Source organism: Cyanistes caeruleus, chromosome 2 (assembly GCF_971803275.1).
Source record: "Cyanistes caeruleus chromosome 2, bCyaCae1.hap1.1, whole genome shotgun sequence".
Classification (NCBI taxonomy): Eukaryota; Metazoa; Chordata; class Aves; order Passeriformes; family Paridae; genus Cyanistes; species Cyanistes caeruleus.
The window spans coordinates 113,219,861-113,291,949 of record NC_141702.1 but is presented as its reverse complement, the minus strand read 5'-3'; the positions used below and the strand labels follow the sequence as shown (position 1 = coordinate 113,291,949).

Sequence of the window (72,089 nt, the reverse complement as noted above, 5' to 3'; positions counted from 1 at the left end):
AGACCTAAAATTCGATTCTGTTTTTTAATAAGCCAGGTATGACTCTAATGAAATCACTGGTGCTCTGTGGTTGTGAAATCCTGATGGGGGCAATAGAGCTTGAGAGTTCTGCTTTACATTCCAAGAGCAAACCTTTTGGTGAGTCACCTCTCCTGGCCAAGTTTGCCCACTGAATTTAGGAGGAATGCAAAATCCAGCCTTTGGGTTCAGTCACAGCCCGCTGACCCATGTAGTTACTTGCATATTGGTTGTTCTTTTTTTTTTTCTGTCTAGAATTTCAGCAGTTGGAGTCTCTTTGAAGATTTTGCTCCTGAATCAACCCGTTGGTATAAAATTACTCTGGCTGAATCCCAAGATGAGTTCCCTGTTTGAATCTTGGAAAGTGAATGCAGAATACTCAGCTTCCAGAAGAAACCCTGAAAAGAATGAATCTGGTTTTAACCCTTTAGCCCATTTTTTTTTTTAAATTTCTTTTTAGAGGGAAAACTTATATCCATTGAGAAAATAAGAACTTATACCCTTTCTCCTCTTCCCTTTTCTTCTTAAATGATGTGTCTAAACTTGTTCTGCTTCTTATAACACTCCTGAGTAACTCTATAAAGGACATCAGTGTAATAAATTAAGATGGATTTTAAGACAGGGAAATGAATTCCTCCATTAGGCAACCATGGTTTCTGCACTTCATTAGAGCTGCCTAGTTCTGTTAAAAAATCCTGTCAACATTCCTAATTACGTTTATTGGCCCCCAAAAAGTTGTTCCATAACTGTATTCTTGTATTTAAGCAGTTGGTTTAGTGACAGCTTTCTTATTTCAAACCAAAATATGCAACTTACAAGCCATTTGTTCCTGTGTCTAAGTACTGCTTTAGTTTTAGTTTAAATGGAAAGCCCAGTTTTGCTCCAGCTGAAGTGACTTTTTCTGGTTTTGATCCATTACAACCTTTATTATTCATAGGTTTGCTTTGTGATGGTGGGAGTGGGATTACCACTGGTAGAAACCGTCTGTAGGTGCTGAAAATACCTTACTAACACTCTGATCTCAAGTCCCAATTAAATTTCCTTAATTTGGTTTAGGTTTTGCCATTATAAATTCAAAGTCATTCTGTTTTCTGGATCTGGAGATGAATCTTTGCCCTGAATGCAGAACTTAATTTACCTTTCTACTAGTGAGTGCTTCTAATGGTGGGTGCTATTTTCTAGTAAAATAAATAATTGGTCTTTTCAAGCTCAGCAGGAGGCCCAAAACTTCAGTCAACACTGTGCCCATCGTCATGAGTGATTGGAAGAAAGGAGGATATAAAAGATTAAATTTTTTTAAATTTTTTTTTTTTTTTAATGATTCAAATTTCCAAAGGGGAATAGCAGTTTCCATCTTGTGACTTTATGATGTTCTTTACAGGTACAGAGACCTAACCCTCTTTAACTCCTCAAACCCTCCTCAAACAGCAGCAAGCAAACCTCCCAGGCTTTTATTCCAGCCAGTGGCAGAGAAAATAGAACTGGGAAGAGAATATATCATCTCTTTTCACTGCATTTCCCTGAAAGGACAGGTAAGCTCAGTTCTGCCCTGTGAGGGTGAGTGCCCCCACAGCTCCCCAGCAGCAGCTGGTACACAGAGCACTTTGCCATGGGGGAAAGAGGTTGGGTGTTTTTTTTCCCCACAGTCCCCATGAATCCATTGTTATTATTATTGTTGTCTACTGTAGACAGGCATGGAATTTTTTTTCTTTTAAATTTTATTAAATTAAATCCATTAAGGAAAGATTGGCAGAATCATTTGAATTGATAGAATTTTGATTATAAGTTTATTATGCCTTGATGATGGATGAGTCAAGGAAACAGACATTTTTCATGACAGAATCAGGTTAACTTGCTGGTTATAGTGAAATATAATTTTCTAGCTGTCTTTATGGCAGTGAGGCCTTTAAGTTTGGAGCTGTAAGTGCTCCTCACGTGGCTACTGGCTGAAGGAGCATTATTTTGAATTAGGCCAGCTGCAGATGTGGACCTTCATGTGTGGGGCCATGTTGCAGATGGAACAATCTTGAAAGGCAAAGTTTTGGTTTTCAGCAGCATTCCTTCAGCATTTTAGCCAAACTTTAGCTGAAAAGATAAAGCACTTCCAAGGGCTTCTCCCCTTCCCTGTGTACAAGTGTGAAGTGTTTTCTTTTTGACAGAGTGAGAGCTGTTTGTCATTGCTCCAGCTTTGTTCAAGGACTGTCGAAGCGTGTGGGAGGAGAGGTGAGAGAAGGCAATGCTTGCATGCTCACAGACCACCTAGAGTTGTCTTCTGTGTGCTCTTGCCTCCCCTGCTCTGTGCCTCACGCCAGACCTGCCCTTCTGTACTGCCTGTGGGTATTGTTTCATTGTCTGGGGGTTCATCCTCTCCCTGATGTCACCAGACCATCATCTCTGTAAAACTGAAAGCTGCAAAGAAGTTCTTTGTGGCCCTCTTGGCCCTGACGTTTTGCTTCCCCTCTTCAAAGGCATCTTGCTCTGTTGTGCTCTTGTTTGTCATTTAAAAACCAACAGTAATCTGTTTCCTTTGCTGCTGGCTTTGGCCAGTGTGTAGAGAAATCATTTCACTTCTACAAGTGTCATTTTCAGGCTCTTGAGGGCAGGGATGTTCACCAGACTAGGGTCTTGAAACAGAATATGCTGTCCCTGATTTGAAGAGGGTAAGGCTTATTTTGTATGCAAATAACAGAGTATTTATCATAACTTTTAATAATTTGGCTGCTCAGAGTGAGCTACAGAGGTTCTTATTGTCACTCACAGAGGGGGCAGGATTGCTGGGTCAGGTCATTCCAATCCACGTGTCATTTTGTCTGTGTGTCATAAGAGAAAATTCTGGACTTGTGGTTAGACTGGGAGATTTATCACTTTTAATATATTGTTCCCCTCTTCCCTTTTGTTTCCTTTTGTTCTTATTAACAAACTCAAGATCCTAACAAGAAAATCTGGCTGGTGTTTTGAGAGGATGAAAGGCAGCAATCCTATTTTTAAGTAGTCACTGGAGATGAGGAGGTTCAGCCAGAGCTCCTCAATGACTCCCTTGTAAAGGCAGGATCCTTGTAAAGGGCAAATAGTCACAGTTTCACTGAGACTGATTTCAGACAAAGAGTCATTGGGCTTCTCCAGGTGTTTGTCCAGATTCTTCTCCAGATTCAACCAGTTACTCTTTTTCTGTTTAAAACTGACAGGGGAAACTATTTAAAAGGGCTCCCTTTTGTAGATTATTGCCTGAAGATCACAAAAGATACTAATAAGAACGTTAAAAACAAGAAAGTAAAAAATCAGGCAAGAGCTACAAAGGACTGGAATGCATAACCCCTCTTTCTCCTCAGTATTTACCTTGGAGTGTTCCCCTCAGAGATCATCCTATAATGTCAGCTCTGTTTACTCCTTGAGTAAATGTCTGGTGTCACTTTAATAAATCAGATGAACTCTGCTCAGAGAGATATGAAGCCTGTCATTTGATCATTAAGATTATTTACTGTAGGGCATGTAGCTGAAATACAATAGTAATACAGACACACACAAACCTAAACTCCTAAACAGAACAAAATTAATGGATGAAGCCTGACATAGTATGTTTTAAGGTAAAAGGACATAAATCAATCAATACCTAGTTTAGATCATTGTGATGGTGTTTGATGCAGAACCTTCTGAGCCAATCCAAAATAGTACAGCCTGTTTTAAGTAAATCAGCACAATACATAAGACTAATTTTTATGGGCCATCTGTACATAACAGACTGCTTTCAGATATTTTTTCCAAGTGCTATGAGATGTAACTCGCAGCTCACAGAGCAATGTAGGCAGTATGAGTCTTAGGTGTAGGTGTATTTACAATTGCAAAGCTGTGCACCGAACCCATGGAGCTGGCTTTCCTTAGGGAAGAGCAACATGATGTTGACATATTATCACCTGCATTTCTTTGTTTCTGTACCCTAGAAACGGGTTGTTTACATTTTGTCAAATTAATTTGTGTCTTCAAAATCAGAGTGCTCGCAAGAGAAATATGTCCTCAGCTGGCCCCAGAGGTTGTGGTTAGGGAATATTAAAGTTTTGTTTGCTCCTTGCTTTCAAGATGCAAATAGCTTTTCATTACAGTTATAAATGTTGCCAGAATGATTCCTTGAGAAGCCAACAGACACCGACAGAGACCTGGCAGCTCTCGGACTTTGCAGCTCATGCAGCTTAATCCTGACTGAATTCCCCTGTGGCTGAGCAAGGCCCAGAGCAAGGGGCAGGCTCTGATGTCTGGATGTGAAGTGAGATGGCATGGAGGGCCAGCCCGTGCTCTGTGGGAGGATCTACAGGTGCTTGCTGTTCTCTGTCAGTGTTCTCTATCAGCTGAGATCTGATGTGCAGCTGGATATCATTCAGAAGGGACAGCTGAACTGTGAAGGGTTGTGCTGCTCCCAATGACTTCTTCGGGATAAGCTTGAGCGGAGATTGATGGACTGGCGTGTCCACATTAAGAGCCAGACTTCTTTCTCTTGCTCCAGGCATTTCTGCTTCTGGCTAAGCAAAAGGGGGACCTCCTGTTTATTGCAAGTGTTTCCCCACACCAGGAGTGCCCCAGGACTATCACTCTCTGGTCCTCAGGTGCTGGAGGGATAATTGTAGGGCTGGGGTGAATGCTGCCTTCCTCCCTAGGTTTTTGTGAGGCCAATGGGGTGCAGTTAATGCCCTCAGGAGATGAATCTCACCCGGATCTGCTGCCTGCAGAACCTTGCACACTCGTGGGATCCAATTGCAGGCCATGGTCTAAGCTGTATTGAGTTTCAGGAGGAAGTCTGGCTCAAAGTCCCGAGCCCTTGTGTAGCAGAGCCAATAAAGATGTGCTCAGCTTTGTGAGTAACCCCCACCTCTCACCTCTCCTTCCACCAGAGCAGTGAGAAGTGCAATTACTCAGGACAGCAGAAGTCACAGTGAGTAAAACATGCACATGTGTTCTACAAAGAGCTATTTTATAATCCCTCCTCTATGGGCAGCACAGGCTGCTGTCCACCTACACCCAAACAATTCAAATGGGCTTTGGTTGTTGTAACTCAGCCAAAACAGACTGGGGAGGGGGGGTGGAGAAAGAATTTTATTTAGAAAGAAAGCACCTGAGCTGTTATATCCCATGTTCTTCTGTTGACATTTTCATGTTTGTAAAACCTCACAGTTTGATTTGTTGATCCCATGAAATCATCAAGGGACTGAAATACCTGGAAAGACTGTTTGCCATGAAAGCAGATAGTGAGAAGTGTACTGAACTAGTCACTTGAAACAGTAAAAAAATTAAATAAATATGAGAGAGAGAGAGGGGAAATGACAAAACAAGCAGTGGGAGATACCATTCTAAGTTTGTGTGGCCTAGGATCTCTAATGATAGATTTTTTAATCCCATTTACCTCTAATTTACATCCCATTTTTATCCCATTACATCTAATTGACACAGAACTTTATCATTAACAAATTGAGAAGTATTTACTCCCTGAAATATTTGGGATATTTTAGTGACTTTCTATTCACAATAGACTGTTAAAAGGAGTATTATGGCTTGGATGACATGTAACCTGGGAAAATGATCCAGCAACCTTCAAAGTTAACAAAATGTCATTTGTCATAGGCTTTGCAGGTGTGACTCTGTTTCTATGTTATAATACATGATGGAGTAATAGCTGGATTGCAGGCCTGTTGCCAAGCATGATGCACATTCTGTGAGTGTCACTGGTGCAGAATTGCATAAATCTTACTGATAGTGAGAAGTCTTGAAATGCATGATCTTTCTCCTCTAAGGTCAAGCAAGAGTACACCATAACTTAATTTTAGCCTTGCTGTCTCTGCAGTCAAAATGGTAACATTCAACATTGGCTGTCCAGTGTCTTCCTCTGACGGGTTAATTTTGAAGGGTTATTTTATTTTATTTTATTTTATTTTATTTTATTTTTTATTTTTTGTATTTTATTTTATTTATTTTTTATATTTAATTTTATTTTACTTTATTTAATATTTTATTTAATACTTTATTTAATATTTTATTTTATTTTATTTTATTTTTTATTTTTTATATTTAATTTTAATTTTACTTTATTTAATATTTTATTTAATATTTTATTTTATTTTATTTTACTTTATATTTTATTTTACTTTATATTTTATTTTTTATATTTTATTTTATTTATTTTTTATATTTAATTTTATTTTACTTTATTTAATATTTTATTTAATACTTTATTTAATATTTTATTTTATTTTATATTTTATTTTTATATTTAATTTTCATTTTACTTTATTTAATATTTTATTTAATACTTTATTTAATATTTTATTTAATATTTTATTTTATTTTATTTTATTTTATTTTATTTTATTTATTTTTATTTTATTTATTTTTATTTTATTTATTTTTTTCTTGTTTCCCTCTCCTCCTTCCCCATCCCCAGCCAAGAATGGCATGAGCAAACTGGCTCTGGAAGAGTGTTTTGTAAGGAATATTTTGGTTCACTCCCAGGCCTTTGCAGCATGTCAGAGCAGAAGAGATGGCATTTTTTCTAACTTGATGGCTGAGGATATGAAAAATTCTCAGATGGCTCCCAGCAGCTTTAGCAGGACTATTGGTGGGTTACTGCAAAGGCTGAGATCCAAAAGCTGCTGAAGTAACTTTCATACAGGAATGTGCTGTTGGCTAGAGCTCTAATTACAACAAATAGTGCTATTTTCTTTTTCAGTGCCAGATGTTTAGTTGGGGTAAATCACTTGATGGGGTTGAGTGAAAATATTGGAGAAATTCAAAAGGGAAAAATAATACCCAACCCCTTCAGTTTATCTTGTTAAAGATCTAGTCTGTTATTTCTTGAAAATTATGTTTTGATGTGGTTACTGTTTAGATATTTTATTTGCACTTGCTCTCTGAGCAAGAAGCAGAACAATGGAGAAGGGAAGGTTTGATTCTTTGCTGATATGCAAAGCTGATACCCCTGTGCACCATTTTTTGAATTGTTTAGTCAATCATACACAAACCTTACAATCTTCCAAGTCTGAAGTGCCCAACACATTTGCTTAAACATTAAATCTGAGGTACCTGGAACGAGCCAGCTCATAGAGAAACCTGGAAATGCTCTTTATGCTTTTACATATTCCTGCTCATGCACATTTCTGACCCTCTCTGTGATGCTGGCCCTCACAGCATCACAGCTTGAAAAACCCCTTTTGAAAGGGGCAGGCAAATTACAATTCTTCTTCTGCACCCCCTCTTAAAAAACCCTCACAACATTATTATTATTATTATTATTATTATTATTATTATTATTAGGAATAGGAATAGGAATAGGAATATATTATATATTATTAATATATCTATATATAATAATATATATCATTATATTATTAATATTGTATCATATGATATAATATATTTCTATAATATATAATATAATATATTATATATTATATATTATATATAATTTATATATAATACAATATATAATTATATTATATATAAGTAATATATATTATCAATAAATTATATAAAGATATTATTAATAATAAATAATTATATAATAATAGTAATAATAGTAATAATGATAATGATGATGATAATAATAATAATAGTAATAATAATAATAATAATAATAATAATAATAACAACAATAGAAGTATTGCACAGAAGGTGAGGCCTGTCATTACTTCTCTAGGCTCTCATATGCAGAGAAGTTTAGTTTTGCTGGAGGCCTAGAGACCAAGCTTTACCCATGTGAGTACAGCACCACCCTGTTACACACACTTTACCTTCCAAGTAATCTTTCTAGGATGAAACTGCCTGCATGGCACTCTTAGTGCTAAATACTAAAGGATAGGTTTTGTTGGTATGCTTAGCAGAATCAGGTGCTGTGTTGAAATTTAGTTCTTAAATTATATTGTTGCTTTGGTCGCATTAAAAAGAATAATTTTTTAATGATAGTTACTTGTATAGGTTTATAAATTCTTTTATGGTTCATGAAGGCCGTGGATTCTGTTGTCCTGAATTTTATTTGCCTTTAGAGGAACTGAAAGAATCTTCTAGGTCTGTGTGGGTAACGTGGCTTGAATGAGTCATGGAGATACACCTCACTATGTAGCCTTACCCCAGCTTGTAAACTCCATGAACCTAATTTATATTTTTTTAGAAGACTGAAGCTGTTGCAATCAGCTCCTAAGTAATATGGTGTGTGCCTTACAGGAAGACTAGTGAAAACAAAATACTCTTTTTTTTTCTTTTTTTTTCTTTTTTTTTTTTTCAAAATATGTCCCCTGTGGCCCCTCACCTTCCTCCCTCATTGCTACTGAGATTGAATTTCAAAAGAATTCTAGAAGCATATTGAATTTCAGGTTTTGTTTTCCCATAGCAGTGATTCTGGCCAAAAAGCTTTTTAATCAAAAGGACCAACTGTAACCTTGTTAATAACTAAGAAAACAATGGCCAAAGGGAAAAGACCTGCCAAAAGCTACAAGTCACTCCTGTTGGCAGAATAATTGGTAGATCGTTATTTTGGTTGAAAACAATGTGATTTGTATTTCTAATTTTGTAAAATTACTTAATTAATAACACATGGCCAGCAATGTTGATTGCAGAGTGACTCTTGACAGAGGACACTTTTAAAGAAATGTTATGGGGGCAAAGGTAGGATTACGCAATAGCTGAGCAAATAAGGCCATGGCTGCTGTTCAGCAGTTGATTCTTCCCTTCTTGGGAAGGCATAAATTATTGTGACAGTGAAAACACAAGACACTGTAAAGAGGACAGAAGCATGCAGTCGTGGCCATGGGGTCATCACTAGATGCAAACTGGGTTAATTCCACAATCCAAGAATTGCCTCCTCCTTGTTAGAGGAGAATGCTACTCCATGGCTGTGCAGGGGAACTTTTGGCTACTGAGAAAATACCTGGGGGAACTGTATACCCACAAAAAGGGAGCCTAGGGAATGTTGCTGTTTCTGCAAGAGCAGTGGTGTTCAAGTGTTTTTAGGCTCCAGTATTTAAGTGTGTCCATGTTTGTGAGCAGAGAATGTGGGAGCGTTAAGGGGAAGTGTGGAGTTACAGCCCTGGCCTGTGAGGAGCCCACGGTTCACAAGACAAAAAAAAAAAATCCAAATCCTTTGTTACAACATAAAAATGGAAATTCCTTTTGTTTCCCAGCACATGCCTTTCTCACTTTGGTTACTGGCTGCCATCAGACTGGACTTAGAGCACAACTTTCTGTTTCCTTGCTTCTTTTGTGCAGTCTGTGTTCCTTCCCCTGAGCAAACCAGCTCGCAGTGTGTGTGGAGGGGAAAGGGTGGGAGAGAGGAGGCAGAATACAGGAGTTTTACTTCTGCCAAAACCATACAACCACCAAGACACTTGCTGCAATTATCCAGAATACTGTGGCTCTTGGGATGCCTGCAAGTGCTTGTCTGCTATGTTATGTACAGTACTTGATTAGCTATTGTTTCACGCTGATGAAAGAGGTTGTTCTCTCCATCACTGAGATCTTCACAACCTCTTTTCTGTAAACCTTGTCTTTCTTCATTATACGATGCTAATTATTTCCTTTTTGTAGAGTGGGTAGCCTAACACCTATGTACCTTGAGTGCCAGGGATTGAAACAATCATGAGGCAAATGCTCACCTTTGAAGCCATTATTCCAGTCATTACAACACAGTTTATTCCTCTAGAGGACATTAACATTTGAAAATGTGTCAGCTAGGGTATGAAATTTATCGTGATCATGAACCACCTGCCATCTCGTTAGAATATAACATTCTGATTTCCTGTACTCCAGTATTAATCTGATGCTTTGCAGCCACATATATTTTTAAGTCTTTTTAGTTTCTATCAGGTTGTTTTTGAAGGCCAAAGCAGTATGTTCTGATGTGGGAGAGATCAAGCAAAGAGCCAAAGGTGTGGTCAAAGTGCTGCTTACAAAGGCTCAGTCAGCAATACAAGAAATGGCAAAACCGCTGGACAGGGGGCAAAAAGGAGAGGAAGAGATATTAAACATTTCTTTATATAATTAAGGAGTAGTTTTAAAGCGTCCAGTCTCTAACAAAAGAACAAATTTGAACTATTCTGCAATAACAGAAATGTGTTAAAGCTGAGAAGAGTTTCAGAGTATCACCTTGCTAGAAGTCTGAAAATTCCCGGTAACTTTTCCTGTAAGTGAGGGCTCATACTTCAGCTCAAGGTGTAATACAGCAGTTGGTGGTTCTGCCTATCTTTTCAGCAAAACATTTCTTGTAACAGTAGTAGTTCTGCTATTGGAATGAAAAGCTTTTTTAGGATTTGAATAAAAGGCGTGTATGCAAATGGCTGAAGCATGTGATGACTTTTACTGGCAAAATCAGACTCCCTGAAGATAATCTTGTTTTTGTTAGTTCCTGAAGATCCACTCAACAGATGATGTTGCAAAATCATGCATTTTAGGGTGTTTCAGATTATTAAAATTAGTTATGTGATGCTACAAGGCCGAGAGAAAGCGTTCCTCAGTTTGAAGTTGGAATTTACATCTCAGCTGAATCCTCTTCCCCCACCTTGCAATGGCCAAACGATTTTGCTATTTGATTTACCTCACTTGTCAGTGTGCCAAAGGGCTTTATATGAGAGAAACATTTGCAGAGAGGTGTATTAAATCCCTAGTGGTTAATTATTTGCTGTAATTGTGATCTTAGCTGTATGCTTTGCTTTTCCTTCACGGTAATTTCCAGTTAAAAAAAAAAAAAAAGGAGTAATAAATATGCATAGTGCTAGAATGAAAAATGAATATTTGGTCTTGGCAATCAGTAGGTCTCCTCCAAGGAGTTAAAATAAGTCTTAGGCAGATAGCTTCAAACTGATGCTTAAGGAGCTGCATGATCCCAGAACTGGTGCTTTTCTGTTGACTTCAGTTCAAATCTGGTTTTCTCCAGAACACTTTTTTGATTCTTCAGGAAGAGAGAAAGATTGAGAGAATAGTTAATGCAAATGAACAGTCACAGCTGTGCAGAAGAGTTCATGGAAAAGCAGTGCTATGAAGAAAGGGGAGAGGGGGAAAATAATTCCTTTCTTCGCCGTGTGAAAAGGTAAACCTTTAAAACCTCTGCCTAGAAAAAAGGGATCGTGATTTGGAATAGCTTCATAAACAGAACTTTGTAATAAAACCTTGATTTGTAAAGTCTGACCAGATGCTGTGTGTGTGTCACAGATGTGAGTGCACACATGGTGGAAGAGGCAGCCTTGCACTGCCCTGGCACCATCGGAGACGTGAGCTGCAAGAGTTCCACGTGGTCCAGCTGGTGGCCTGAAGGCCAGCTCCAAGCTCCTGCTCTCATCCATCCAGCCCCCCCAAGCTTCTTCCCTGGACAACAGCTCTGTGAGCTACAGCATTCCAGCAGCTGAACTTGTCCTCCAACACAGAGCCAAAATGCTGCTGCTGTTGACAGGAGGTGTGTGTTTTTGGGGCAGAATTAGTTGCCACCGAGGGGCAGAGGTCCAAGGGGCTCAGCAGCCACGGTGTCTGTGGCAGTGCCTCGTTGCTGCTGCTGTGTGGAAGGTCTCCAGGCACTGCTGCCCTGGGTTTGGGGAGGGAGAGGCAGGATGTGCTGAGCAAGGTGGGAGGGGAAATTGTGAACCCGAGTACAGCCCCTGTAGCTGCTGAGGCTGGACCACCCTGCGCTACCTGCACCAGCAGGGCTCGGTCAGGAGTGTGTCTGCACCCACCAGGCATCCATCAGAGATGCTGTGTCCTTGCATTCTCTGAGAAACAGCAAGTCTGGCTGGCAGGAGCAGGATGTTGCCCTTGTTCTCAGAAGAGCTGTCCTGGCTGCCTCTTACAAGAGACGAGTGTGTGCTGCTGCCACTGGTTCAGGAGCCCTGGCCCCTCCTTATGAGAGCTAGTGGCCCACTGAATTCCAGAAAAACAGGATTTGGAGAATCTCAGGTGGGAACCATGGAGAAATGGGTGCCTCAGCAGGGAGGTGAGACCAGGAGGAGAAACTTCTGCCCAGTCTTCCTGTCAATATATGTAAATCAACAATAACCCAGCCTTATGAAGAGTGTGTGAGGAAGTAGAATGATGTGTTGCCATGAGAATAAACAGCAGGCAAAACTCAGGACAGGCTTGGAAGTAAAAAGTCCAAGGTGTAATTTTTTTATTCCTTGCTTTGTATGTCCGTATTTGGACACACAGGGAACAGAATAGAAGAGAAAATCCTTTTCCCTGAGTCCCACAAAGGAATATGCACCTGAGAGTGCAGGAAATTTGTGACTTGTCCAGGGGTTTTACTGGCCACTATTTCTTCCCCCAGGGATGTCACAATGCCAATGGAGTAATGAAGCCATGAGTATAAACAAAATATTATTTACATCTGCTTTAGGATATATCTATATTACTACCAATTTATTTTTTGCTAATTATTACATTTGAGTTCGTTCTCTGCTCATCACCAGACATAGTTTTGCAGCCTGTCGCTCTGATGGTGCTGAGTTTGGAGCCTGCCACCTCAGTTTTGCAGCAGATAACACATGTCTGGATCCTGCCTCCTTGCAAGCACGGTGAAGATGCCATCTATCCCAGCAGCAGTGAAAAGATGAGGTGGCAATGCATGATTTTGCCCTCAGCTGTCCTGCTGTGAACTGGAGCTGATCCCCTGGAGAAGTTATGTGTGTGGGCTGTGAGGATCTCATCTGTTGTACCTTACAGTCTGTGGAGCAGTTTCTTGTTTCCTTGATTTGGAAGGGGAGAAGGAATCCTGTGGTTAATGACTGCTGTCTGAGCCCTACTAAATTACAGCTGCTTATCTAAGTACAGCAGGAAGGCTTCGTTCTTGGCTGGTGCAGTCACTGGAAATGAATGATCCAGGCTGCCTGTGCTTATTTGCAAGGCCACTTACCTTTGTATAAAAAGCCTTCTGCTAGATCCAAACCCCTTTTTCCCCTCAATACTATTGTGGAACAGATTCTGATTTTCTCCTTACCTGATGCAAGCCAGTAGCAAGGGAAGTGAAGCTCAGTACTAGGTGTACTTCTCAAAAGTGCACAACAATTCAGTGGAAGTGCTGAAGTCATGGCCAAAACAACTTGCTCTGTTTTTGAGGGATTTTTTCCCATGGCTTGCCCAATTCTGTGTCAGCTTAGGGTATGTAAAATTAAAGTGGGTGATGCCTGAAGTTCACAACACGTCAGGTAGTATCAGTGCTGATATTTCTTGTCTGAGTTTATGCAGAGCACATTGGTCTATAGCTACCAGATGGTATTCTCAGGAATTAATGTAAAGCACTTCATGTACCACATACAACTGCATAGACAGGTTTACAAACTAACCCTGTAAACACCAAACTGGCAGAGATCTGTGTTGGTATCACTCACTACTTGCAGCACCACCACTGAGCTCTCCTGGCCTCATCCCAATCCAAGGAACTCAGTCAAACAGAAGAATCCCACCAAAGCATCTGGAAGGGACTTTTGACATGATTTTTTCACTGCTGCAAAGGCTGTTTGGGGTGTGTGGAAAATGTCTTCAAGCCCTGAAGAATGGCACAGTGCAATGTGATAACAAACACTGTGAAGGTTATCAGTGATATAATCAAATCTATCTGTGGGACAAAGACACTCACTGTACAGCTAATTAAAACTTGTTTCTTCTCTGCCTGCTCTCATTCACTGGCCATTATTTAGAACTGAGCTGCAAGGCACTGGAGCGGAAAGTTAACTCAATATTTTAAGACTAGCTCTGTCCAAAACCTTGCCTTGAAAGAAACCACACACTCTTTTTTCTCGTGCATGAATGGCAGATCATGAAGCCATTTTTGGGAAATTTTTCTTTGCTCGTAAGGTCAGTTATAAGACAAGCACCTGGAAAAAACTCAATACAATTGAAAAAAAAACCAAAAAAAAACCCAAAGAAACAAACAATCCCCAAACCAAACCACCTAAAAAAGCACCAGTTATATATATAAATATATAAAATGTTTTGGGACTTGTTGAGGGCTTTCCCATTCCTTCCATGAGGCAGGCATATGTGGGTTGCATCTGCTGATTCCTGGTTTGTACCTCAGGGATGGATTCCCTGCCACTTCTCAAAGGTGATGGTGTTGGTGAGTGTCTCCTTCCTCCTTCACTGTGTAAATTCAGGGAGTGACATAAGGACATCCTTTCTCCCCAGCTGAAAAGAAGGGATTGTGGGGTACTTTTTTTTTTTGTTGTTGATGGTACCTTTCTGTTGTCTAGCATGTTCTTAGTAGCTATGTGATCTTTATGAGAAAGTAGCTGAGATAAAAGGTTGGAATTTGGGAGTTTGCACTTGACTCAGTCAAAATCTGAAGAGTTTGACATTGAGTATGACCAGACTGTGAAATATGAGTAGTGATTCTTGCAAGTGGCCTGTGACTCTGGTGCACAGAATCTCTGCCTTTTTAGGCAGACATTTAGCTCTATTTCAGTGCCTTCAGGAGCTGGAGAAGTCACTGAGTCTCTGTGTAGCAGTGCTGGAACTCTAATGGCCTACTTTCCCTTTTTAGAAATGGTCACCCTTCACGTCTCTGAACCTGCCTGGCTTTGGCTCCTGGCCATGAGGTCTTGTCATGCCTTTTCCACTAGAGTAATGAGACCTTTAGTACCAGAAATATTCCCCTTGTAAGCATTGATCATATCTTCTGATAAATTTAATAGAGTTCAGTTCCATTTTCTTGCCACAGTTCAGACTCCCTGCTTTAAGTCACTGTGACTTCCAGCAGTCTGCATCTCCATCCCTGCTTTTCAAGGTGTGGATAATGATACTCAGGGTTTTGTCTTCCTCTTTTCCCTCATGTGGTTTTTTGCAAGCTGTTTTATGCCAGGGACATTTTCCTTACGATAGCTTTGCAGAGTTTCTGGCCTGTGAGTTCTTGACCTGGGCTGGGAATCTGAGGTGGTTACTTGTTATATCAGTAACAAAATTAACATAAATACATTCAAACTCAGAGCTTGCTATGTTCCCCTCCAAGTTTTAATACTTGTTCAATTAAGAAAATAGCACATTCCCACGCTGCTACTCAACTTGAATTAAAACATCATAATGTAAATCATATTTTATTAATTTTTTAATTACTAGGAAACACATTAGGGAGAAGCCTTTCAGGTAAGGTTCCAAATTTGCAATAGTGATGATCTGAGAGGAAGTGATTGTTTGCCATGAAGTAAATTATGCATTAGAGGAGCCTTTTAATATTCTTATTTAACATCCAATACTGATATATTTATCGGTCTACAGAAGCTGCAGTACTGTAATATGCAAATCAATTAAATCTGTAATTAAAGTGAACAATAGGTACATGCACCAGGACTTGTGACAAAATGTATGTGTGTATATATATAATCTTCAGTTCCCTTGTATCTCCACTCTGCAGTGACTGATGCTATTCTAAGAACAAAAGAAACCTCTCTGGGCATAGAAGTTGCAGTAAACAGAGTAATTTGGCTGTTAGCCTGTGCGAGCTGCAGATGATGCATCGCTTCCATTTGCTCTATTTAAATGTGTCTGTTTATGCTTTGGCCAAGCCCATGCAGAAAAGCTTGGAAGAAAGGGCAATCTTCACACCAGTCACATTCTCTGGCAAAATGAGAACCATGTGGTGATGACTGAGAAAATAGGTGGCAGTGCCATGCAGGACCCAGGCAGCTGGATTTTCGTCAGTGACCAAGAGGCAGCAGTTTCCAATGAATGTTTGGCTCTCTGTGTTTGCTGTGTGCCATTTGCAGCAGTATTTTTCAAGCAGGCAAAAGCCAAGAATTCCCTTGCTCTAAAAGTCAGTACCAGCTAGAATGCCTGGGTGCTGAAAATTGTGTGGAGGCTTTTCCCCTTTCCTGAGGTACCTAAATAGGAGCCATCCACCAGAGAATTCTGCCCTTCCTTTCCTGTTATCTGCTCTCTACAATGGCAGGTTAAATCCTTCCCAGTGGCTTGGAACAAAGTGGCAAAGTGACTCTGACTTCTTCAGAACCACAGAAGTGAAGTCTAACACAGATGCCCTGCGTGATGCTGTAGCACAGAAGGTCTCTGTGCTGGCTGTCATCCTGGAAACACCCGGAAGGAAAAGCAGAAAACTGCTCCCTGTGCTACAGCCCCTTGGGTAGAGAACCCTGGTCCACCCACATTCCCTGGGTCTGGCTCCATGATTTTCCACAGAGTACATCATGTACCAGTGGATACAGCAAAACTACACCCAGCCTTCCTTGCCATTCCCAGAATTTAGGAGAATATCTGTAGCTGTCCATCTCCAGCATCATATAACTCTTGATGAGCTCTCACTATGTGGGCTGCTACTTCATATTTTTTTCTCTTTTCCATTGGTCTGTTGTAAACGGAGGAAAACCAGACAAGTGCAGGCAATCCCAAGTTTGTGATCAGCAATAATTTGGAATGGGTTTTAATATGGTGTGGAGGAGAGGGTAGAAAGACAATATTTTTCTGGCTTCTTGTGCTTTAAGCTGGGAAATCAGAACAGTAATCCTAGGACCCTCTGAGCCTGGTTTGTCTCACAGCAGCCCCAGGGATATCCCAGGGATATGTGGCAGATTCTGCCTGCATTCTGCTCTGTAATTCATGGCAAGACTTCAGGAGATCTCTGCTTTTGGTTCAAGTGTGGTATTTATGGCTGGGTTTGCTTGTAAAAAGAGTCTTTGAAGGTTATTTTGGGGACTTTCCCCCTGAAGTAGAGATACTACAAAAGTATCTTGGACAATTTATTTTTCAAACTTGGTTGATTGTGAAGCAAACAGTAAGTTTGAATCCAAGTGATACTTTTCAGATTGTATCTGAATTGAGACCAATTCACATACATATAACTCAGCTACCTCAGTCAAATTGAATACAGATCCCTTTCTTGCCCTAACTTATTTTATAAAGAAATGAGATAAAAAAACCCAAGTAAAGTAAAATCAGAAAGAAAACGATGTCTTTGTCACAATGTTTCCCCAGAGTTCAGGTCCACTTGAGATATTACTTAATCTCTAAACTAGAATATTCATTCACAAGTAGACATTCCTGTGATTTGTAATTTTTTGTTAGTTATTCATGCTATTTACAGGTTGCACAGAATACAGTATCATCCCTAGGGCCCTGTTTTATGAGTTTACTAAAATTAAGTTTGGAGAGTTTTCCAGCCAGAAGGAACGCAATAAAATAAGTAGGGACGGATAGCCTTTCATCTTCAACTTACATTTCTAATCCATTTTATTTTTATTTTTATTTTTTATTTTATTTTTATTTTTATTTTTATTTTTATTTTTATTTTTATTTTTATTTTTATTTTTATTTTTTATTTTTATTTTTTATTTTTTATTTTTATTTTTTATTTTTTATTTTTATTTTTATTTTTATTTTTATTTTTAATTTTTTATTTTTATTTTTATTTTTTATTTTTATTTTTTTATTTTTATTTTTATTTTTATTTTTATTTTTATTTTTATTTTTATTTTTATTTTTTATTTTTATTTTTATTTTTATTTTTATTTTTAATTTTCTTTCCTCAAACGTTCCTATTTCCCTCCTCCTTCCCCCTGTACACCCACATGAGCCCTGGTTTGAAGTCATCCATGTAAAGAACAGCCCACAGCTGCCCTTCCAGATGCACCATGCCTGTGATTCAGATTTTGTGGTGGTGGAAGAAAGAGGGAAACAAACCAAAACCCACCAGTTTTGGAAAGCAGTTTTCCTGCTTACCTTCTTTGTGGTTGCCTAACACACCCTCAATAAACAAGACAAGGAGAGGGTGTCCCTTGCATTTAAGGTATGTTGGGAGCTCCATGCTAAGTGACATCTTCAGCAACCACTGTGCTGGGAAATCTTTGTTTTCAGGCTTACATTTTGAAGGTCACTTGTAGGCTGGGGATCCTAGTGGATCAGGGCTGAGAGTTCAACAGTGGAGTGGCTATAGGATGTAAAACCACTGTTTCTTGGTAGCTTGCTGGTTCTGTTTTCTGATTTGCTGGGATTTCATCCTGGTGGGTCGTACTTGTTGGCCTTTGCCTGCATGCTTGTCTTTTTCAAAAAAATGAAAACTCTTTTGTGCAAAGAATGTTATTATATAAAAGGCTTTCTGTATGGGAAACTTTCTCCTATCTTTTAGGGGGAGGATTGATTCATAAATTTAAAGGATGAAGATGGAATTTTGGATAGGTGGTGAGATGAATCATCTTATGGGAGAGAGATTAAAAAATGCCATGGGATTTTTGAGTACAATTTCCAATGGAAGTTTCTCTACTTCTGTGTTACTATGAGAAGTTTTAACTTGTAATTTCAGTCTTCTGGCCCCAGAGCACTCCAGGCTGTGACAAGATGTGTTTCCAGAAGCAGAAGGTGGTGGTAGAAGCCATGAGTACTTTCCCCAGTCCTTGAGTGATCCTTGGGAGCTGTTAGCTGGCTCGTTTTCACCTTGGAGACCATCATGTGCACTCCTGGAATTGCTGTTTGGTTCTGTTCTCTGAGAAGGGGACGGTAGTGGAAGCACAGAGGGAAAATGAGGGTCCAGAGATCCTCTGTTCCTGTAGAACAGCTGGGTAAGAAACAGATGTTTGTCTGTGGTTGAAGAGCACAGTAGGGCAATGTGCAGCTGAAATCTCTTCTGCCCTACAGCACTGATAGGGAAGGAGGAATTCATTAAAAAAGAGTAGGAAAATCCACCAGTATAGGACAGAAAACTCTTCAGTGTAGTATTAGTTCGTAATGTAGGGTAGATTTTCTTTTGCAGTATTTCTTTTCAGATTGTCTTTCTAGAACAAAATGAAAATTTCCTGGGCTTTGAGTATCTTCTGTCTGTAAAACATGGTTTTTTGATCTTGGTTTTACTTACTGGGTGTTTCTTTGCTATCTTTTGTGATATCTTCCCAGTAGATGGTAAGCTTTGTGGTATGGAAATGACAACTGAAATGCACTTTATCCTTGAACTCAGTATTTCTGGGGCAGCACGTTTTCATGTGCAGAGAGGGAGACTGACTTAAACATGGCTCAAGAAGTGGAAAATAGAGGTATATCATACTCTTGTCAAAATCTGAAGGAAAAATAAGCATTCTCTCACAGAAGTCTTACATACTTATGGAACCTGGGTGTTTTGTTTGGGCTTTTAGATGTGTTTTTGAGATTTTTTTTTTTTGGAGTGGCACACATCTTTCTTTCCTCATCTAGCCTTTTATTAACACTATTCTTTACCATGAATGCCATGTGACTGCATATCCTGGTTAATCTTCCCAACAACTTTGCAAGGTCACCTGGGGCACTCTCTGCACTACTTTAAAATAATAAATTCCTCTCTTAGTGCTATGCTGCAGTGACCATCTCAAAAAAAAATGAGAGAACTTAGTGGAACACAAAGTGATAATCCACTCTATTAAAACAAAATCCCCTAACAGAATATCATGACATCTGGGGGATGGATTGGAATTCTTCTCATGAAATGACTCATGACCACAGTTAAAACACCTAATTTAGTATCCCATTAAGTATTTTTCATTGCAAAATTTTCAGATTTTTAAATTTTAGGACTAGCATTGTATGCTACAACTAAATTTCACTGCTCTCCAGGATTCTGGGTCAGCACAGACTCTTTTGGCTAGAGGAAAATGATTTTCTTCTGAACTTCTCTGCTTCTGAATAGCTTAGAACTCACAGCTCTGCTTTCCTAATGAGTTTGTCTTAGTTCATGAGGGTAAAGTAAAGGTTATACATTCCAAGCAAGGCTTTATATTATTCCCAGCTATGAAATGAACTTGTTTGAAAGGAACCTGAATTATGGAAGGAAGAAGGATGTAAAAATTAGATTTTTGGTCCAGTTTTGAGGTCTTTGTTTATAACTTCATGGGTTATTGTGATTTTTATTAGCAATATGGATGCCATTTCATGTAAGTAACTGTTTATTTTGATTTATAGTGCACCCTGGATTGTCAATTAGAATAAGACATGCCAAAATTAAAAAAATAAATTATATAGGAGTAAAGAAGTGTCTTGATCCTCACACAGCAATATCCATGTTAGAGTTGTTAATATCAAACTATGATTAACAAATCAAATTAAGTCCATGCTGGCAAGAGAAGAGAGGATGCTCATCTTGGTAAGTAGGACTGCACCTATTAATTGTGTGATGCCAAGCTTCAGGATTTATCCTATGTCTTCTTCCAAAGTATGCACCAGCACTATCTAAATTTTACTAGCTGTGAAGCTGGTCTGTTTATCTATGGAAGCAATGAAAAAATTCTGGTTGTTTTTGTAGCAAAAATGCTTTTTTAAGAGTAAAATTAAGAATGTCTGTAATTTTTTGCAGATTAGACCTTCTGTTGTACTCTTTAAGGAATATTATTCTACTTTTGCTACAGGAAAAAGTTGATTATTAGACTACAGATGTCTGAATTGCTTCAAAAGTATAAATATATTTGTTGCCTTATTTGTCTGTTACAACTGTTTGGGTTTTGTTTTTTCTTGAAAAGAAAATTCATATGAAGATGTGTAAATAAAAGGAAGAAAGCTGATGGGATATTCATGAGCTGATCGGCCTGGAGAACTTTGAATTGACTGTGTTACCTCATAGCAAAGTGAAAATATTGCAAATACCGAAAAGGCTCAGAAAATAATTCTGCAGTGATTTCAAACTTGGTATTTTTTTAAAAAAGAATTTTCTAATATTGGTCCTTGAAAACTCCTGTGCATTATGCAGGTAGTAAGAATATAATATTTTCATGTGTGAATCAATAGTGTTTCCTACAAAAGTAAAAAGAGATAAAAATTCTTCTGGAGAGCAACAGCTGATCCATAAAAGATAAACAAGCATGTGGGTTTTGTAAATCTTTTGAGAAGAGAATTGATGTTCTTCTCTAACCTAAATACAATGACAAGAAGAAAATGTAGTCCTAACAGGTTCTACAGCCAATCCTGGCACTCAGGAGAACAAAGGCAGAGGAAATATAAAATATATGGGCAGCAACCTGTGCTTCCACGAGCTCCCACTGCACTCACATGAACATGGATGTGTTTTATTTACACAGTGAGGAAAGGAGAGCATACAGACTGCTAGCTAGGAGGATTTATTTTTTTTTTTTCCCCTTCATCTAACACCATGAGATGCACCTAAATATTTCAGTACCTGATTTATACCTTAATCCCTAGGACTGTGTTTTACCCCAAGCCTTCATTTGAAGGAGGTGACATATTTTCAGGACTGGGTGTGAGGGGGGAAGTGAGAAGACCTGCTTTCTGTTCCTCACTCTGTCATGGAGCTGTTTGGAGCAGTTGTTTAATTTCCTTGTGCTTGTGAGAAACTCAGTGGAAAATCTTGTATGTTAGAGATGTGTAATCCCTACTTAATATTTATGGATGCAAATTTACCCAGAGTTGCCATCTGCTTGTATGCACAGGACCTAAAGAACTTCATGCAGTAAAACACTGAGGTTTGGGTGTGTTTAATGCTGACATTCTGAACTTGTGTAAGCCTTTGCAAGGAATTTTAGCTGGAACTGCTCTTATGCAATAAATGAGTCCTATCCCATTGATTTAATAGTACGTACAGAACAGTTTAGGGAAAACAGTTAAGAAAGAAGTGATCTGAAATGAGAGCAGGATATAGACTCATATGCTCAGATTTATCTTTGATGCCAACAGTCAGGCAGCTCTCTTGAAAGTGGAAGTGGATCCCAAGGATCCCTGTGAGTCAGGAATTCGATTTGGACTCTCTTGGAAAAGACAGTGTCTGAGCATCTCCTGCCATTCTTTTGATGCGGCTGATCAGAAGAAAGCTCCATGTACAGAACAAATGACCCTCTTCCCCCAACAACCCCATGCCTGTTTTCTCAGCTGACACTTGACCAGACCTGAACCTGTGTAGATTGTGAGCTTTGGAGAGATAAAAAGACAAATAATGCTGTAGGGAGAGGAAGCAGGTCAGATTTTTTAACTCTAACATTGCTGTTCACTGGTTTTGAAGTCTTAGCCTGATGTAAGAAAAAGAAATCATTGTAGAGCTGAGGCAAAAGAAGGGATTTACAGCCCAATGTGAATCAAGTGCAAACCACAGGGAACTTCAGCACAAAATCTGCCAGAAAGATCTGTTTCCAAGGCATGGGGTATTTTTTGTTTTAATGCGTTTCCTATGCCCATTTGACTGGACAGGAAATCAAGTGAAAATCACATGTAGTAGTAACAGCTCAAGACGTAGATCACTGATGAAGAAAATATTGGAGAAAATCATTACTTTCACAAGATTTATGCATCTTCTCCCTTCCCATTCTGCCTCCCAACTATGCCCACTCTTCAATCTGCTTAGATGATTAAAACCAAGAGACAGACAGATTGCAAGGCCTGCTATATCCAGGGGAAAAAAAGGGATGGAATGAAAAATAGCAAAAAAAACCCAAACCAAAACAACAACAAAAATTAAAAAAACCACCAACAACAAAAAAACCAACAAACCAAACCAAACCAAAAAACCCCAAGTCATCACGAGTGGCAACCCAAGCAAAAAGCCAACACTTTTGCCTCTGGAGGTGAGACAGTTTTTGTGAGTTTTTTCCCCTTCCTTAAACTAAACAAATAAGTAAGCACTTTAACGAGTCTTGTTCACAAGGAAGCTGGTGGTTGTAATAATATCCCCCCTTCACCCAGAGCAGAGGTTCTATCCTGTTTCCTTTCACACACATGGCAAAGGTCAGCTATTGAGCACGGCTTGTCTTTGCTACTGTGGGAGTCTGTCTCTCTCTGCTACTGGCTACTACTGTTTCAGTCCCAAGTGTTTATTTCTTTTTTTTTTAAGGCTTCAGGATTCCAAGATTATTGGGAGAGGAAATATATCAAAAAAAGGAGCCCACAAACAAGGTTAAAAGCATGAATGAAGATGAAGAGAGAAATGGAAAGGGGAGGAGAAAAAAATGGGAGGGGGGATCAGTCCAATTTTCTTTGGAGAGGTATTGCATTGTTGGGGCTGTCTGGCAGTGTTCCAGGGCTTCAATTGAAAGTGAATTTCTTTTATTGAATTCCATCCAGAGATATCATAACCTCAAAAGGCTACTATTACCCAGAGGGTTTCAGATGAAACCATCTGAGCGTGACTTTCGAAATGCAAGAAGTCACAATTGTTGTTTGACAGCATGGGACCTGTCAAGGACCCTCTTTCCAGACAATTGTTTACATAATCCTTTCACCCACCCTATTGAGGTGAAAACACTTCCATTGCAGGCCTTTTTACCTCAGAAGGTGCAGAGTGAAAAAAAAAAAAAGAAAAAAAAGGTCAAAAAGGCATGGTGAGCTCCACAAAACCATCCCATGCCTTGACAAGCAATATTTAACCACTGGCTTCTTAAATGTGCATTGGAAGGCAGTGAAAGAATTCTAGGTTTCAATTAACCAAGTTACTCCTCTTGTAGTGATAATTATAATAAAACAGAATGGCAAGTAAAACAATAGTTTGAAAAAGACATTAAAAAAAAATGCAGCCACAAACCTTAGCAAAACCAGCACGCAGAAGGTGATTGGGAAGCTGATGAGACACATCACGGACCCCCAGCTTTCCCTGATGATGGAAGAGTGAAACACAACCACTGCTGGTGGGAACAGCTGTCATGGACCCCCACCCCTCACTGGGTGAGGTGATGGGGCTGAGAAAACTTGAAGGTGAGTGGCATCCTTCCTTCAGCCTCTGGAGAGCAACATGCCAGGAATCCTACTAGAGACATCCAGAGTTAATTGCTAGTTTGGAAGTTTTGGCTGGTCTCCACAGATGCTGTGATAGTGTGTGTGTATGAGTGCACATTTTCAACAGATCTTGGGGTTTTGGCTGCTGATTGACTATGTGTAGAGCCCGAAGTGGAGCTGTAGTGATCCTCCCACACTTACTAGGAGGTTTTGATGCAAGAGGAGTCAGTGTATGGGGTGTGTAGCGCATGTCTTTTACGGAGGACAAAAGAAAGCAGCAGAAAGATTAGTTGGTTGTGTTTTGATACAGGCTCCATTCCCAGACTGTCTGTCAAGAGGGCAGGGAAGTGTACAGTGAAAAGGGGAGGAAGCCATAAAGCATGCAGTAGGCAGGCTGCATAAAACACTTGGGGGAGGCAAATGGAAATAAATTTGACAAAGATCTGGTAAGAAGGAAAATACATAAAAGTGGCATGTGGGAGAAAGTGATGGAAAGCCCAAAGGAAGTACAACGTTTTCCCTGTGTACAGTCACAACACAGCGTGTTTTTAGGCGTGGGGGGAGCTCTGGTTGACAGTGATGCAGCAGTGGACAAGGTCCTTCAGAAATCTTTTGGGAGCAGTTTGGTGACCAAAAGACAAGCTGCACTTCGACTGCACTGTGTGGGTGAGAAGATAAATGACTTATGATTCACTGCTCAGCAAAATCCCTGGTGGAGCTGAAAATACCTTTAAAAGTTTCCTTCAGTGTCAAGCTTTTCTAGGAGAAAAAAAAAAAAAGAAAAGGAGAGTAAATGAAACATTTTTTTTACTTTTGTCTTCAAGCAGTAGAGACAAGATGTAGGTGTGACATTGATCCATTTGAATTCCTCAATACACCCACAAGCACTTGTAAGTTTTGTTCTACAGAGTGTGAGATCAAGATAAGAAGTTTGATGAACTGTTGATGAGCAGTTCGTGGAGCAAAGTGTTTCAGACCACATTTAGGACAGACTGGTGAGTGTCAGATGAATGTAGATATGTGGTGGAATAATGGATATTGTGTGGAAAACAGCATTAACATGATAGCACCCCTAAGTCCCCAAAAACCAAAATAATTTTTTTTTTACGTGCAAAGCAGAAAACAAAACTGAGGAGTAACTTTACCAGACAGGGAATATGTGAACAAAAGGACAGTTCAAAAAGGAGAACATGTGTACGTTTACCTGTCTGCAGAGAATCTTAATTTATAGAACTACTGCATGCTGAAAGGCATTCTTTACACAAAACTTTCAACTCCACTCCTTGAAACTTTTTGAGTACAAGAAATTATGCTGGCAAACCAGAAAGGCTGAAGAAAATGGAAGGTAAAAAGCAAGGAATACTCTGGTTATTTGCCAGATTAAAAAGAGATACTTGTAAAGGAACATAAGAGGTTTGGGAAATGTAATGAGACTTCCCTATAAGATCAGAAAAAAACTCAAGGGAAGTTATAAAAATTATTTACTTTGAGGTTCTGTTGGCAATCTCTCCCCAATATTGTATTCTCTATCTAGAAGTGTCTAGATAATTGATAAAAAATTGATAATAAACTGCTAATTTATCAGTCTGCTTAGGACTGGCCATTTGCTCCAGGTCATTCAGATGCATCAAAAAGGAAACAGGGAAGAATGTTATACAGGGAAAATATGCCCTTAAAGAGTTACAGATAATTGATGGCAAAATGCCCCATATTTTAGGACTGCATTTGGAAACTTTGGAACAGACCATGGCAGACAAAAACTGATGTCTGCTGTCTGTAAGCACAGCTATGCAAAGACTCTGACAGTGTACAGAACTGCACAGAGAGAGGTTTCTTGGGACAAAAAGCTTGTATTTCTTAATGCTGAGTAGGGTTTTGAATTCTAAGTGGAGAAACATATTGATGAGCACTCAAACAGCACTGTAGTAAACTGAAAAATCCAGTTCTATTGGAAGTTAGTCAATATACAAGATACAATAGCATATGGAACAGACGCTGGAGTTCTGCTGCAAGAAGAATACTAATTCTGGATATGTGCCCGATCCAGATGTCCTTTCATAAAAACAAGAGTTGCAGTTATCATCTTGGAAGCTACAGTAAATCCATAAATATAATAACACTCAGCAAGAGCAGGAAACGTACCAGTGGCAAATTTGCAAGGCATTTGTTGCTCTTTAACTCCCTATTTAAGTGGGCATAATTTTGTTGATCGCGCCTTTACTTCTGTCAGGAGAGGACTTTAGCACTGCTAATCTCTTCTAATTAATGAAAACAATTATATCTCAGTTGCAGTGAACTGTATGAGCTGGGTAATGAAAGTGTGAGAAATCCGAGAGGGTGAGTTTGTGCGAGAGAGAGCTGCTGCTAACTGCACCAGTCTCTCAGTAGGGAAAACCATTATTTTCCTGTGGAAATCTGGAGTATGAAGATCAGTGGTTTTATTTTTTGTGAAGTGTCTCCTCATCAACAACAGGAAAAATTATTATGGTAGAGAATGAGTCAATTGATTTCACTGACTGGTGCAGGTTTGCTGCTGAGGGCTGGGAGCCTACAGGTGTTAGTCCCACTGAGGCATTGTCTTGTCTTCCTACAGTTGTTGGAAGTTATAAATACAATATTCCTTTGTGATATACTTCCTCCCTCAGTATATTATGTCAGGCTGTAATAATGAAACATGATCTGTAAACGTATTTTTCAACAAAAGGATTCCTGGCAGAAGAAAAGTGGTAATTTTGTATTATGTTAATTGTTATCAGTATGCTAATTTATATATCCTCCAAGCCAGTACGTGTTACGTGTGTGATCTGTTAGTGGTGTCATAGCTGAAAACTGGAATGCCATGAGGCACTGCAGTAGTTCAGATGAACTCAAATAAGTATATCTCCATTGGAACTAGATAGTTTTGTTTTTAGTCTCCTAAGGGGAAGAAATTAGATTTTTTTTTTGAATGGAAATGTTTTTCCTGAAACTACTTGTTTCACTTGAAGACCTTTCCCACTTAGACAATCCCAACCCATGAGTGCAATTGCGATTAAATCTTGCCCTCAGTGTTACTGAAGCTAGTAGAGTTTGTTGTGATTTTTTACTACATGATACAAAATAACATCTGTAGCATTTCAGCAGGTGCTTGCTGTAGTTCTAGCTCGGCTGTACTCTAGTTCAGGTGCTCTCTGCAGGAAGTGTCTGGGAACAGGAATGAGAAAGAAAAATCACCACAGGTCACTAATTGGAATGAACCTGGATGTTTATTCCTTGTCTGGCAGTGCTGACTGTGGAGCTTCTTGGTGGTTGAGTCATGGCAAAATGAGTGTAGCTGCTCCTGGCAGCAGCAGTGCATTTCTGTAATTTCTCCCCTTCAGGTTTTATAAACCATTTTTTTTTTTTTCCCAGAATGGAGGACAAAACTCCTAATTTCAGAATTTGTAAAACTAAGAAAGAACACACTGATTTGTGGCTATCCTTACAAACCTTTCATCAGTATGCCTGTATATTTCTTGATGCCTTTCCATGCTATAATTTTGGGGAAGACTGTGCACAGAAACACTCTTCTGTATCTCAGGATAAAATATTTCAGAGTCACTGAACTGAGAACAGTAAGAATTTTTTCCACTGTGTTGATTCTGTACAGAATAACTCCTATTTAGTAAAGTATTTCACAGGACAAAAGGAAATACATATGGGAGATTCCCACAGTTCTGCCTGAATCTATCTGGGTACTTTAGTTTCTGAGCAAAGAGTTTAGAGACCCAGCAGAGGAAATATAATTTGAAACTGATGTTTTTGCTTATACAAGTATCTCTCATCTGCTGGACTACAGGGATTTACTCACCCTTGGGTATTATCACAGCAGGTGTCAGCCTTCAAAAGTGAGAGAGGACTGGAGGACTGATGCTTTGAAATACTGGCATTTAATGTTGTTTCTGTTGATGTATTTTGATCTCTGTCAGAGCCTCTTTGCTATAAATGGTTCGGTTGCAGCAAAATGCAAAGGAGGGAGGTAAATCTCATGGCTGGTGTGCTGGTACTCCCTCTGTGGTAGAGACAGCCTGGCCCTGTCTTAGCAAAATGACAAACCAGTTTCATTCATTCCTTTTCATCACCACTGAGCTTCAAATCATCAGGGAAATGTGATTTGGTTTCTGGCTTTAATTTTGTTTTTAAAAAAATAGACAGCAACACATCTCTATACCTGCCATCAAAAAGGGTGTGCGGTAGTGCAGTGACAAAAGATGTCTGAAAATGTTGCATTAATTCTTCTTGTCTATACTGGGGCAATCTTCAGGTAAAAGAATTCAGTAGGAAGAGTTGTCCTCAGGATGAAAAGGGCACTTTTAAGCCCTGGCCTGCATGAGCCATCAAGTAGAGCCAGGAGACATGGCTTCTCACTGGGTAACACATGTTGAGACCTGAGAAAACAGGACGCATGGAGTTTCACGGCAGCAGGTTACTCAGCTCATTTGATCATAATTCAAACCATTTGTGTGACTAATGATGCTCTCAGATGTTTGGCAGAATAAACTAATCAGCTGTTTAACAGCAGCACAGCTTCTCTGTGGCTGACATGGATACAACAGATTCTGCTTCAGTCAAGGACGCAGCTCCTCTCCCTGCATCTTCCTTAATGGTGTAGTTCAGTAGCCTTTCAGCAGACCTGTCTCTAAAACAAGTAGTTCAACAGGAAGAGAGAAACAGGCTTGGGAAAAGGCTCTCTTGATCAGTTACTGCACATCTGGTTTAAAGTCTTAAGGGTGAGGCTGTGTACCAAGTCAGCATGTGTCCTGCTGAATCTGAAATGGTGTGAATCAAATGGTGTCCTAGATGAATGCCCTGTTGTGTGCTTTGTAGGTGTCTCTCACGCTAATCCAAGCCCACTTCAGGTTAAAAATCACACACAAATTGCCTGAAAGATGAATCAGATGATATAGTCATAGTAGTTGAGTTTTAGATTTTACATTTCAATCTCTCTTTTTTTTTTTATTTTTTTTTTCTTAAGGGAGGACTGATGAGACCTACTGGCCCCAAAAAGCACGGTGTTATAGCCCAGACCCTCTGCTGTTACTAAAGGTGCAGCTCCATGGTTATTAGTGCAGCTGCACTAGTTCATATTAGTAAGGAATATAGTTGCCTGATGCATTTATCAACCAGATTTCCTCCTGTATTTAGAGAAAAGCTAAGCCTGAGAAACATTTATTCTATCTCTGTACTAGTTTGAAAGCAAACCAATGGGAGTCAGAACTACAGTTTAATTGGAAAATTAAAATAAAGGCAATAGTACAGAAACACTGGCTTAAACTGAAAGAGTCAGAATACGACCTGACACGTTGTTGGTCAGGGTGATGGCAGCAGTCTGATTAAATGGTGCCTACAGTCCCACTGGAGTGATGGATGTGGTTCTGGGGTGGGGGGAAACCCACCAATTGCTACAGAGGGCACAATCCTCTTGATAAACTACTGAGCACATTGGCAGGGTTTCAGGAAACAGGCCATTTTAGAGAAGTTGGCATTTTGTTTTTTCACATCTGTGTTGTAGGGCCCTGCAAACAATATTTACAGTAAAGTTGCTAATACCACCAAGTTCCACAACTCCAAAACCATAATATTAGTGCTGTGCAGGTATGCACATTGCCACAATGTATTACTGTGTCCCTGGAACAGAAACCACAGTTAATGATGACTCTGGATGAGAGCAGTTTAAAGAGGAAGAAATAGGTTAGCAAGATGATTTATTTGATAAGGAAGCAAATTTATCCATTTATGGGATAGATTTTCTTATTTTCAGGCTTTAAAGTTTCATTAAAGTTTTAGTGCAATGTATTTGATAGAAAAAGAGGAGTGTGTTTCCAATAGAATTAGTACCCCTAAAGGTTTCTTTTTGCCTGCTGTTTCTGCTGAAAACAGAGGCTAGGATTATTTATTTATCCTTTTGTTTGGTGTCTGATACCCTTTTCAAGGAATGGCAGGCTGCAGAACCTGGGTATAGTTTGCATACTAATCATTTTTGTAATTGATCTTTTCAGCTTTCTTCAGTCACTGTGGAAGATTGTCAGCTGCTTTTTTGAAGTTAACTAATGATCATACAAGCAGGGAATCTGCAGTAGGAGCCAGGATCTCCCTGGTGCTGTAGCAGCAGAGCTTCCTCCTGCTGGCACTCTCCTGTCTCCTTTCGTGGTTTACTCAAGTGAGCTTGGAGTTAGAAAGGTTTGATTGCTGTATATATTATATATTATATAATATAGATATGTTACAGTATGTATCTTGGAGATCAGGCTAGTGCAGAGGTATTTCCTCAAATGGAAGAAAAAGCAAAAAGGCAAACAAAATGCTCTTTTCTCCTTTGTGTCAGAAGCTGGCATTCCTCTACATAATTTACACCATAAGGTTATAAAGTCTAAAATAGAATTTAAAATCCTTTTTCTCACTTGAACATTCACAGGCATGTTTATGTAACTGAAAACTGTGTACAGGAGAGGCTGGGCTGGCATCTGTGAGAATTCTTCTGCTGACCTGGCTGGAGTTTTGGATTAGCTCTTAGAGTCAGCCTATACAGTCAGATACTTATTGTACAGGATGAGCCTTTTTCCCCCTTGTTTTCTTTCCTCTCACTCTGACAGTATGTTTCTAATAAAACCCTCATATGCCAGCTTTTTAAATGATCAGTCTGTCTCTATTTCTTCTTTATTTTCCCTTTTTATCTCTGTTTCTCTGCTCTTGTCTGTGACTACCACAGCAGAGCTCTTCTCTCTGCTCTAGTCACCCTTAACCCATAAAATAAACTACTTTTAAAAGGGCAGGGAACAAACTATAATAGATGGTCTAATAAAAGATACTGTCTCTCTCTACAAGCCTTCTCTCACTTCAAAACAATACAGGAATGTGATAAAATAAACTGATGTTGCCATATGTTTTGCTGAAGAACCCCTCCCCCTCCCCCAAGTGGTGACAGAGTCACAGTTGTGTTGAATTTGGTATAGCTGAAGGCTGACCTTTAGAGCTCTTAGTTTGGAAAATGATCATTCTGGGGTGCTACTGTAAGTATTCTTTACTGACAGCCAAGATAATGTCAGTGAGAAAGGAGAAGAAAAAATAATAATAAAAAAAAATATATAGGTACACATATATACAGATATATATACATATACATATATATATATATACATGCACCCCGTTATTTTACTCATGCCATCAACAAAATACTGCTGTGGTCTTGCTTGTTTTTCCCTTACTCATCTGGAATAGGTCTTGCTGAAGCAACAGGCTGTGGGAAGACATTTGAGAGGAAAAAGTGTTGTGTGGTTTCCTTGTCGCTCTTGCTGTTAAGCTGTGTTTGTACTTAATGTACAAATGTACATCTGTTTTGTACTTAATGTGCCTCATGTGAGAGCAGCACCTTCATCGAACATGATTTGATTCTAGGGCCAGCACTGAGTAGCATGCTGGGATTTTTTCTTCCTTTTTTCTTCCCCTCTTTCTAAGAATATACTTAAGGCTGGGAAAACAGTGGTTTTGGGTTTTTTTAAAACTTATTCTTAGTTATGTATTCATAGCAGGTAAGAAATCTGTTTATCAATCACAGCAGGAGCAGGGCTTGCAATTTTAATATCTGTTAGCATCCATGGTACAGTCTCTGCATTTGTCAGTCAGTGTTTATCTAGATGTGCTAACATGTACTGAATTCCTGTTCTCTGTTATATCTCAGTTCTGATGTACTAAATAACAGTTGATTAAAAGTATATTTTCAGAGGGATTACTTTCTAAATCAATAAGCTACCTGGGAACATTGGTTACTTTTAATCCTAGTTCATCCTGCTACCACTGAAGGTCAGAGAAAACATCTGTAAGCTCTCTAGTCTACGACATTCTGCCCTAGAGTTTGACAGGGTGCTCCTGTACTGATGTGACTAGCAGGGGTCTCTTTGTGTTGATATCAGCATAAAGGCTTCATACTTGTAATCCCAGAGGAAGACTTGAACTGTAAAATGAAATTGCACTCTTATTTTTATCAGGCATTTGCATATTGCAAATATTTCACATATTCCTGTTTTTGTTAGTGACACTTGGGGCTGGGGAGCATCATCTGTGACAGCAGAGATGTCCATTGTGCCTTGTGAAAACTGTAACTTGTCTAAACTTGAATACTTTATCCCTTTTCTTCCTTCTGCAGATCTGAAAGAAAGGATTTTTTTTTTCTTTAGGAAATACCTATTCTTCAATCTATCTATTTTGCAGGAAGCCAGCTAACTGCCTCCCTTGCCTAGTTGTATTGCCTTAAGCCTGATGATAGACTTGGAGCTGTACAAGCCTCTGGTATCAATGCAATCAGTTCCTAAGAAGTCATATGGCATGAGAGTCACTATTTTCAAAAGAGAAAAATCATCTGTTCCCATATAAGAAACAAACAAACTTACACATGTCTTTGAATTGACTGCACCCAACTCTGAAGTTTCTAGATATTTACTAAGCAGTCTATCATGGCCAATGTGGAGCATTTTAATAGCACATCCATCATTATTGCTGAATGTAGAAGTTATGAGGTGGTTGAGAGAAAAGCCACAGACTAGATTTGGAACACGCATGGGTCACCACGAATATGATCATTTGAGGCTTTCTTCCCTTTTCCTGCCATTAGCCAATTTGTTGCTTCTGCTTCCTATTTTACTTCTTATATAGTACTTTTTATTTTCTGTTTTCCCCTGTTTGCATTGGGATTTTCTTCCTCTTCCTTCCATCCAGAATGATGCTGCTGAGACTGGCTCTTGGTGATTCTGGGCTTTTCTGGCACTGCTCACTGAGATAAAAAGTGACAGCCCAGGAGCCCCCTCGTGTGCTCCAGTGCTTTCAGCCTGTAGCACAGAGCAGTGTATCAAACATCAGCAGGCCAGCTCCTTTTTGTTGCATTAGCCAGTCAAGCATTTTGTGCTGCTGAATGTCATCTTATTTAACATTTTGTTAAACAGCTTCTAAAGGTCTTAACAATATGACAGATGGGCTATTGAATGGATGCTTTAATGGCTAAGCATTAGTTTGTTTTCGTTTCATAGTGTTTATTGTTAGTTAAGTAGTGTTTAAATAAATCAAGCTTTTCCCTCTCTCTTTTACAATGCAGACACATTCAAGAGAGGGTTTTATTCTTCCTGTGATGGCTGTGTGTTTCATTCTGTCAGGCAGACCTGATTCATGGTGCTCTCGTTTCCAGTCAGTCCCTGCCTTATAGGATATGAACCCAAAGTCTAGGTCATATTCTCTAAAGGTTAAAGTGTGACTTGAGTATTCTGCCTAGATGGCAAAGTAAAATTTGGAATGACATTTTTTTTGGTAACCTTCTTTCAAGTTACAACCTTCACTGCCACCTGTCCTGTCCTGTCTCTGAACTTAATTTCCGTAACCCTTAACCCTTAAGCCTGACTGCTGTTAGAGTTGAGTCCATGTGAAGGCAGCAGAACCATATTCCTTCCAAAGGTGAGAAATCACATATGCATGCAGGCTTTCCCTTTGGCACGCGTGGAAAAACTTCCTTTTGGCAAGAAACAGCTGCCTCAAATCTCCATGTGCCGTGCTGGGCACACCTGATGAGTCAGGACTGAGCGTACCTCCAAAGCAGGTGTGTGGACAGGCAGTGGTGGCTGGCAGGCAGAGCATGCTGTATCTGGAGCTAATCTAGAGACTTTTCCCAGATATTGTCACTGACTTCTGCTACCAAGCTATTAAAGGTGCCTTTTGCTTTTGGTAACGCTGGACTGCTGGATTTAAAAATTATGTATGTTAGATTTCAGGAAGTTTCTGAAAGCGTTCTCTTAGATTCTATGGTCAAGTCAGAGACAGGATTTCTTGGCAGTGTGAGAATTTTGTTTTATCAAGACTGAAGGACTACTTCTGGGATGGGGTGAAACAGGAAATAAAATATTTGGAGAGTCAAAGAGAAGCCATCTCCTCCCTGCAGCAGGTGGGAGGTTGGAAAGCAGAGGAGTAGCATTTCCCATCCCTGAGAGTGTTCAAGGCCAGGCTGGATGGACCCCCACAGCAAATTAATCTAGTGAAAGGTGTCCCTGCCCATGGCAGGAGGGTTGAAACAAGATGTTGTACGTATCTTACTACATAGATGTAAAACATTCTGTGATTCTTTGATAAGTAACTGCTATCCCTGCAGCATCTTCTGTAGCGGAGTCCAGTTGGGCCTGAGTTCATGGGCTGCAGAACTATGGCTATTTTGCAGCTTGCAGAAGTCTGATGTGGTTAAAGTTACTCATTTTGCTTCTGCAGAGAGCCTGCACTAGCAGTAGAAGTTTTCAAGACTTTGGGATGAGTCCCCAAGGTACAAAATGCAAGCAGTGTGCCTCCTCCTCTCTTTCTGACAGCACGTGTTCGTGTCAAGTACCTGTCAGGATTAGTCCTTGGCTTGAGTACAGCTATTGCAGTCTATTTCCAGAATCTTGAAAACATGACACAAGATCTAAGAGTTAGGAATTTAGTGTGGCTATTGATTCTTAGCTTATTTTGGACTTCTGGGGGATACCGAGCTGACTGTAGATTCCAAAGTATGAAAATGCTTCATGTTCCCTTGAGACAATTGTGAATTTTTGTCTGTGATAAAAATTTCCATCTGTGGTGGTCATTAGAGATCCAACTTTACGGGAACAGATATCACCCCTGGTGTTTCAACCAAATTCTAGTTTCAGTAAACAAAGCTCATCCCTCTCTTATTCCCTTTGCTGTCTCTGGTGGCATATCTATTCTTCATTTCATGGGTCATTCATCATCTCATTCATCATTTACATACAGAACTGGGGAAGGAAATACAGGTCTGTTTCTGCGGCAGTGGCCTTACGTGATGCCATTTGCCCATAATTTTTGAGCATCAATTCCTCACTGGGAATATGGGAGCAAATTTACTTATTTATTTTGTGAGATGGTATCTGGCTTATTAAGTGTCGTTGGGGGTTGAGTGTCTACACCACTTGCAATTTAACGTTGTCTGGATCTCACTTTAACTGTTCATGCATCTTTGAGAGACAAATAGCAGTAATACATTTGCTTTCATTAATTTGCAGACTGGCTTTTTTCATTGTCCCTTTTCTTTTTTTCTTTTTTTTTTTTTTTTTTTTTTTAATAACTCCATCCCCCAAACTTTCAAAACACTCATCTGAAATAACAAAGTGTTACAGATGAGGTCTTCTGATTATTGCCCTTTAAAGCTTTTTTCACATGGCCAGGCTTCACAAAAACCTATTTTACTCAAAGAAATTAGGTTTCTGGTTAGCAGGAGCCCTAAATAGACATGAATTACAGGAACGTCCTTTGAAATCCCACACAGTACTTGTTTCATTAAATCCCATGAAGCGACCTTAATTTAGTGGAACACTGGATAGGTTGCTCTTTTAACCTATTAGCACTTTGGCCAGTCCCATAAACCATATTCATGGATGATTCCATCAAGAAGGACAACAGTGGGATTAATATTATTTCAGGATACAGTAAATGCCACAATGATGAAGCTGTTTAAGATCTGGTGCTCACTGTGTCACACTGAATGCATTGACATTTACTCTGCCATCACTTCATTTCCAATATTCTTTCCAAATCAGCCGATGCTAATGTTTCAGTGTGTGTGCAGAATACAATTCCATCAAGGCTAGGGACGAGGAGAAATGAGCTTAAAGCAAGTCCTTCTCCCCTGTTCCCTTGGCACCCTGCTGTTCCACTCCCACCCCAGCATGGCAGATGGCTTATCTGCTGTGGCTTTGGGCATGGCTAGGAAAGAGCAAACACAGAGGTGGAAGTGTGACAAAATCAGGGCTTGGTGTAGTGTGGAGCCAGCATGGGTCAGGCACAGGTGTAGTTCAATGGTGTGTTTATAGGCCCAAGAACACAAGGGAAGATCCCTTTTGCTCGCCATGTGGCAAAGGGGCAGCATGAAAAAGAGCTGGCTTTTTCACAGGACAAAGATGCCACCCACTGCCTCACTTTGCCTTCCCCACATCTGCCTTTGGAAGGGCAAGAAAGGCTGCCTAGTAACACACCCCTGCACCACCGTAACTGAGCTTGAGAAGGCTTTAATATCTTTCCTCCTCAGCAGCTTTGGGGAGTCAGCACAGTGCCTTCTGCTGTTTTGCAGCCTTAGGACTCAAAGGGGATTTCAGCTGTGATTCAGTGGAGAGAAGCATGCTCTTCTAGAGAGGTTCCAAACTGCTCTCATTCAACTTGTGTAGGAGCCTCTATCTTTGCCAAAAAAAGGATCCCAAATTTCCTTGCTGATGTTAGCACAGGAAACCAGCTGCAGAAGAGAGGCTGAACTCAAGTTTCCCTAGCCTCAGTCTATCCAGGAGACATTCCTTGATGTGTCTGAGAGGTAGCAGGAGGAATGAGGAGAGAGTTGTCATAGGGCATGACCGATGTGGCTGGGCTGCTATCAGCTGTGCTGGGTGGCATTGAAAGCCTGCTCAAGTTCATCTGTCATGTTCAGTTGCAATGCAGGGGAGAAGATTACACAGCTGGTTTCATTAATCACTACTACTCTGGTAAGCTGTGGGAAGCAGGAAGGATCTGGGTCCTCTGTAAGCCAAAATTCTTGAAGCTGGGAGGATGAAGTAGGAAACTAATTATGTGCTGGTCTCATGTTCATATCCTCCAGTAGTGTGGATGCTAAATGCAAAAAATAAGGGAACAGAGCCTGTGTGAAACTAAGTCACAGGCTTCTCATTCTGGCCTGAGAGAGCATGAGAAAGAATCCAAACAGTCCTTGGTAAAGGACAACAATCTTTGCAGGTGGTGTTTAGGAAAACAGTCAGGGGTGATGCTACACTTAACCAATGATGGTGATGTGTTGCTTTAATGACCAATGTGAGTTTTACCTCTCAACTTTCTTGAACGTGCCTATAAAAGAAGATCAAGAATGATAAACTTTGCTCTCCTGTTCAATGCACAAGAGAGCCTGTGCTGTTCTTCTTGCTGTTCCCAACAGAGCGACACAGTAGGACTTTTCTGTTGGTCACTGCTGGAGATGGTGGGAGTTGGTTATCTGCTCTGACTTGGTGTGATCATTCTTGTGCTAAGGAATGACCAAATAAACCACTCCTACAGTGAAGAAAATGAGCATTTTGAGCAGAAAACAAGGAGCTGAGGAGAACTGGGGCAGCCATTGAGACTTTGGATTTATTGGATGTGCAGGAGGACCATTGGTTAAGCAGGTCTATCCAGATTTGGGTTTAGGTTAGTGTACTACAAGGAAAGAGCTCTATTTGGTCTAGGTTAGGCAAACAATTATGTTATAGTCAAGGCAATGCAATACTTGTACTTGCATAAATAGAAAATGTGATGGATTGTGCTCTGCATGGTGGAAATGAATGTGCCTATCTGGGTAATCTTTCTTTTGACTGGTTATTTTTCATGACTCAGTAAAGGTAACTGGATACTTGACTGCCTTACTTGTTTATGATGGCACACAGTGTATTGAGAACTTCAGCCTTGATTTTGTACGGTGTCCACTGGAATCCTCCATAAGAACTTGTGTCATTTTATTGTATCACCACAAAACCTTATTATATTATATTATATCCTGTGACTGGTGCTGTTAACACCTTTGTGCTCCATTTGGAAAAAGATGGCATCTTGCATTTGGAAGGCCTCGTTGCACCTGGAGAACTCAAAAAATCAGATACTATCAGCAAGAAGTATTAAAATGATAAATGATAAAGGCGAACAGACCCATCCTTCATGGAACAGAAATCTACCTTTGAAACATATTGAACTGCATTGGTCCTCAGTATTTTGATGAAGAGTTTATCCCCTCTTCATAAAAGAGCTATTCAGCTAACTGGAGAAAGTGAATAAAATCCAGAGTCTATGTAAACAGAAATCCATGAATTTGGCCTACACTTTACCTAAGCATTTGGAGCCCATACGTTCTCTTTCCTCTGTTAGAGCTGAGCCTTAGCAGGTCTTCAAGGGCTGCATTACAGCTGTTTTGGAAGGGAAGCTGGCATTTGATTTGGTTCTTGTGTCAGGAGTCTGGTGAAGAATTTTGGTGGAGTGGTGTAGAAAAGGGCTAGGTCCTGGAGAGAAGCCAGAAGATAGGAAAGGTGGCATCTCTGAACCCTGTTGTCTGTGGTGTTACACTTGCACAAGATTTTGAGCTCCCTGCAGAGCACCAGCAGTTCTAAGCTATTGTTAAGCTGCAAGATGAAACTTGATTCTTCTGCCAAAATCTCAGATTATGTGCCATTTTGCATGGGTTTGGATGCTGAAAGATGGCACACATGCATATTTTAAGGTATCTGATTTCAAAGTGCAGAAATTATATTAGACTGCATGAAAAACATTTCCCTGTGATGGTTTCATAGCCTTTCTTACTGCAAGAATGTGAATGCTTCAGAGCAAACACATACTTTGAAAAAACAGACAGATCTAATCCTCCTTGCTTTATAATAGTGGGTGAAAAAAATTTAGATCTAACAGACTAGGGAGGCCTCATGGTGTGCTGAAGCCAGGTGTCTGCAGGGGATTGTTGATAAACTAGGCCCTGGAAGTGAAGTTTGCCTGTGGCTTTTGGCCCTTTTCTTAGTCCCTCTGACTCAGTTTCCTCATCTGCAAAGCAAACCTGAGAGAACCCTCTGTGAGCGCCATCAGCAAAGTCAACAATTATACACAGTTATTTCCTTGATTAAGTAGGAAGATGGTTAGACTTTTGAACTGCCACCATGTGGTTCCCTCTTACAAGTCTTTCAACTTTCATTTTTATCAATTCCTGATTTTCCCAACACATTTAGCATTGAAAGCTCTACCGTGTCCTTTGTTGTGCAAGGTCATTGCTTTTACCAACACTGTTTTACAGTGGATTTGATTTATTTTTTCATCGACAGATCCAGCTTCAATCACGTGCCGTATTTTCTGTGTTATCAGGTCAACTTTGAGTTATTTAATAGGAACAGTTTGCTGGAATCTCAGTGATAATGTTTTGTGGAAACCCTGTGGCATTTGGCAGGAATAGGATCATTACATGGAGGTGTCTGACATTTGTTGGTAAAACTAATCAAGTAAATTTTCGGAGTGATCGCTGTTCATGGTTACATTTTGGTCAGCTGTATGGGGCATCAGTTGGATATCTTTAGTGTGTAACCACAAATTTTCAATACCTGATTTCAATATAACTTCTAAAATAGAAGGGGAATGGGAGGAAGGGAATTTCTTAATCTTGAAAGGATGGGCCCTGGCGAAGAGTTTTCTTTTTTCTGTTTAAAAAAAGTGACGTTCCTGATTTAAGGGAATCTTGCAAGCTTGACCATTTTAGGAGCATATACTATGTTCATAGTATATATATAATATATTGTATATTGTATATAATATATATATGTATATACATAATATATATTATATATATACACATAATATATATATATAATATAAATACTATCAAGAATTTATCGACTTCTTTTAGTTCTATATTGTGTAGTGATATTTTCATTGGTTTACCATAGTATTAGATTCCTTGGTGACCTATTAATTCAAATTTGAGGTTAAGACAGCCTTTTTAAAAATAAAAAAAATAGTAAGTTGAAAGCGTCAGGAAAAGTCAGTGGGCTAAAAAGAAGTAACATTTTTAAAGGCTAGAAGTCCCTACTTGAGTGTCAGCATTTAATGTTAGTTCCTTCCTTTAAGTGTCTGTGTCACACAGCACAGAAAAAAGACAGTCAAAGGACTCCATGGGCACTTTTATAAGGTCACTCCAACATAGAGGTGCTGAAAAATGGTTTTAAATCAAAACAAAATCTTTGCTGTCTTCTCAAGAGCTTGAAAGGCAGCCAGGGATATTTCAGCAAAGCAGCATGTCACTGTATTAACACCAGACAAATAATTGTGTTGATTGCAACAGGGAACTCTGTGTAAGGTGTGTTCCAGAGACCAACTCTTTTCCAACAGGGTTGTTAGACACCTTGAAAGTTGATTCACTTTTATTTTTCTGGGAATAAACTAATTTCTATAATTTTTTGCTGGATATTCTACTGTATAAAATTACTTCCTCCTCTGTTGCTGATGTAAACTTTGTGCAAGATCTTTGGGCTGTCACAGCTGCTCACAAAAATAGTGACCATTGCTGGGAGCTGTGTTTCTGTCTGCTTCCCTACAGATAGGCTTGCTTCATGGATTGTAGGACAAGACTGGAAAGCAGATCAGCTAAAGGGGGTTGCAGAAGACATGTGATCAAATTGCAGCTTGGCATTACTGTAAAGTGCAACAACTTGCCTGTGTCCCAAACAAAGGATGAGGTACATCTGCACTGCCTGTTTTTTGAGGAAAAAGAAAGAAGAAATGCTGCAGCTGGCAGAAATTTGCTTTTGGGGAGAGAATATCCAAGTGCTAGCTCTTGTCCTGGGATAAGCCCTCCTGCTTATTGAGAACAATTGAGAGCTTCCTGCTAATTTTGGGGGGCTTATGTTCAGAGCAGCTATAGTGCAGTTGTCAACATTAAAAAGCATTTGAGCCTTCTGCATGCACCTGACTTATGTTTTCTGATTATTTTATCACCACTGTAGATACTGCATTTTTTATTTAGGTCTTGCCAATTTTAGGTTTCTTCAACTTGGTCCCAGTTGTCATGGGTAGAACACTGATGTCAGTGTGGTTCTTAGCCTGAGTAGGAACTGCTTCAAAAACCTCTTGGGTGTGGCTTTTTCCACATTGTCCAACCAAATTTCTCCCTTTCAGAAGGCCAGCTGACCCTATCATCTCACTCCTGCTAACCAGTAGCGCAGCTGGCCATCCTGGATCCCTTCCTTGTTTCCAACCACGCTCTGTCAGTCAGTCCATACAGCTCTTCTGCTGGTTACATCATATTTAGCTGCAGAGGTGCACAACAACGCTCTTTCCCTTAAAATGGGAGCGCTTTATTTTACAGAGAGGAAGCAGGATGATTTCCTGCGTGAGACTGGCTGAGGATTAATGGGTCTGTCAAGATCCGGAATCGGCGGCTTAGCAGGGCTGACACATGAAAGGACTGCAGTGCTGTGTGTGAACCACCTTCAGGCTTAAAACTATTTCTGTAGTTCAGTCCCAGAGAGCTGAATGAACATGAACTCAGCATTCAATTACTTCCTCACAGCCCCAGTAGAGATCCATTTACATGCCAGGAGAAACCATTGCTGAGCAAGGACACGATGCTGCTCTCGCTGGGACCCCATAAGCAGGATAGCTGTCTTCCAAATCCTGCATGTTTGGCTGGAAGTCTTCAAGGATGGCTGTTTACCACATGACAAACCTGTACTTTTCACCAGTATGTCACACTTTATTTTTGAAAGCTCTTCTCACTTTCTAGAGACTTTAGGGCACATTCTGGTGCCCCATGGACTGACAAAAGAAATTTCTCTTTAGTAGGCCAGAAGCAGACCCAAGGGGATTTTCAGGGTGAAAAGACAAAGGGTAAAGCAGAATGGATATTGCTAAGTTTTTACTTTCAAGGACTAGTGTCTTGGGGGTAAAATCTTAGTCTCTATTTCCTATTTACCTGTCCTTAGATGGAAGAGAAAAAAAATCCCAAGAAAATGATCTACAGATGCATAATAGCCTTTTCTGCAATGACTCTGTATCTTTCAGTTTACCCATTGAAGGAAAAGCTGTAGACTGCCTTTGTAGCATTGGAAGAGATGAATAATGTCTATGTCATGCTTTTGGCTGTAGCATATAGTGAGCAGAGGTAGTGGTAGTTTATTGTGCAGCTGTAATGCTTTGGTAAGCTGCAGGAAAGAGAGAGGTATCCTGCTTCTGAATTTTGCTCTATAAATGCTATATCTCTGACTTCTCCAGTACGGCAAACTGAAGCAAAAGTCTTTCAGTGAAAAGGAATCTTCTATATATTATGAATGTTTAATGGCATTTCATTTAAGCAGCCTCCTTCCTCCGATTCTTTTGCTTGATTCATTCCCTTTTGTGCATCATTCCTTGGCTTCCCTGTCTGTATGAAAGCTCAGGCAGCTTGTCTTTTTTGGGAGACTTGCCAGGGAAAATCTATGAGCCAGTGGTTTGTACAGTGCGACTCCAGTGTGGGTATCTCTTTCCCAGTGGCACTGCAAGACTGAGGAACACTGGCACAGTGAAACCTACCCAGCCTGTTCCTTCCAGTCTGGGATGTGATTTACCTTGTCAGCCCCACAGGTTCCACCCCATCTTTTGGCTGCAGATACCTCCTATGGCTTTCAGCTGGAATTAGCATACAACAGGACCTCAAAAATTTGTCGGTAATCATTTTCCCATGAACATTTTAAATGAAACCGCAGTCCAGCTTGTAAAGGTTTCTGTTTCCCTGAGATGGGCTATTGAGCCTGAAAGGTACTGCTTTGGATCTGTTTCTGACTATCCTTTCACCCTGAATTTTACTTGTATTTCTCCCTGCGGTGCTGACAGGATAATAATATTGTAACATTGTCACATCTGGTTAGGGAGAGGGGAAGGAGGAGGAGGAAATGAGGAACTCTCTCCTGAACTAACCTAAGCACTATTCTATAAACAAATGAACACAGGAAACTCTGGTGAGTGGGCCACAGCCTCCCACAGCTGCAGAGGGATGTGTCTTGCCTTTTTCTGTGCACCCAGTGCTCTCATTAACTTCAGTGAACCCCAGAGACCCTGACATATGAAGATTAAGAAAGTCGGTGCTAATGCAACCTTTCATCTACTGTCTTTTTTCCCTCCAAAGTCAGTGGGGGGACTTGGATGTTCAAGAACATCTGTTCATTTCTAAACACTGGGGTATTTACCTTTTCTAATATCTCAGGTTGCTCATTTGTACCCCAGCAGGTTCCTAGGAGCTCACTAGATGACCTCTGGGACTTGGATTCTAGGCCTAAAATAAGCAAGATGGAACAGCAATTTTTAATTTTTATTTTGCTTAAATAAAAAAAATAAATATCTGTGAGCAATGATTAAATTATTGAGACTTATCACTAATTATTATTTTCCACATGCTAAATCCACTTTGAAAATAACACAGAAGTTTACAAACTACCAAAGCAAAGCCTCAGGTTTTGTGGTAATTGCCCAGGCATTGTAAATGGGATACCCTTTACTTGCAATGCTGCAAAAGAAGCATCAGAGTGAAAAACTTTTATCTTCCTGACAACAAAAAGAATAAGCAGAAAGTATCATAACCCTTTTTCCCACTCTTTCCCATTTTAGGACTCAAAATCTATTGCCTGCTTCTATGACCTTTTTGCTCTGCAGTTGGGTAAGACTCTTCCATGAAGTGTAGTGTGATTCCAAGCCTATTTTCGGTCCCACTAATCTTGAAAATCCGGATTCATGACACAGAGCCCAAGCTTGCTTGCCAGATCTGTGCTTTTGCTGGCAGTCCAAATTCAGTCCCTCTGAGCTCTGTTGCCAGGCTCCCTTTTAGTCAGGTACCAGTGCAGGCTGTGTAATGTTTGCAGCAAGACTCCCTATCTGAGAAGTGCTTCATCTTCTTGATAGATCTTTTTTTTTTGTGTGTGCACGTGTGTTCATATCAAGCATGAGTGCAGCAGACCTGCTTTTATTGTTTTTTCCCCTCTTCTTCACCCCCCAGCTCCTCTTCTGCTATGGTTGGAACCCCTTTATGGCAGCTCCTTTGTCTTTGCAGATGTAGTAGGGTTATGCAGTAAGACGAAATGCTTCTGTTGTCAGGGAGCCAGCCCAGCTGGATAGGATCAGGTGTGAAAATGTGCTGCTTATGTCGTCCTCAGGCTGAAGAATTACATTCAGGTGTTACACACCAGTTTTGAATAAATAGGAGAGCATAGTGAGAAAGAACTGTAAAGTGTCTGGTATTCACTGTTCTCCTCTGTTCTCTGCTTCTTGAGTTTTTTATTCTCCCCCCATGTTTCATTCTGTTGTGAGGCTGAATTGTATGCCTGAAGTCTGAGCAGGTGAAGAGGAGTCCTGAAGGTAGTGAGGGGATTTTCTCTTCTTTCAATATTTTTCTTCCCTTTTTTCCTAAGGACTTTTTCTGTAGCCCCAGAAGAGTGGGACTGTGGTGATAAGACACACAATCCTTACAAGTTGCTGTTGAATCTCTTCTGGGCAAGCCAAATACTTGGCCTGGGTGCCAGCTGAGTCCTGAGGAGTGGAGTTATGCTAGGCTGTCACTGGGAACTTAAAGGAGAGCATGAGGGGTAGTGTAAGAGAGCAAGGTTTCTGCATATGCCTACTGAAGAGTAATGAAGATCTAAGGAATCCAAAGAGCTATGAGCCCAAAGCTTTTCCAGAAGGATGGAAACATTCCTTCTCTGAACAGAAACCTGAAGATTTGTAGGGGGAATGATAGAGGCTGCTCCCACATTTCATTCTTTCAAATTGTTTTTTTTCCTCCATCTTCAGATTCTATTTATATTTTTTTTTTTTTTTTGCCTACTCAGATTCTTTCTGCCAGGGCATGAACTATGAATTATGTAGTTTAAAACAGCAACCAAACCAATATATCTATTCAAGAGATAAGGTTCTGTATACCAAGAGATTTTCAGAACATAGGGAGCCAGTTCAGACTTTAACATCAAGGAGGCTGAGACTCATCTGTACTCTTAGACACATTCCATACCTACTCCTAGGTGAAAGTACTGTGATAATAACATATCTATCTAACCATGTGGGCCTCCAGCTCTGGGCAAAGGAACCACTGTGACTTCTTTTGTCACCTGGAGAGGTGAGTTGTCTGCTGGATTCTTTGATTTAAGGATGTAATATTCCTTGTGAGGACCAGAGTTCTTAGGGCTTTAGATTGGAAAAAAAATATATGAAAATCAGGATAGTATTTCAAATGTTACTGTGTACTAGGCAAAGATTGTGATCCTGGCACAGAATCGTCACTGCAGAGCTATGGCTTCTTCAACCCCATTGCTAGTTAATAAACTTGGGAGATCATGGATGCTTTTAAAGTCTTGGCCATTAAGGAGGCTTTTTACATGTAATACTGTGTAGCCACTAAAACTGGGGAGTAAATCATGAGTACTATTGGAAGTATGGCGTGTTGAGGCTACTTCACTGCCCTCACTTTCCTGTGGGGTGTGGGCTATTACCCTGACAACTTAAGTTAAAAGCTGTCAGATCCAGCCGTGTCCTCTGGCAACTGCAGTGGAAATTATGTGAACCACTAATTCAGTGGTGAGGTACAATTTCTGACAGCATAACAGAGAATCAGAATGTTTAAAATAGTTTTGGCTATGACTTTTGTATTTTGAATGTTTCTGGGGAAATCTTTTCTTTTAGGTTTGCTTTTTACCTGGGGGATTTTTTTTTACATGCTTAATTTATTTTAAAAGAAGTCTGAATGTGTAGGGTCTACTTTGCCTCCTTGCTGTTGGTGCAGTACTGATCCTGAATGCCAAGTGCAAAGACATTAAATATTATATTTGCTAAACAAAACTGACACATTCCTACTTTTACACAAGGAAGCAGCGGCACTTCCCATGCTCCTGAGAGTTTAAAATGATCCATTTTATTGAGCGAAATAATGACAGCACTAGCTGAGCAGAACAGTAATTATTATCTCTAGGAGACCCAGGAGAACGCTGTTTTAAAAGGAAAAATACTGTTTTTCATGTATTTCTTTAAATTCTGGTATCAGCAGTTCAAGATTTGTCAGGCGTAACTAAAAATAGAGATTGTAGCCAGATGTGTTTCAGGGGACAGATTGTGTGGAGGCCTCTTGGAGTCAATGGGGTGGGATAAAGCCCAGAATTTGTCTGTCCACTGGCTCCAGTGCACTGGGAAACCTGGCACAGCTCAGCATGTGCATGATGAAAATCAAGCAGAAGGGACTGTGTTTAACTTGTATTCAGGCTGTTTGAAGTGGGGGTAGGAAGCTGAGTTGACTCCATTTCCCCCCCTCCAGGATTTTTGTCAGCACAGGTGGTCTGACTGCTGCTTGCTCTTGGTCTGTCTGTATGACAGTGTAAGATGTGAAAGAAAAAGTTAAAAAAACTTGAGATGCTGCAAATTTCTTGGAGTGTGTACTGATTTACAATAGGAGGAAGGTGTGTAAGCTTTGATTAGAAGGACTAATCTTCAATATTTTGTGATGCTGACAAAGTAACAAGTGCAGACAAAATAGTAGCAACTACGAGAGTAGACAAGGCCAGTAATCTCTTTTCTTGTAACTGTAAACAAACAAAATAAAAAATATGAACTGTGATGAGGTCAGACTTGAGTTCATCCTTTATCTAAGAGGCATTGCTGCATGTCCGAGGTTTTCTTCTTTCTGACTGTGTTGTGAGCGTCCTCACAGAAGGTACTACAGAGCTGGCTGTGCAATCTTTCTCAATGCTGTTGGATCACAGACATATTTATTATATAAATAGATGCTAAATTTGGTATTTTTCTGGGAATATGAGGTCCCTTTAAGACCTTGTGTGAGTAGAATGTGGCATAATGAGTGAACTTCCACATTATTTTCTCAACCAAAAAGCCAAAAATGCCTAGAAAGTTATATTGGTCAGATCCTCAGCTTATGTAATGGGCCTCCTGAATGAGTTTTCCTAGAAAGGAATCTGTTCACTGTAAGTTCACTTGGCTTGGTATTAGCATGGCCTGTGTTACTCAGACATTCCTTCCTAAATTCAGCCAGTTGGCGTTCTGCCCATTGCGGTTATTTTTGCCTTTTGTCCCTAAAGACTTTTCTGAGAGCCAAGGTCCAGGTGTATTCTTGGGTGTCAGCTGCATGTCAGATCTTAGGGCAGCATTAAATTCCAAACAGGACAAATGGAGTGCTGGCTGCTCCCTTCCCACTATAGAATATTCTACTTGATGACACAATTCCTTCATCCCCTAGATTTACACTTCATTAGAAACCCAAACCTGCTCCCAGGTTTTCAAGAGCTTGTTAGCTCTCAAAGCACCAAGAGTGCTGCCTAATTTGCAAGTGGGAAGGCTTGGGGAAGGCAGTATGACATGAAGTTTCTTTGATCCAGCTTTTCAAGTTGTCATGGTTTGATACTGGCCAAATGCCAGGTATCCATGAAAGTCATTCACTTACCCTCTCCTGCAACAGTTGGGCGAAGGAGGGGGAAGGAAAATTAACGAAGGGCTCATGAGTTGAGATAAGGACGGGGAGAAAAACACTCTAAGGGCAAAACTGGTTTAAATTCAAAGGTATAAAGTAAATTTGTTATGAACAGAGTCAGAGGAGGATAATGAGAAGTAAAAGAAGCCTTTAAAAAAACATTTTTTCCCCCAGCCCCTCCTTCTTTCCCACTGACAGTGCAGGGAGACAGGGAGTGGGGGTCTTGGTCAGTTCATCACTCAAGATCTTCCTCTGTTTCCTCGGGGAGAGGAGTCTTTTCTCTGCTATGCCATGGGGCTCCTCCCATGGGCAGTCTTCCCAAAACTGTTGTGGTGGGGGTCACTTCTCCATGGGGTACAGTCCTCTAAGGTTCTACTTTGGAAGGAAGGGCCTTCTCTCTCTCTCTCTATTTGGTTCTCCCACTGGACCACAGCTTTCTCTGGCATCTACTCACTCTGGTGTGAGCACTTTGCCCACGGGCTGTGAATGGATTTTTGCATCTGCCGTGGACTTCACGCATCACAAGGGGACAGTTGGTTTCACCATAATCCTCACCACAGCTTGCAGAGGAATCTCGGCTCCTACCTCAGCCCTCTCTTTTCCACCGACCTTGGTGCTGTCTTGCTGTTTTCCCTCACATGTCCTCACTTCCTCCTCTTCTCTGACTGGAAGAGAAACTGCTGCTTGTACATCCATTGCCAACAAGTTCCACAAATTCAAAGATTTCCCATAGAGAGTTTTATCTCTATGGTTCCTTGCTGGGGAATTGCTTGTCATGCTTCCCCTGCTGGTCAGTCGGCCCTGCCACAATTGTGCAGGCAGTGGTGGACACTTTGGCACCAGAGCTATTTAACTCTTGTCAGGTGGGGTGCTGGGAAGGGGAAACCACTGCCCCAGCCCTTTTCACCCTCAGTGTGGCTGGCTAGGGGCAGCCAGGCAGGCAAGGCTCACTTACAAAGATGGTGGTGGCCACAGTGGCGCTTTGTGGCGTGCCACGCTGGGGATGGCCCCCAAAGGGCTGCACTTTGCCCATCCTGGAAAAAAACTTGTGCGTACTGTTTTGATTTTCTTCTTAAATATGTCATCACAGAGGTGTTACCAACCTTTCCAATTGGGTCTGCAACATGTGTGTCTTCAGAGCCATCAGAAATTGGCTCTGTCGGAAATGGTGGAAGCTTCTTCTCGCAGAAGCTACCTCTGTGGCCCCCCCGCCACCAAAAACCAGTGTGTGTCAAACCAACACACAAGTGAAGGTAAATAATGTGACCAGGACTTCAGGAGGAAAAATTAAAATAAGGAAAAATAAAGCATTGGCATAGAAATACAATTTCGGTAAATAGCAGTGGTGCTGATTTCTGGAAAAACAGAGTTAAGTCAGTATGGAAACAATTAATGCCGTCTGCTGTACCCATGAAACAGAAGTAAAGATAGCTGATGCTTCAGGATAAAGTTCTTCATCAATCACTGGTTTATTTTATTAGCATTCATAGTGCTGTGTGGTGTGATTACTTCTGATGTCTTGTGACAAGCATAATGAGAAATTTCAGGGCCAAACCCAGACCTGGCACTGGACCCACACACAGAGCTCTGAATTTGGACTCTAATGTAACACATATGAAGGCATAAACCTTTCCTGAAGGAACAGACTCCACCTCAACCCCTGGCCCTCACTGAGGTTATTGTCTACATTCAGATTTATTTGATAAAGCATTGCTGAAACTTTGTCTCCTCTTTTAGAAATTGCCCTACAAATGATATGTTGAAAAATGGAGGTTCCCATATTGTCTGGACTGCTCTTTATTGTGTGAACATCCTGGTTTTGCTAACTAAATGACCAAATGCTTTGTAGCCAGATGGTATTGATTCCTTACAGTTGTGTTCACATATCAGATGTAGATATTGTATTCCACTTCCCATTACATCTGAAAATGACTGGGTCTGATTGACAATATGGCATTCACATTGAGATGTTTGCTTTGTGAAAACTGACTGCTGCTCAGAATTATTTTGTATTATTAACTCCTTTACATTGCCCCCGCTGTTTGATCAGTTTGTTTCTCTTTGTTCTAAGCCATATGTGTTTTCAAAACTAATACTTACACACCTTTCAAGGCCTTTGATTGCTGTACAAAAGATGATGACTCTCTAGGGGATCTAGCTATGTCCTGGAGCATAAACCTAATGAGAAAAATAAGTTCAAAATACCAAAGTATGGTGTTCTGATATTCTATCTCCTAGCTTTCAAATTCAAATGAAAAAAGAAAAGGATTTGCTGTGATGAAGCATTAGCTGCATGAATAGCAAGTCTAACTCCAATATTCCCAAGAGACACTGTATTTAACAGTGCACTGCCATTGCTTCTGGATTTCTCATCAGTTCTTTGTACACTTTCTGTAGATGGTAAATACTCTGTTTTGTTTGTGAGTGGAGAAAGAATGTTGTTTTGAGGGCTTTTTTTGAGGTTTTTTTTAAGGTTCTCAAAAGCTTTTTGACTGCTGTCTCTGTGGAAGAATTAGGGGGAAGGAACAATTATTTATGAGTTGTGAATAATGCTGGATTTGCACAAGAGTGACTATAGCCCAGATTCTTTTGAACCTTGCCATAGCTATGATGTAGGGGATCACTTAAGGGTAGAAAAAGGAGACAATCTGTGTGTGACTTTAAAAATTGCTATTTCCTCCCTTCCCTAAGTGTCCAGCCTATCTGGAAATGAAGATAGCAGTATATCTCTGTGCCTTTTGCTCCTGTGCCATCTGAGTCACCAAATGGTAGCTAGCCTCAAATGTAAAGGTACAGCCATAGGAGGAACAAGGTAAGGACACCATCACCAAAATTACAGCATCAAGGACAAACTTGTTCTGTCAGTTGCTTGGGAATACGGAGTGTAGGTCTAGGAGGATGTAGTAAGCTGGGTCTTTCTGTGGCATTAGCAGGAAGCTGCTTCAGCCAAGGGAAAAAGGATGAAAGCCTTGCTTCTGTTCAGAGTAGAGGTGCTTCATCTCACTGTTCCTCATTGGCTTTTAATCCTCTTCCCCAAGATGAAGCACAAAACGATGCCTCCCTTGACAAGGGAACAGTTGAATATGAGGGCAAGAAGTTACTCCATTCATGTTCAAAATGACTGTAAGAGCTTCCCTTCCCTGAAAAGCGACCAGTGTTTCTTTTTGCTATTTTTGGGTGACTTTTTGCTGTTGTTTTAGCCAGGTGCACTACTTTTAGTCTATCATAGATTCTGTTTGGTTCAGTGCCTTGATATCATGGCCCAACTAGATGTGATAAATATTCAAAAGCTCATGAACAGTACACAGAGGAAGCTCAGACTTGACTTTTTTTCTGTAAAGCTATGGAATATCAACTCTGTGCAGGTACTACAGCTTTTTTAGGAAAATGTGGTATGAAAATTGACCAATAAGATACAGTTTTCTTGTCCATTGTGAACCAAGAAAAAGCACTTAATGCAGTTCTGGTAAATATGTTAAATCTGATACAAAAGGCTTTCTTGGCACAGGTAAAAAAATATTTTAGTGGTGCATTTGTGTGCAAGCTGCATGCATGTGATGTTTTTTATTTAGAAACTTTTTCTGCACAAAGGATTTTGTAACAGTGCAATAAAACAATCATGCCCAGCCATCTTGAGCCAGAAAATGATATTTAATTTTTGTTGGTGGAAATAACCACTGTTTTAAACTCCCAGCTTAAAGCAGTTTGGGGCTCTGAGTGAAGCTCTGAATGAGTAGCAGTGAACCTTGGTTACTCTTACATGTGCAGATGCCAGCTGGGAAATAAATAACTTCTAGGTACTCTTAGTGCCTAACATGAGTACCTTCTATCCTTCAATATATTTATCCTCACCTCACCCCTCTGAAAGGATATATCCTCACTTGTGCAACTGGGGGTTACATTTCAGAAAAGCCGAGTAATACACAGCTGAGTAACAAGTCTTTATGGGAAATGCCAGTTAAACTTGTTTCTTCAGGGCCCTGAGCTACCTCTGCACTCAGACCTGTCCAAATCACTAGAGATCAAAACCCAAAACTGATTAAAAGATAATAGGACAGTGCTTAGCATCTTTGGCATTAAGAAGCTCCTACTATGCCCAGTGGCTGCAAAAATACGTTAACTGGATAGTTACATTGCAAAAGAGATTACCCCCCGATTTAAGAAATGCAGGGAATGCCAGATCCCTTTTTCCAGGGCTAGCCATAATCAAATTCCTTTCTTTACTGTTTTTTGTAATCCCACTAATTGAGATCACCCAAAATGTTACCATGAGCTGAAGTCAGTGTCAATTAAAAATCCCATTTATATTCCCTGTGAAAACACATGGCCTTCAAAAGTGTTTGATTTTCATTGGACCTTCTCATCTGTTTATCATTTAAAGTTCAGGCCATTTTCCATATTTCTATCAAATGCTGCCTCATATGGAAGTCTGGCAAATGAGTTTGCAAAGTAACTTATTTGAAGTTATAAATAATCTAATGCTTGCCTAAAGTTGACCTCTCTGTACAATAATATACAAATTAATGTCTGAAGCTGAGGGACAGACAGTTCTCTAGAACTGCCTTGTTAGTTAAAGGCAGGGTTGCACTTGTACCCTTACAACACTTGTGGTCATTCCCACTGGTGCAGATCAGGCCATGAGGTAGGAAGGATTTGGAGGAGGAAGCAAGACAGAACCTGTAACACTGGCAGCTCTTTTAGGCACAGGAATTGACTCTGCCATCGCTCCCAAGCACCCTCTTGATTATCAATTTAAAAATCTCTGGTTAGTAGGCAAATTTTTTTTGCTGTCACATTTGTTCCTTCAATGTCTATTCAAATTAAAGTCTGGTCTCTCTTACATTTCCTGTTATGATGGGGAAGTGTTTGGGAACCTACTTGCTCGTGGGTGGTTGGAGGATGCACAGGGGGCCCATAGGGTGCCAGGGCCACCCCTGAGACTTCAAAATTGTTTTGGAGAGATTCAGCTGTCAAGGTGCTATTCATCCAGTGAATTAGCAGGCACAGATGGATTCTTGTATGCTTTTTCAATTCTTTGGGTGGAGAGAATGGATCAGCCTTAGCCATTCTGCAGCTCTCTAACAAGGCAATCCCTGTCTGATTTATGCTTCCCTGCCACTCATCTGTGACTCAGACTTTTGCAATGGGAGGTTCAGCAAGTTGTAGCAACAATTTTTGACTCTTTTTACCCTGCCTGAAAAATGAGGATGGTCCTACACAGCCCCTGCTGGTTTCCTTAGTATCTTATTCTGTAGAGTATTCTGTAGTGTACACTTAATTTTGGCGTTAGCAGTTAGCTTTATACTGCAGAAGTGCCTTTGAGCCTGGCTTGGGGTCAGACTCAAACCATCCCATCCACATAATTGATTCCTTAAGTAGGGCTGGTTTGTTTTTATTCCACTGTTAAACCTGACAGATGGGAGCCTAGGCTGACTCCTGTGCTTCTGGAGCAGCTCTGCTGAGCCAACTTGCCCAGTTAGTTAGACCCACAAATTTGTTGAAGTTCCTTGGGTGCCCCATCATCCCATCCCTCTAGTCTGCCAAGGGACCACATTTCATCAGCAGCACGGGCAGGTGAGCTTGAAATTGAGGTAGAATTTCGAAGTACTTATCAGTAAGTTCTGGACATTAGCTATAAGATAATTGGAGCTCTTTGGATGTCAGGTCACTCCCAGAACTGACCGGCTGAGATACACCAAAGATGTAACAAACAGGAGTGTTGGAGTGGAAAGATGCTGCTCATTTTTCAACAGAGCTGCAAAATCTTGTTCCTGAAATCTTTCCATGTGAATTCTTATCAGTGTGACACTACACTTGGTTGAGCTCCTTTTGCTCTTAGGCACCTGTCTCATGCTGATTACATTTTTAACATACTAGTTAAAGGACCTAAACATTTTTGGAGGTTATTGGCACCTGAAATTAAAGTGTATTGTTATCTCCTCTCTCAGAAAGAGAGGACTCTGCTAATGTGAAGCTCTTGAGCAGAGTTTTATTTTTCCTTTTCCTCTAATCAACTTCAGATATAAAGTACTGTCAGTGAATGACCATATTTGCTAATTAAATTGAGACTTGAATGACCAGGGTAGCACTCCAGTTATCATTATGCTTCCACTTGATGGATTATATTTCAAGTTATTCTAGAGACTTTCTTAATGGCAATCAGGTTAGTGGAACCTTGATCTTACCACTGTGTATCCTTTTGCTGAACTCAAGTAGGTGCCCAAATGGAGTCCAGCAAACCTTTACTTATTGTCTTTTTGTTGGTTTTGTTTTGTTTTGTTTTCACACAGCAAGCATTTAGAGGAGTGGGAGAAACTCCATATCACGTAAGGTAAAATGCCAGTATCCTGGTTCCCAAGAGCAGACACTAATATTTTATATGCTAAGAGAACCAGAGTCTATTCACATCAAGAAAAATGTCCTTTCCTGTTGTGAGAGCTCTTTTTTCTTTTTTTAATACACCTTAAGACTGAGTAAGTTTTCTTACTTCTTGGGGAGCAGATCTGTGCATGTAGTTCAGCATTTCATGTTGTGCATGACAACAAATATACTAAAAGATTAGTATCTTTTCTAAATTTGTATATGCAAAGCTACAGGTGGTCTCCAAACACAGTGTTGTACATTTGGGAAGATTTATATGAAGATTTTGCATAACCATGTTGAGGTTTAGGAGTTCTCCTTCTATTTATTTCTGTTAGAGAATTTTCTCCGTACTTTGTTGGTAAGAGACAATAACGGCAGGGTACTTAGGAGAGACAAAAGAAGTTTCCCTGGGAAGGATGAGGCTTGCTACCCTCTTAGCTGGGGGGTTTTTCATGGAGGGGCAGAGAGACTGTGAGAACTGGGCTGGGGAAAAGGGGTTGGGGCAGCTCCTGGCTCTCTCTTGCTCTCTGGGCGTTCTGAGGGGAAGGAGGCTGTGGTGGCTGTGGGGAGAATTCCCCACCACTGCGGGGTTCTGTCTCCTGCTGCCTTCTCCTACCATGAGTGGAGCTCTGCTCCTAAGAGCTGCCAATGCACTGGGACCTTTCTAACACCAGGCCTCACCAAACAAAGCACCCTTCACCATCTGCTGGGGTGCCTCAGGGGAAATCCCAGGATCCTGGAGCCCCTTTTCCCTCCCAGGGAGCCTCTCCCTGCTTTGTTTGGGAACCACCACTGCCCAGCCCTGTGGCTTCTCTGCCGCTGTTCGCTACAGGGTGGCCTACCCACCCTGCCTGCTGGAACAGCTTGAGGTTCCAGCTACAGCTGCAGAGTTTCTGATATATTTTGTTTACTACTCCAGGATCTGCTGGTCCCTGCCGTTCCATCTTGCTGTTTCCAAGCTTCCTGCTGCAGCTCATTTCACCATCTGAAGGGGCACCAGGACCGGCTGTCCCTGGATTTTTGCAAAGGAAGCTCCTTTTCCATCCCTTCCGCCGGCCCCGCCCACCATTCCCGTGTGAGGGGAGGCGGGCGAGCTGGCGGCACAGCGCCCCCTGGCGGCGCGGGGGAACCATCGCACCCGCCCTGCCCGGCCGGGAGCCACCAGCGCCCCTGGCGGCTTCGAGCGGAACTGCAGCCAGGGGAAAGCGCCCGCGGCCGGGAGCGCCTGGGACTGCCTTTGTGGTTCCGCTTGTTGGCACTGCTGGCCCTGCTTGTCTGCCTTGTTATATATCTATTTATACTCTATAAAGGAGTGTTATTCCTTTTCCCATATCTTTGCCTGCGAGCCCCTTAATTTCAAAGTTATGATAACTGGGAGGGAAGGGGGTCACATTTTTCATTCCAAGGGAGGCTCCTGTTTTCCTTAGCAGACACCTGTCTTTCAAATCAAGACACCTCAAAATACAAAAAGTTATAATTTGGTATTTACAAATATTACATCTATACTTTGGTTAATAGTTTTTATGTTATTCTCTGAAATAGTTTAGATGTTATTTGACCTTCCTTAAATTTAAGTGTAATCACAAAACCTCCAAGTTTGGAGTTTTACAAAATAGCAAAAAATATAACAAGTTTTGTAATAATAAACACATGGATTGACAACAATTGCTTTCCTTAACCTAGTGAGAATAATGTAAAGCCACATGTCTGTAACACAGGTAAGTCCCAAATAGGTAGATGAGCAGGCAGAGAAGTTTCTCAGCTCCTTGTCAGCCACCTGGTATTCTGAGGATCCTGGCTGATAAACACAGCCTTCCCCATCTGTAGATGCAGAGTTATAATTAATTACCATGACATTGATAAATTTCTTTTATGATCTTCTCTTAATCCAGTGGTGCATCTGCATCGGGTCCTCTGTTCACTCTTCCGACATGAAGAGTCTATTTATAGGCTTAGATTCATGTTTCATTTGAAAAAAAAGATGGTTCCCAGGAAAATGTGAGCTCTAGCTCTGTGTTTGCACTGGGCTTTGTCAGACATTACATAAGAGCTTTGCTCATATTGGCCTCCTGCTCCTGGCTTTTTAGATCATTCTTTGTATTATGTTTCCAGTGCATGTAGATAATTTAATTTAACATTTTTCTAAATGCCAACATGCAGGAAGGCTGACCTTATAAGATCATAATTAGAATTATTTATATACTGAAAAAATGTAGCTGATTTGGAATTACTGGAAAATGTGAGATTTTAATTTTTGTTTTAGGAATTAGTTTTGCTGGAATGGAATTAAGTTAAAGCCTTAATTATTTTTCAACTTTTACCTTATGCTAACCTTCTCCTTCTTGATCATATCATTTCTTTGACTATATGTAAAGCTCCCTTTGGCAGCAATGGCTATCCTCTTTATTGCTTTGTTTCACTAAGCCTCCAAGTTCTAATAAATTAGGTTAACAGGCTTAAAAACTTGTGTGAATAATGTCTTCAGGTTACTGAAACTAATGTAGATTTGTTTCTTGATAGCTATGAAATAAACAGAGCCTCCATCCTTGTTGTACTAGATACCATTTATACTATTAACCACTGCAGCCTGCCTTGCCTGGGAGATAAATGTGATCATTGGTGAGCAATTAGAAAACAGTTTTGTGGAGATCTGGACTTTGTGTAGCAGCCTACTGGGGCAAAGAAGCAGCCTATTTTCTGAAGGTCAGAATGTGTCATGAGGGGATGAGCTCACACTGGAGAAAGAAACTCAATTTTAATGAATGTGTTTTGGTGATGTTGGGAAGAGAGGAGGCAAAAGGCTCTTTTTTGGTGATGCAAGTTTGTTGACACTTGGCCACAGACATTTTGATGCCTGAAAGCTGATCACAGGGAGTTTTGTTTTTATTTGCATATTTATAGATATATTTAAAAAAAAAAAAAGACTGCTCAGTCTGAGTTTCAAGGAAAGGCAATGTTCTGATGTAACACAATATGGCACATATACTTCTGTGCTTTTATATGTGTTCCAATATATGCAACAAATACATGAGAGCAACAAAGATAAACCTCCAGGCTGCTTGTTTGACAATTTACTTCATTTTAAAATTGAATAAGTATGGAAATACTAAGAGAAAAAACACTGAGTGGTCATTTCTGCTCCAGAAATTAAAACCCATAAAAATAGTATCAAAGCTTGCCTTTGCTACCCTGCACAGAAATGGAAAGGACAGGTTTAATGCCATGCTCAGGACTGTAGATGAGTAGTGAAATGACATCAGCCTGTCTTAACTTCAGTTTTGGGTCAAGCCTAACTTCAGCTATGGACCTCCAGAAACTAAGGAAAATACTAGTATGGAGACATTTAAATATCACACAACGTGCATGGTGTAAGCACCTAGGATGGAGATGAAGATAAGGTGTTAAATATTTAAAGATTGGGTGAAAGCTGAGGGCTCTGCATAGTCTCTCTCTTTCAACAGGTAAATTAGCAGTAGCATTTATGGCAACAGCAGAGGTTCTATTTAACTGTGTAAATTCCTAACCCTGCTTTCACTCTTGCCATGGTCTTGGCCTTTTAAAGTTCCATGAAAATAAGATTTTAGTACAATTCTAAGTTGCTCAGAGAAATTTGCTCTTTTTCCAGTTTCTGAATTTTCTCACTTTTAATGTTATAATCTGTCTCCTTAACTACTGTGGGTTAGGACTAAAACAATAGGCTTTTTTCACAACATTAGGCATTTATGGTATCTTTCCTGCTATTTTATATATTTTAGCATCATCTTCTGAGGCTTTTTGGGCACCTTTTAGCATTGTCACTGGGAGATGGGTGGATGTCTGCATGAATCATAGTCCAGGCTCTTTTGAGAAGCTATTTTCTGTGATGGAAACCACTGGGTTGTACCATTTTTTTTTTTTTCACTAGGCTGCTGTACAAGCTTCATGCTTGAAGCTTGAACTCAAGCTTGTCAGACTGACCAGTCTGGGTGTTTAAATTCAAACTCCTGTCCTACATCTCAGGACATTTTTAGCATTTGATGATTCATCTATGAGTGGTCTGGACAAAACCAAAAGGTTGTGGCAGCCTAATTCAGAACAAATTATTTCAACCCACTATGTTCTGTAGCAGGCAGCAATCCTTTGACTTACATGAACACAAGAAATGGGACAACTGGGCTGGACACAAAGCTCAGAGAGTAGTGGCAGGAAAGAGCCTGACTTCTCTGAAACCAAATCCTTCCCTGTCCCAGATTAATTACTCAGGACTTGTTCCTGCAACCAAATTCCTGCTGTCAGTGTGTCCAGTGCTGCCTGCCATGCCTGCCAATGAAAATAGAGCAGTTGTAAACCCTGAGAATTATCCCTGTGGCTGGATGTAGTGTCCTATCAAATAATTATCGTGTGATTGGGCCCCTAGTGCTTTCCAGCTTCTCTGGTTCCCCTGATGAAATATTAATATGCTTTCAACATTTAAGGTTATTATTCTTGTGTGCTACACTTCAGGCATATCTTTCTCTGCAGCCATCAAATGCTTTATAGAGCCAAAATACCCAGTACAGGAGAACAGATCTTTATGTCTTCCAAGACAGCCTTATAATGAATGCCCTTAGTTGAATCATTATGCTAAATAATCAGCAGTGCCTTAAATACCCTAATATGGGCTGAAGCAAGTGTAATGCAGTATGAAGTACACAGCTTTTCCCAGAAGAATTGATTCTTTCATCTCCAGCTTAGTAAGCAGAGCTGGGGAGCTGCTGGAAGCCTGGCTTGCATGTTAACTTGCCATGAACAGCACACAGCTGTCCCATGCTGGGGTGGGGGCTGGCTCCAGGCTGCTGCATGGGAGAACAGAGACATCCTTTGGATAAGCATGGAAACACGGGGTTAGACTTCCTTAAATAATGCACTTTTGATAGCCAGCAAGGTGTGTTTTTAAGCCCAGTTCCAGGCTTTTCAACAATCTCAGGTTCTTTTCCAAAATTCTCTGAAGCTCCTCAAGAGGAAAGAAGCAGGTTTATTTGATTCTCTTCTCATGCTTGGGCTTAAGAAGTTCACTTCTGAGTTTTCTTCCTTAACAGGGCAAGAAATGCACATTAAAAAAAAAAAAAGTTACTTTCTGATAATCATCCACTTTCAAGAGCTTGAAATCAGAGTGCAGACCAAGACAAAACACAAGTGTTAGGAGACCTGCAGCAGAACCTGCAGGCTGGCAATATTTTTATGAATGAATGAGTGAATGAATCCAGGCTTTTCTCAGCATGGAACTTGCTCATGGTAGCGATTCCTCGAACATAGGTATTTGGCTGTGCAGATTTTAGCTCATGCCAGCTTTTCTGGAAAGCACATTATCTGCCTTGATGTCTGAAATTCCCTGAGGATTACCCAAAGAGAGCTCTTAAAGTGGCACTATTTTGCTAATTAGTAAGGCCAACTGTTGTCTGGCTGAATTGTCTGCACTAACAACGGGCTATCTCTCCAGTTTTAATTCTAATGCTAACAGAGCACACTGTGATTATGCTAATAATTCTGGCTTTCCTACATAAGGACATATGTGAGGTGTGCTGCATTTTCTAATTGTTTCATTCTAGCCCTGCTTATCCCTGTACATGGGTCTTATTCTGCTGAAAAGGACAGGTCAGCCTAGTTGGCATTGCCTCAGCAGGTGTTTTTGGGGATGGAAAAAAAGGAGAAGAAACAGCTTTAGCCATCATTTAATTGCTGCTGTTTAGCTTGGTTACTGATAAAGCCACTCATGAAATGGTAGTTGAGCACCTCAAGGTCAGCATTGCTTGGGTTTAGTGTGAAAAAAACCCAAGGCAGAGACGACATTGAGCAGTTCTCAGGTGCTGGTTAAGAGCCCATCACTCCAGGTTTTTCCTCCTGGCTGGGAATGTGCCAAGAGGTTTGTCAATAAAGCCATCTTATCTGAGGGTGGAGGAGAAATTGCTCTCTGAGAAACTGTAGCTGTGATTGAGCTTCTCAAGAGAAAGAAGTAGCTCCTCCTCCCAAAACAGAGAAACCAAAAACACAGGCTCTCTATAGCAGAAATCTGGCTGAGACATGGAGTTTGTACTTCTTAATATTTTTTTCTTCAGTAAATGGTGAAATCTTTTTTTTGGTTTGTTTGTTTTTGTAGCAGTATTAGGTACAGGTATTAGGTTGAATGCTGCAGAGTAAAGTTGACTGACATAAGAATGTTTTTACTGTGGTGTTAATTTTAAATCTAGCCCTCAAAAATAATCTCTCCCTCATGGAGACATCCATGACTGGACACATCTGCCTACACTGAGCTGTTTTCCTGCAAGCTGGGTGAAGCCCAGGCTCTGGTGTCTGGTACCGGTACTGTATTGAATCTTTGTAGCATCATAATCGTTCTACAAAGGATAGCTTTCTGCCAGAAGGAAAAAAAGTGGCTCAATGTACTGAAATTCATGCTGCTGGGTCTTGCTCTGCATGTGCACCTGTGTGCAGAGGCACAGGGAAAGGGACACAGCTGCAAGAAGACGATTTTACCTGAACCAGGACTGGGGCTAAGACAGACAACCAAGATTTGGCGTTACTGTGCTTCACACAAGCACAGACGCCAGGCACACAGTAGCTGTACCTGCAGGAGACCTGACCATCTTTCTGACTCCTGAGTCTCTTTGAGGTCCCTTTGCTTTTTTTTTGACTCACCCCAGCTTCATCAGGGGGTGTCCAGGTAGTTTTGGCTTTAAAGGGCATTGCAGGTGGGCATGGAGCCTGCAGGGAGAGCATTTTTCTGCCACAATATTGTGCAGAGCCCTTCATGAGATGCTAGTGAAAAATTGCTGACACCCCCTTGGTGTCTGTACCCAAGCCTTGCTGCCCTTGCTAGTGGTCCAACATAAAGTTTTATAAATCACCTTGAGATCTGGGGAAAATGCACATAATATTTACAGGATAAGCATTATTGAGAGTACTGTGGGATTCCTCTCTTGATGCTAAAATTCTGTATATCATCCCTCTTGGGCTGATGTCCATAAGTAGTGGTTGTCCTGACGCAAAATTTATCCCAATCTTTATGGCATTCAGACCCAACAGTGCAACCAAAATTACAGTTTTGGCACTGTGACTGAGTTCTGTTGTTTTCCTGGCAGTTTAAACCAGATTGGTAGCAAAATAGCTGTTTGTTACAGGTTTTGTTTATAAGTTGCTTTTTTATTTCTTAATGTTAGTTAAGGACATAAAAATGAGAAGCCAAAATATAGGTATTTATTTGATTGACAGTAATGGCTCCGAGAGAAGCCATTTAAATGTTATTTACATATTATTTGAAGCCATAATAAGCGATCATGTCAATCCATAGCACCTCATTGTTATTAAAGGAGTCCGCAATAGTGTAAGTCATAATGCTGTTATGCAAATCAAGCACATTTTAAAAAACTTTTGTAAGAACATTACTGTACAAGCAAGGCAGCAAAGTTTTCTGCATCAGACACACTCTGTCATTTTAAATTTAAAATGCACAATGTGCATGTGTGACTAATATCTCTGCAAAGCTCTCTAATAAGGACCAGACTCAGCAAATGCTGAATGTGTAAGTCCTTCCTGATTTAAACAAATGTTTCAGCATGTAGGACTTTACTAATGTTGCCTTGCTGAACTCAAACCAACTATTACCCTAGGATGGATAGAAAATGAAAATGTATTTTCTCCTCTCCATAAAAAAATTTCTCCCTTAGAACAGCCTTTGGATGTTGAGATTTGGTAAGGCTTGGATGAAAAGGGGCATAGGGTACGGTTTAACAAGGAAATGCTGGAAGATTTTAGCATTTGTAATGGTGGAAAATGACATTTTTCTGTAGATGGTCTCTGAGTATGTAGTTCTACAGCAGTAAATACACAGCTGAGTGATTATCTTGGCTGACCATATGGTTTTGGAGCAAATGACTGCTCCAAGGCAGGTGCTCAGCTTCCTCACCAAGACACAGATTATTAGAATGGTGGTGTCTAAGCTCTTTTGTAAATAGACCTGAGTACAGATACAGGATTATGAACCCCTTTTCTCTGTCCAGAACACTCAAAAGCCACCTGGCTGGCCAAAATACAGCTTGAGGAAAATCTAGCTCAGAGCTGTATAATCAAACTTAAAAAAGGATGGATGGGTCCTATCCCTGAGCATGTGATGAGAATGAGGCCTCCCAGACATGAAGTGTAACTACTGCTACTCTTCTGGGTAAAAGCATCAGTGGCTAAGAAAAAATTAAGCTAAGCTGCTGTGCAAGTGTCTCCATGCAGTCACTGGAACACGTGGCTCATCCAACCTGCACAACCTGGGGAATGAGACCCTCTTTCTGGAAAATCTCAGTGTGGCACTAGAGACATCTTGAAGGAAAAGTGAATCTGTTTTTCAGGAGTAAGGTGCAGAGTAAACATTTTCTTGCAGATATTCACATCACTGTCTGAGCAAAAGGTTGAGTCCCACCAGAGGCTGAGGAGGTATTCCAGCCATTCTTTTCCCTGTGTAGTGGGACCATTAAATGTTTCATGGGAGCCCACAATACCCTCTTGCAGCATGTCACTTGGAAAAATTACCACAGTCATAAAATTGTCATTTAGGGTTTCCTTTGAGTCTGAGAAAATATGTTCTCTCTGTCTGTCAGTCCTGTTCCAAGTTTGTTTTTTGTTCATTTTGTGATTTGGAGTTTCTTGGCAGAGATGTGCCTCCCTGTTTCTGCCACTGTTTTCCCTTCTTTTTTATGAGCACACATTCACACATGTGTGTATGACTGATGAAAAAAAAAAGTGTAGAGAACAGTCTCACTGGCCTAGACAACATGCTGTCAGCACCATTTGAAGCCAAACTTGCCTGGATTATTTTCTTTTTTTTTTTTTTTTTGGCTGTGCAGATTCCTAAAACATTGAAGAAAGCAAAACCAAAAATGTATTTTAACCAAATGAGGCTGCATTCTTTCATTTCAGCTGTCCCACAAAGCTTGGCCAGTCCCTCAGGATAGGTTTATACAGGGATTCCTGCAACTGGCTACCAAAAAAGTGGCTTTGGGGTGTCCAGCAAGCTCTGGATAAAGCTGCTGTGGTATGCCAGCTGCACACCCTGCAGGGCACTGATATGATGAGGAACTGCAGGGTCTGATACAGACACCTTGCACTGACTCTAAACATTCACTTCTCAGGCTAAATTCCTGTGCCTTGGGGAGCCTGCAACCCCTTCAGGATGTACTGACATAACTTCCAGTTGTGTTGATGATGGAGATCGTGCATACTTTGGATTTTGTGAGTGTTTGACTTTAAAATACACCTGGTTCTGTTTTGCTCTCTAATGAAGCTTGACTGCTTAGAAGCAAGCTGTGACCAAAATGCATTGTGCATGAGAAGATGCCTCCAAAAAATTCCACCCAAACTCCAACAAAGCCAATCCTAAACACTACCCCCTTATTGGACACTGCTTTTGAATTTCTTCCTGCCTTTATTACCTCCATTTGATTTCCATTCCCAGTCTGCCAAAAGATTTGGATTCCTGTCCAGGCAGTTTGGAAGAGCATTAATACTCAGATAAATAAATGCAACAGGCAGCTAAGCTGCTGTAAACTAATGGCAGGACACTTGAAAGTGCTGTATTTCAGATAATGGTGTCAGTTTCAGAAAGGCATGCAAACTGGTTTAATCAAATGTTATATTTTAGGAAATTCCTGACCATTGGGAAGGAGATTGCATAGGAGAATTTAAAAGACTGGGAGTTTCTGGCTTTATTTCTGCACTGCTGATAAGCAGCAATTTTTGCAGAAGGGGGAGAAGTAACCCTCTGCAATAAAACCATTTTCATAATACCACGGGAATGAGTTATTGCTTGAGGTGAGGCACAGTTTCTAATGGCTGCCTAAGCTTTCATCTCCATCTTTCATGGGCTAGTCAGGCATTTTTATAGTGCTGACACAAAAAAGAGAGCATTTATGTTGCTTCCATTCTCCATCTGTCAACAGTTAGGTTAAAGTGCCACTACAGGAATACTTTTCATCTGATTTCCATTCCAACGTGGTTCATCAATATACCGTATTTGAGCCATGCCAGCTCTCAAGGTCCTAATCACATGTTTTTTATGCACCATTAATGGTTAGCCAATGGGAGACGAAAGTCTGTCTTTTTAATGTGAAGGGGGCGGTATTTACTTTTATTGTGAATTTTTCTGATGTACCTCCTGTACAGTTTTCTGAGCTATCAAGAGCTGGTTTTCAGTAAATAGTGTGAAAAGTCAAAATACGTCAGGCCAGAGAGGAAGTGGATTTTCATTTGTCTTGTATGAGATACTTGCATGAACACCAATAATTGATTAACAATTTGGGCATCAGGTAGGAGCAAAAGGGGAAGCACTGTCATAATCCCTGTTTTACTTATAATTCCTTTCAGCTAATGAACTGAGTTTTATTAGTGGCAGAGACCAGAAAAAGGTTATTTAGTACAGAAACTTAGAGACCTTCATGAAAAAACTTAAGGTCTTATTCTGTGCTTAGTGCAGTTGTAAGTTTGACAGAGTAAGAGTGTAGATGTGTTGGTAACAAATCCAGAGAAAGGTAGCTATAACAGAAAATCCAACTACAAGGGCAACAATTGTTACCTGTATTTTTGACACATTTTTTCTGGGTTTATATCCAGGATTATTCTTGCAAATCCTGGTGTGATTTTTTGTTTGTTTGTTTTTAATTGCTTTTTATTATTATTTTTTTTCTATCTAGGGTTTCTTGTTTTTTTCCTGGTTGGTCCTTACCTTACTTGTAGAATAGCACCTGGACCCAAGTACCCACAAATACAGCTTCTTTCACTGACATGGAGAACAAAAAAGCTATTCCAGACCACTTCAGTGTATCTGTTATACAAGACAATATGTTCCAAAAATATCCTCTCTGTGCTGAGAAAGAGGTGGTTGGGGGATGACAAACTTGTTTTAAATTAGAGGAAAAAAAAATAAAAAGGAAAAAAAATCCCTAAAGAAAGGAGAAAAAAAAAAAAGTTAAGACTGAAGAGGGGGAAAACAATCTGTTTTTAACAGGATTTTCTTCCAAGTACCTCTGTCCCTTGGGTATGCAATATTCACTTAGACTAAATTTCTTCCAGCTTTCTCTCAGATTTTGAGAGCCTCATTTTTCTCCAGCTAATATAGTGCAGCTCATATAGTATATTTTATGGGTGACTGGCTTCCAGAGGAATGTAGGTGTGAAAGACCACACAACCATGAATCTGAGTTAGGAGGAGTAATCACTACAGGGGGAGAAGGAGTGTTTAGTCCCTTTCTTGTCACAGTCAGATCAGGCTTTCACACTGTGGGAGGGATTGTAAAGATCCAAAGGAGATATTATTTGATTTTGTTTCAAGTTGTTTTCAGTTCATTGGCTGAGATTCCTGGCTTCTGGAAACCTTACATTACGTTTTGATGCTGTTGGCCACTGGGGTGGGTATTATCACACTCTCACTCTACGCCTGGCTTGAGCTCCATGATTGGCTTTTTAGCTGTGATCTTGTGGTCCATGTGTGTGCAGATGTAAAGTACAGTGTCTTGGCTTCACTTAAACAAAAGGCTTTTTTATTTATTTTTTTTATCTCAAAAAAGTGCGTTGTGTTGCATTTCTTGCTGTCAGAGTCTGTGTGTTTGTATAATTAGGAGTGTCCAGCTGGTGCATGTGGTTCTGTTTCTGAGTTCTTGCACAGCTGAGATATATGCCTGAATTTTCACGAAATTAAGAGATCAAATCCAAAATTCCTTGGGCCTTTTTTTATGTCCAGTCTTTCAACTGCCTTTGTCCCGTGACAGAGTGACGCAAAGGATAAAAATATTTTAAAAGTGCATTTATTTGGGGGTTTAAGATGCTGAAGTTGTGCATATATTTGTAGGTCTGATCTTAAAAGTTTTTCATGCAGCTGGGAGCCTTCTGTTCCCTCAGCCAATCTTTCATTGTTCCCACTGGGCAGCTACCAGAGTGCTATTAGAAACAGGAGTAAAAAAATGAATTTTATGCCTGTTTTATTCATATCTACAGCTTTCTGTCTCTTAGTTGTGCTTCTTCAGTCCTCTTCTCGTATTGTTGTCCACCCTCTGTTACCTCCCACAATGATGATTAATGGAATGCTCTACATCTTTTTTTGAACTCTTGGTTTTTCTTCTTAGTTCCTGATTATTTTAATTCTGCCAGACCCTTTTTCATATCCTTTCCTCGTCTGCCACTAATCTACAGTATATCATTTCTCCTACTCCAATCCCTCATTTCCATTCCTGTAACGTTCCATGTCCTTTCTTGGAGCCTGGGCTGAGCACACAGACCAGTTAAAATGAAAATATACTTTCCAGATTTTAGTAGCCTAATTATTTTATTTTAAATGAAGCCGAGACATCAATCAGATTGTTCTCTAAATCCCAGTCACATCAGCAGCTAAATGAAAATATCAGTTATTCTCTGCCATTCCCAACCCACTTGCCTTTAAATGGTATTATCACAGCAAATATTAGGAGTTTAGACATGTCCATAGTCTTTTGTTGAAAAGCTCTTGCAAACAAAGCAAGGGAGATGCATCTGAAATCCTAATATCTTGTGAAATATTATTAACAATGGGTCTGGCACATGTGAGAGTTTAGACAGGAGGCTGTCAGATCCCGGGAGGTTGAAAGTGAGAAATATTTGAAAGACAAAGGGCAAATCATAGAAATGGGAAGTTAAGAACAATAAATTTTTTCAGGCTAAGCGGTGCAGGCTCCTGGGGCTGGTTCTCAGTTCTGACACCAGTTCACTTCTTGGCTCCAGCCAGAGAGATTTCTGAAGAGCTGCACAGGGCTCGAGCATGACCAGTAATCAGATCCTGTCCTCCCTGACAGCCTCAGCTTTTGTCAGTCACGAGTGCCCAGAGTTAATAGGGACTTTAATTAGAGCCGTGGATGCTCAGCTCAGCCAAAAACCAGATCCAACTCAATAAATGTGTGGCCACATTGAAAATATCTGCCTTTCAGTCCTTATAAGATTCCTCCCCTTCTATCTTCTTTGCTGTTAACCAGGAGAGATACTGCAGAAACTGAAAGTTGTTATAGAGCTGAAAAAGCTGTGTTAAGGAGGGGGACACTTGTCACATAATCTGCTTAGAAACTTCTCTGAGCTTTTGAAGGTCCTGTGTATTTACTCACTGAGGAAGCATGTAATAGATGTTAAAACCTCTTTTGATTTCAGGCTCCTCATTGAAGGCAAATCTGTGAGTCCCTCTGGTTAGTGGGGAGGGGTGTTCTTCCAGAGGCTGATTTGTTGACTTTTAGGGGCGTTATGTGAAACAGATTTTTCTGATAGTTTTTACTGCTTCCAAACCCTCTTTTATATCCCTTTCTGGCCTCTCTGCAGCTTGCAGTAGATTGCTTCTCCTACTCTGACCTGTCTTCTCTGTAACTGGGAGAACAGAGGAAACTGTGAAGAATTTAGGCACATCCAGCACTACCCTCTATGTAGGGAAAGACAAATTAAATAGGCAAAAAGATGGGAGGATGCTGCAGAGGATGAAGTACTTTGTGGTCAGTAACAGAGGTAGGAGTATAATTGTCCCTCCAGGTCTACTACAGTGTTTTTTTGTTGTTTTTTTTTTTTTTCCCAGCAGACTGTGCTTTCTCTTCTTATAGCTACATGCCTTAGAGGCCAGTCTTACATTAGGGATCAATTCCATTTTTGTTTTCCCTGAGCAACTTGCTGTATTTTAGCTTATCATAGTAATGAACCAAAAAAGTCTGAAGTTTTATTACTTCTATTTCCCTTTTAATATATTTCTATTCCTGTTTTTATTTTTCCTCTTTTTTTTCTTCCATTAAACTCCATGGGGATGAAGGTACATGAGAAATGACGTTAAGAGCTTTATCAAACTTCTGTGTAATAATAATAATGAGATTTGCAATGGGCTTCTAAAGGACACAGATCAGAACCACTTACCATAATGACACTACAAAGTAATGAAGATTCAAGTGGTTCTTATTAGATATGAAGCTCTTTCAGAGAATCCAAACTCTCCTAATATCCTTTTTGCTGGAGGAGAGGTGGGCATTGATGCTGTGAAATGTTTCTCTTTTTTTTTTTTTTTGTTTCAAATCCAGGCAAATCTGTTTGGATGTGTGGGACTGTATGTGTGCATGCTGTGACTCTCCCATTAAAGCTTTAAATAAAGGTTCTAGTAAATTCCCATTAAAATAAATAGTAACCACATTTAATGACCAGTTTGTTTGAGTGTTAACAGCCTGTAAGCTAACAAACTCATCATTAACTGGTGATAACTTCTCTCGACTTGTTTAAATAATCCCTTAACATCAGCCCTGCTTGTATTAAGATACCCATGTAAAATTTCTGCCTGATTCTTCCTTTAAAATTTTTCTTTTGAGAATATTGTATATTTTTGGTCTGTTCTTTGATTGTTCCACTTTCCACTACTAGTATTTTCTCCTTATTCATTAAGATAGCAGTTTTATTTTCTTCCGTATTTTTTTTTTCCAGATTTATCTTAAAATCTCTGCTTGTTCAATGAATTAGGTGACAAACCCCTAGGGATAAATTCAACTATGGAACATAAAACTCACAAATCAATGGAGCTGTGGGCTACATCCTGATTATGTACAGAATTCAAATGAGCTTGGGGAACCCATTTGTGTGCTGTTAGAGGAAGCAGAAATCATATCCCCAGTCTTGCAAAGATACCAATGCCTTTCTGCAAGTCCAGCAGAATGATTTATGCATAGACTTGCATCACATTTGCAGATCTGTGTGATGGAGGCCTAATTTGGTTGTAGCATTTGTTTTATACCACAAACTGTCTTGGCTTCATCCTGTGGAAGGAGGATGAGAGTCAGTTCAGTTCAAATAAAATCTTAAACTTTGGCCAGCACTCAGATTAAAGTTGAAAGCCACTTCATGTGATATATTGTGGGGAAGGAGGAAAGAATAAAGCATTTTCCACGATCATTTTCTCTGAATGATTGCAGGCTAAACTGATAGGTAATTGTCTGTCTGTGTCCTTTCCTCAGAACAGGATTATTACCAAAAACTGTGTGACATCTGGCATATCTATGTGACCTCTTCTTAAAAGATCCCCAGGACCAGCTGCCCTGTAGCTTTCTTGGGCTTTCTGCTCTTGCATTTTGCTATTTTTATTGCTGTCAATGCCAGCCTGGAATTTTCTTCCTGCAGTATAAGGTTGTTTCCTGGCTACAATAAAAAATGATTCCTTCTTCTCCACAGTAACCTACCACAGACTTTAAAATGTTTCCCCATCTCCACTGAGTTTTATGCACTTTAGGCTAAACAATCCCAAATGTGTGCCCATCTCTCCAGCTGAATGACAACTTCCCTTAGGTTCAGGGCTCAAAGCTGGACCCAGTATGCAGCTATGATCTAGCTGTAGATATAAGATCTCTATGGATATAGAAATTTTGTTTCAGGTATCTTAGAAGATAGATTTCTGTGTACTTAATCCCAATATAAAATATTCCTTTTTTCCCAGGAGCATTAGCATGTCCTCTAGTGCCTCTCTGAAGATGTGTTATCCAACAGTTTGCCACCACTCTTCATTCTTACATGCAGTTATTCCTGCTTAATTTACACCTGTCCTATTGAATTTCATTTTTTTTCTTTTTTGCTTGTCAGTATGTCATGTCAAGTTACTATAAGGGAACCTATAGTCATGAAATTCCCATTGCAGCCTGGCAGATGCAAAAAATCTAGGTTATTCAGATATGCATGCATAATGTGTGTGCCTCCTATACCAGTCTTTTAAGCAGTTCAGTGTCATTCATTGCAGATTTTACATCTCAGTTACTCTCTGTCTCAATAGCTAATAAAACAGAATGTAAAGCTTCATATTCTGTAGGCCAAAATTGAGGATACTTCTGTTGTTCTGTTTTATTAAGAAAATAGGATTTGCAGTTTAGCAGTCCTTCCACCCTTGCATCCAAGTCCCTCACAAATAACTTTTGAACATATTCCTGCACTAATCTGACACAGGGAGAGAACCCTTAAGGGGATTGAGGCTTCCAGGATTTTGGTGAAAGCTTGAGTGGATGGAGGGAAGGGAAACCCTCTTGGCCAAGGTAAAAGCAGCAGCCACAAGGCATGCATAGAGTTTTTGCTCAGGTATTGAATAGATGTTTCAAGGTGTTGGTGAGAGTTGAGTTTTGTGCCATCTTTACCAAGTAGGTATAGGCACTCATGTACCCACTCTAATAGACAGCTAGAAACATCTGATCAAAATTTACCACCTCTAAACTCAGTGTGATTTTTTTTTTAATAGTAAAAGCTTGGGTTCTGTCAGGTCTTTATATTTTATCAGACCACAAAGAATAAAGTGTGCAGCTCTTGCGTGGCTTTGTATCTGGTCAGTTCTAAAACATGAGCCGGTGTTAATATGAGCACGTTATTTGAGGAACATCATCTCTGTATCCTTTAAAATGGTCACATCCAGCAGTGGAAACAGATGTAATTCAAGGCTCTGTATCTTAGGATGTTATCTGATTTTTCCACTTGTGTTCTGTTACTTGCAATGGGAAGCGCACTGGAAAATTTTAATCTCTGGGATGATTTAGTGCTGTGCTTTAGTACTGTCAGTTTAGCCTGTACCATCTAAAGGTCTTCAGCAGGAGACTTCCACTGTAAATAAACTGTCCAGTCCAATGGAGATGTCTGGTGAAATTAAACACACTTTAAACAGAGGACTGCATACGCTTCTTTACCAAGAGGCTGCAGATTTACAAATCCTCAGCTTCACCTTTAGATGGAGACGATGCATTTCAGCCATCAGATGACTGCAGGCCCTTTGGGAGCCCTAAAAAATCTCTTGTAAGCATTTCCAAGGTCACCATGACCCTCTGGAATGGAGAGGCTGGAGTTTTGGCTTTAAGCTTTTTGTGGATGGCTTGGATTGGGACAATTTTAAGGAGAAGATTCTGGAATGAGTCATCACCTCTAAGGGTTCCACCAATCCCTTTCCACCAGTAAGAAACTAATGCTAATTGGTGAAAGTTTATTAAGAACAAGAATGCCAATAAGCAGGGGGGAAAAAAAGTAAATAACTGCTAGGTATTGAACTGCTAGACCTCACCACCCCACTGAAACAAAGACAGACCCGAAATGCTGGAAAATCCCCGTTCCCAATATGGGCCTGTTGGGATGGCTTGGCAGGACACAGTGAGCAGATGGTGTCAGATCCATCTCAGGAAGGCAGGAGCCTCACGGAGCAGTTCCAGCAGCAGATGAAGAGCTTCCCCACTGCAAGGCTTTTCTGAGCCAAGGGGAAAAAAAGAAAACCCACCCCACAAGAAAAACCAAAGGAGGAAAGAAAAGGTCCTCGCCTGAGCAAAGGCTGAGCAGCCAGCTACGCAAATACCATGCTGTGAAAAGCTGTGAAAAAACCTGGGTGCAGTGATTTTTAAAAAGCCTGTGCAAAGCAACCCCCAAAGTCTCTGGCTGCAGGACCTTAAAGATATAATAACAATATTTAGGGCACAGCTGAATATGGGATACAATATATATGGCCCAAGATGGGCCACTTTCCATAAAGTAACAATTTCCAAATTGCTGCCTCTTCCAGGAGAATCAGAAATGTGGGTTCCAGGAATAGATCAAAGGTCTGAGTCCCATTACTTTGAAAGACCTTGCACATAAAGATGTCATGTGCTATTCTTGTGTGTTCAGCTGGAGTTTTCCCTTCAATGAGACTTTTAATCACCCTGTGTACCCCAACAATGTAGAACGAGGTGGCTTTGGAAAACCATCTGTGTTAAAAATGCTGAGAAAATACTTGATTTTTTTTTTCACACTGCTCCTGTGAAAATGGAAGATGTGTCAAAACTGTGTCATTTTATAGACTTGTTTCTCCTCTTTTGGTTTGGGCAGTCACCTGGCTTTAAATGATGTAGCAAGGACTTATTTATGTTATATAGCTTGAAGCAGAGAGAACTTCCAGTCCCACTTCAGCAAGCTATTAGATGATACTGCACTAAGAACATAGGCAGTCTCACTGGAATATGCTCGTCTCTAGGTGCCTGCTTCCATGCCTTGCTGAATTGAGACCCAGGGACCGGTTTTTGAAGGATAGACAGGCGCCAAAGCAAATCAGGTACAGAGCAGGCAAATAATGGGTGTCTAAGTCATGCTATTATATTGCTTTCTCTGCTGTCTTGCTCCAAGCAGAGAGTTACAAACATTGCTCAAATATTGAGGGAAAATGTGTGTCTCTCTCTGCACTGGAAGAGGAGGTGTGTGATCACTAGAGACTCATCCTCTGTTTTGTTTAGTGTTGTTTTGTTTTCCTTGGTTGACAACCCATTAGTGAATGACTTCTTCATAACAAACTGCGATGAAAATTACTTCTCTCATTTTCCTCAGGCAGCAGGGACGGGAAAAGCCAATTCATAGCCCTTGTGCAACTTAGGTGATGAAGAAAATGGCAAAGCAGTTGCTTGTGGTGTGGCTGGCTGGCAGTAGTGGGGTAACCATGAGTGACAACTTTCTGCAGAGGTTCTGCATTAGTGCTGCCTTGCTTTGAGCAGATGTTCTGGCTATTCTGGTCACTCCTCACCTTTGTCTGCAAGGTGCATCAATCACTGTAATTTATAATGGGACATGGAGCCAACAACTGAAGGAGAAAAATCAACCCAATCCTAGGAACAATCTTTCTTGATGAATTCTCCCCCCTAAATTGAAACAATTTGCTGGGTAACCCAGCTGGGGTTCATATGCTTTTGATTACTGTGGGCTATTTAGCTTTACAAAATGACATGCTGCTTAATGGTCTTTTAATGGTTATAGGTTTCTCTCTCTTTTTTTTTAATGAGCTTCACCAGTTTGTTACTAATGCCCTGTAGAAATCTGGCAAAATGCCAGATTTTGTGTTACAAATTTTCTGGTTTTTGCGTGGCATAAGTGGAACCTATGCAGCCAGTGGGGATGTCTGCGTTACTAATCATACTGTAATGCCATTAAAGAAAAGGGGAAAAAAAGAGCTAATTGAGTGTTCTGCAGTCCCAATAATGGCATATGCAAAGATGGTATCATTAACACCTCGCAGCTGAAGTCTTGCAAGAAGTCCAGTCTGCTGTTCAAGCTCTGAAAAATGG

The 72,089-nt window shown here is 40.3% G+C and overlaps 2 long non-coding RNA genes across 2 annotated transcripts; both read left to right on the top strand.

Moving 5' to 3' along the window:
- Positions 1 to 10,921: 10,921 nt before the first annotated feature.
- On the top strand, positions 10,922 to 13,904 carry LOC147655143 (uncharacterized). The gene is made up of 2 exons (XR_015282574.1): positions 10,922 to 11,074; positions 11,197 to 13,904. It is a non-coding gene; the product is annotated as an uncharacterized LOC147655143 (long non-coding RNA).
- Positions 13,905 to 43,409: 29,505 nt separating this feature from the next.
- On the top strand, positions 43,410 to 69,779 carry LOC111926684 (uncharacterized). Its single transcript, XR_002863122.2, has 4 exons — positions 43,410 to 43,542; positions 44,202 to 44,296; positions 62,149 to 62,248; positions 69,305 to 69,779. It is a non-coding gene; the product is annotated as an uncharacterized LOC111926684 (long non-coding RNA).
- Positions 69,780 to 72,089: the final 2,310 nt, after the last annotated feature.